At 45.1% G+C, this 72,089-nt stretch overlaps 1 protein-coding gene across 1 annotated transcript; it reads right to left on the bottom strand.

Moving 5' to 3' along the window:
* Nucleotides 1–36,780: 36,780 nt before the first annotated feature.
* Nucleotides 36,781–70,911, bottom strand: MTURN (maturin, neural progenitor differentiation regulator homolog). Its single transcript, XM_056520695.1, has 3 exons — nt 70,330–70,911; nt 47,816–47,938; nt 36,781–42,511 (listed from the first exon to the last, which is right to left on the bottom strand). Exons 1-3 carry the CDS (start codon nt 70,894–70,896, stop codon nt 42,401–42,403), a joined length of 801 nt encoding a protein of 266 aa, XP_056376670.1. The 5' UTR covers nt 70,897–70,911; the 3' UTR covers nt 36,781–42,400.
* Nucleotides 70,912–72,089: the final 1,178 nt, after the last annotated feature.

Below are 72,089 nucleotides of genomic sequence, written 5' to 3'. Positions count from 1 at the left end.
ATCTTGATCTTCTCGCCCAACTTGGAAGCTCATCACACTCATGTGCGTCTGGTCCTGAGACGCCTTCGGAGCAACCGTCTCTATGCCAAGCTCGAGAAATGTCTCTTCGTCGTCTCTGCCGTTCCTCAGCTACATTGTCTCTAACCAAGGCCTTCGAATGGATCCTGAGAAGCTGTCTTCGGTCTTAACTTGGCCGCGACCTACTGGTCTGCGGGCTATTCAACGCTTCCTAGGTTTTGCCAACTATTAATGCCAGTTCATTCTGCATTTCTCCACCTTGGTAGCTCCAATTGTGGCTCTTACTAAGAAAGGCACCAAGTCCTGCCCGCCTACAGCAGAAGAAGCTTTTTCTCGTTTGAAGTCTGCTTTTGCCTCCGCACCTCTTCTGACGAGACCAGACTTGGATAAGCTATTCTGCCTCAAAGTGGATGCCTCTTCTGTAGGAGCCAGAGCAGTCTTGACTCAGAAATCCTCCAAAGGCAAAACAGTGACTTGCGGTTTCTTCTCTAAAACATTTTCTCCTGCTGATAGGAAGTACACCATCGGTGATCGGGAACTCTTGGCCATTAAGCTTGCTCTGGAAGAATGGCATCACTTGTTAGAGGGAGTATCTCATCCTATCAATATCTATACGGACCATTAAAATCTTCTTTACCTACAGTCCGCTCAAAGTCTGAACCCCCGGCAGGCAAGGTGGTCACTTTTCTTCTCCCGGTTAAATTTTCAACCTGCACACAAGAACGTCATAGCCGATGCCCTCTCTCGAGCTTTACCTCGTCATATTGTGCCTCCAGATCATTTGGTTTCAGCAGCACTGGTTAATCTTCAGCAAGTTCCCCCTAGGAAGACTTTTGCACAAACTCGCCTTAGGAATAAGATGCTTTACTCGGGACATTCTTCCTTATTGGCCGGTCACCCAAGAATTCGGAAGTCTACTTTGCTCCTTACCCGTCATTTCTGGTGGACAAACCTGGAGTGCGATGTTGCTGTTTTTGTCCGTTCCTGTGCAATTTGTGCTCGAGTCAAGACACCTTGTAGCAAACCGACGGGTGTGTTACAGCCTTTACCCATTCCTGAGTTTCTGTGGACCCACATTGCCATGGATTTCATCACTGATTTGACGTCTTCTTCCAGTTGCACAGTCATTTGGGTGGTCGATGATCGTTTCTCTAAGATGGCTCATTTTGTACCTCTACCTGGACTTTATTCTGCTCCTCAGTTGGCAGATCAATTTTTCCGACATATTTTCCACCTTCACGGACTTCCGCTTTACATTGTTTATGACAGAGGGGTTCAGTTCGTTTCCAAGATTTTGCAGGCCCTCTGCTCTCACCTCAAAGTCAAATTGGACTTTTCATCAGCGCACAATCCGCAAACCAACGGCCAGGTGGAGCGGGTGAACCAAGTACTTGGAGAGTATCTTCGCCATTTTGTTTCTGTTCGGCAAGATGACTGGTTCGATCTGTTACCATGGGCTGAGTTCTTGTACATTCATCGTGACTCCGAGTCTAAATGTACCTCTCAATTCTTCAATGTTTACGGTCACCATCTTCGTCCTCCTCTACCTCTATATGCTTCTTCTGGAGTACCAGCAGTTGATTTTTTAGGTTTGGGACCTTCAATCTATTTGACAGAAAACTTTAGGTGTTGCCTCCTCCCACATGAAGTCCCAGGCTGACAAGAAGAGGAGATATCCACCAATTTTTCCCCCGGAGACAAGGTTTGGCTCTCTGCGAAGTATGTCTGTTTGAAGCAACCTAGTTACAAATTGGGTCTGTGGTTCTTGGGTCCTTTTAAAGTCTTACGCCGCATCAGTGCGGTTGTATACCAGTTCCATCTCCCTCCTCTGTGCAACCCGAACTCCTTCCTCGTCTCCCTCCTGAAGCTGTTGGACCTTAACCGCTTCTCTCAGGAGAATATCACTCTTACCCCTATTACCGGGGCCTGATGTGTTTGAAGTTCGGGAGATACTTGCCACCAAGACCATCAGGGGGAAACAGTACTTCCTGGTTGATTGAAAGGGTTTTGTCCTGAGGAGAGGTCCTGGGAACCTGAGGAGAACATTTTAGACCGGGATCTGGTGGTCAGGTTTCTCCAGCCTAAAAAAGAGGGGGAGACCTAAGGGGGGGTACGGTTAGGAGTTGCGCCGCGGTCAGACATGCTGGCCGCGGACGCACTCCTCCTCCACTGCCCGTACTGTCCCTGCTGCGATGCGCATCACGCGATGCGATTGCATTCAGCCCTCCACTTCTCACCTTCCTCTTCGTCCCCGTGTGCTTCCTGCTTGCCGCGCGCCGGCTCTGAGAAATTTAAATGGACAATACGTAATTAATTGGTTCTTGCTGTCCCATGACCCTATAAGTACAAGCACTTCCTTTTGACCCTTGCCGGATCTTTGTGCCTTATCAGCACAAAGAGAAAGCATTCAGTTTGTGTCTTGCCTTGCCGTGTATCTGACCCTATTGCGTATCCTGACCTTGCTCCTGTTCCACCAGCCCTCTGACCTCTTGCTATGTGACCTGACCTTGCTACTGTGCCATCTGCCCTGACATCCTGCTTGTCCTGACTACGTGTTGCCTTATCCTTCCAGTACCACGTTTCACCTCGGCCACCTGTGTGGACGAGTCATATCAGGGGTAGCGACCTGGGGGCTGCCTGCCGCAGCAAGTCCATCCCACATTGCGGCGTGCTCTGGTGAAAACCAGCGGCACCTTAGACTCCGCTCCCTGGTACGGCCCACGATATCATCCCCACAGGTACAGCGGATCCACTTCACCTATCCGTAATATTTCCCCCGTAAGCCTTTACTGAGTAATATGTCCCTCATTTGTGCTACCACACAGTAAACCGCCCCTTTTGCGCCATTACTTAGTAATATGGCCCCTCTTTGTGCCTTCACTGAAAATAGGCCCCCTATTTGTGCCCTACTCAGTAATATGTCCACCTTTTGTTTACTCACTCAGTAATATGACAGTAATATGACAGATTCTTCCTCCCGCAGGTGGTGCACTGACACTGCATTGCCCGATCTGTGCCAGAGGGGAAGTTCCTGGCTTTCAAGATTATTTTCACTCACAGGCCTACGGCAGCCTGTGGTCTAAAAATGCTAGTGACAGATCAGAGAACTAAGCTGTGTTCTGGAGACAAATATCCAATTTTACATAGGAGAAGAAGAGAGGAATTAGACATTTTATTTTTTCATATGTTAGTGCAGTTGTTCCATATAGTGCACAAATAATACTGACATAAACTACTAATATCCGAAGGATAGGGGATAAGTTATAGATCATGGGAATATATATGTATATACTAGGGAAGAAGAAGGAGCTGACATTGGACAGGTCAGTGCTGGTAAGACATCATGTAATTTACTGAACTGGCTTAATGTAGAGATGGTACAAGGTAAGTTAAGTAATATAAATGTAAGCAAATCTCCAGGGCCAGATGGATTGCACCCAAGAGTTCTTAGAGAGGTAAGTTCAGTAATATCTGTACCCCTGTTCATGATATTTAGAGATTCACTGGTGTCTAGTATTGTGCCAAGGGACTGGCGCAAGGCGAATGTGGTTCCAATCTTCAAAAAGGGCTCTAGGTCTTCCCCAGGAAACTATAGACCGGTAAGTTTAACGTGCATTGTGGGTAAATTGTTTGAAGGACTTATAAGGGATTACATACAGGGATACATAGGGGATAATTGTATTATAAGTGATAACCAGCATGGGTTTACTAAGGATAGAAGTTGTCAAACCAATCTAATTTGCTTTTATGAAGAGGTGAGTAGAAGTCTTGACAGAGGAATGGCTGTGGATATAGTGTTTCTGGATTTTGCTTAAGCATTTGATACTGTCCCTCATAGATGTCTGACAGGTAAGTTAAGGTCTTTGGGTTTGGTAATTTTAGTTTGTAACTGGATTGAGCACTGGCTCATGGATCGTACCCAGAGAGTGGTGGTCAATGATTAGTACTCTGATTGGTCCCCAGTAATTAGTGGTGTACCCCAAGGTTCAGTACTGGGACCGCTGTTGTTTAATTTATTTATCAATGATATAGAGGATGGTATTAACAGCTCTGTTTCTATCTTTGCAGATGACACCAAGCTTTGTAGCACGGTACAGTCTATAGAGGATGTGTATAGGATACAAGATGACTTGGACAGACTAAGTGTCTGGGCATCCACTTGGCAAATGAGGTTCAATTTGGATAAATCTAAAGTTATGCATCTGGGTACTAATAACATGCATGCGTCGTATGTTTTAGGGGGGATTAAACTGGCAGAGTCACCGGTAGAGAAGGATCTGGGTGTACTTGTAGATCACAGACTACAGAATAGCATGCAATGTCAGGCTGCTGCTTTCAAGGCCGGCAGGATATTGTCATGTACAAAAAGAGGTATGGACTCAAGGGACAGGGACAAAATACTCCCCCTTTATAAAGCATTGGTACGGCCTCACCTGGAATATGCTGTTCAGTTTTGGTCACCTGTCCATAAAACGGACACTGTGGAGCTGGAAAGGGTGCAGAGACGCGCGACTAAACTAATATGGGGCATGGAACATCTTAGCTATGAGGAGCGATTAAAGGAGTTACAATTGTTTAGTCTTGAGAAGAGACGTTTAAGGGGGGATATGATAAACGTATATAAGTATATTGATGGCCCATACAAAAAATATGGAGAAAAACTGTTCCAGGTTAAACCCCCCCAAAGGACAAGGGGGCACTCCCTCCGTCTGGAGAAGAAAAAGTTTAGTCTCAAGGGGCGACACGCCTTCTTTATTGTGAGGACTGTGAATTTATGGAACGGTCTACCTCAGGAACTGGTCACAGCAGGAAAAATTAACAGCTTTAAAACAGGATTAGATACATTCCTAGAACAAAATAACATTAATGCTTATGAAGAAATATAAAATCCCATCCCTTCCCCAATATCGCGCCACACCCCTACCCTTCAATTCCCTGGTTGACCTTGATGGACATATGTCTTTTTTCGACCGTACTAACTATGTAACTATGTAACTATGGGGGGTCAGACCGCTGGGGCCCCCCGCCATCTCCTGTACAGGGCTGTTGCAGTCTTCTGCAAGCGCCGTGTCGTCCCCAGCAGGAAGCCGTGGCAGACACGCCCCCTCCATGTATTTCTATGGGATACATGGAGGGGGCATGTTGGCCGCCGCGCCTTGCAGAACCGGAACACCCCATTCGAGCACCCCATTCCCCTATCCGAAATCCCCTATCCTTCGGATAGGGGATAAGTTATATTGCACCACAGTTATCCTTTAATCATTGTATAATGAAACTTTAACTGTCAGCAGTCTGGGCTCCAAGCTGATAGATTTTACCTAAACTGTTACATTACATCAAATTATCAGAACAGATGAGAGATGTGTGCTATGGCTGTATTTAGCTAGCAGAGGAATGCTTAGATTAGATACAATTGTATCTAGTGCTAGCAGAAGGTTGTTTAACTTTTCATTATTCTAGGATTCAAACTGTCAACATGGGAAAAGCATATTTAAATACAGAGCCATACAAATAATATATACATTGAATGCCCAAATAGCACTACAATACAGTTTCTTAATTATCCTACTATACAGTACCTACTGTATATAACAATGCTATGTAATGGCTATATGATATTGTCATACTGTGCTCAAACAAATGTCTGACTAGCCGACAGCTGACATCATTACAACCAATGCTGGTGGTATGACTAACCATTCTGTCACCACTGCCCCCTCATGCCACCAGTTGTTTAACCCTTTATACAAGTGCCTCTCTATGTAACCCTTTATACAAGTGCCTCTCTATGTAGTCAAATTGAGTAATTGATTCAGCATTCTGTGCCTGGTGAATCGCACATTGTCAAAATAATACATACCAGATAACAGTGCTGTACAATGTCTGAATAAAAGCTTAATAATAGCAATGTTGCATGCTTCTGTATTTGTCTACAGTGGAAACAATGGGATATGTCTGATAGAACCAACTGGTCTTTGTTTCCCTGACAGTAGAAATTATGTACTGTTTAGCAGTTTATATAGATATAAAGTTCTGTCCAAATTTAATTATTATATTACACCTGCCGTGTATTCTGGGAAAGCTCTCAGTACATCTATAGGGCATTAAGACAATATGAGTCAACATACCATTTATTTATTGTATAGGAAAGCATAGACTACTGACCCTTTGGGTAACATGGGCCATTGTATGCCTATACAGTGGCATATATTCTGAGATTTCTGTCAGAGGTATTTGACTGGATATACTCCCAAAATATACCTCTGATGCTAGATATGATGGTTAGGGAATAGCCAGCCAAGAATGTATAGGAATTGCTCAAAATGGAAATAGACAGTCAAAGAACAACTCTTAAAAGTTCCTTTGTACTTATTAACAAGAGTGCTCAGCATTTTTGCAGGATGCTTAGTAAGGCTTAGTTCCAAAATTACTAAAGCCAAATTACTGAGTAACCTATTTCCATAAAAATCTGGGCAGTAGGTTTATAGTTAAATAGTCTATTATAGTCTAATATATAAAAGCACAACTAAATTCATGCTTTTATATATTAGTGACCTCTAGAGGAAAACCACTGGAAGTGACATAGCTTCAACGGTTCTAATGCCTATTTTACCATGCTGCTTTGTTATTATTGATCCTACTATAGAAATATCACTTTTATGTTATTTAGACAAAGCCAATTTCTCTTATGTCCGCACATATTGTAGCTGTATAACATAAAATGGGGTTAAAGGCGTATTCTGTCACTGCAGAAACGAGTAATACAGTTCTGTGTCCCTGATAAAATAGAAAAAAAATAACTATATTTACCTACAGCTGGTCACCCACTGTTCCAGCCGCAGCTCCGAACCTTCCTGTTCAACCAATCACTGGCCGAGACATGACACCAGTTGGTAAGACAAATATAAGGGGACTGGAAGAAGAAGAACGAAAGCTGCGCCAGGACCAGAATAGGACTGATGGTATGTACGGGTATGTATATATTTTTATTTTATCAGGATTCCTGTACTATAATATCTTTTTATACAGTGCTGAATACTTCTTTAAGAATTGTCGCCCTATGGACCTGAAATTACATTTATTTCAACTATTGCTGCAGCTCAAAAAGTGTTGTCCAATAGTAAACATGTGAAAACAGCACCACACATGTTGACAGATGGCAGTGCCATTACCTTGAATACGCATGGGCAAGAGTTGAAATTGATCCTTTTTTTCTAGCATCTTTTAACTTTATTTTTGAGCAAAAAGAATATGTACTGAAACCTCTTTGAGCTGGCCTCCCAAATTTCCACAAAAAAGTGGTCTTTTATGGAAGTGGTACTTTCAAACATAAAAGTATAAAGAGTGCTGGTTAAAGTGTCTAATGAATTTGCCAAGTATGTACAACAAGAACACAAAAAATTATGAGAGACAAAAGAAAATAACTGTTACGCTGGCCGTGAGTGCATGGTCCCGTAACCTGCTGCTGCCAGCAGGGCTGGGACTCGCATCGCGGAACATGCCCGCATGCAAGCCCCAGTCCGTCACTCACCTGGTGCTTCTCCTGCCCCTGGCTCCCTGCTCCGGCACGAGTGTCCCCGTCCCCTAGGGTGCGCGCGTGCCAGAGCTTTAAGATTTAAAGGGCCTGTGCGCTCATTAGTGTAATTCACCTGTGGCTCATTGATAAATTCCTCCACCCTCCTCACTTCGCTGCCGGATCTTTGTTGCCTTGAGCCTGACAGAAAGCATTCCTGTTATTGCCTTGCTGTGTATCTGATTCTTTGCTCCGTGACCTGACCTTGCCACCTGCCTACTGACCATTTGCTACGTTCCTGACTACGCTACTGTGCACCCTGCCCTGACCTTCTGCTATCCTGACTACGAGCTGTCTTATCCCTCCTGTGCCTCGCATCTCCTCAGCCGCCTGTGTGGTCGAGCTGAGCCAGGGGTAGCAACCTGGGTGCCACCTGCCCCAGGTGCGGTGGGTACTGGTGAAAACCAGCGGCACCTTAGACTCTGCTCCCTGGTACGGTCCGAGTCATCTGCCACACAGGTCCAGCGGATCCGCATCCACTGGGGTCCCTGTCTTCTGAAACGTGAGTGTTACAATAACATTGTTTGTCATGTGTTGCCAAAATCGTTCCCTATCTAATTCTGCGGCCAGCAAGGCTCTCTCTCTCATTCCTGGTTCCCAGCCTAGCTCATCATCTCATTCCTCATTCATAGCATAGATATCCATACCAATCCTGGTCCTAGCAAGGCTTCCTCTTATCTCTGTTTCCCGGAATGGCTCGTCATCTTATTTCTAGTACACAGCATAGCTTTCCATCTTATTTCTGGTCCCCAGTATGGCACCTCATCTCATTTCTAGGCCCCAGCATGACTCTCTATCTTTTTCCTGTCCAGAGCATAGCTCTCCACCTCATTCCTGGTCCCCAGAATAGCTTCCTACCATACCCCAGATCAGCAGTACTGCTTCCAATCTCATTCCTGGTTCCTAGCATTGCTTCCTATCTTATTTTGAGTCTTCTACTCCTTCTTACTCCAGTTTTGTTATGTGGAACAGGGCAGATCTAGTTGCAAAGGCTTGGAAAGTAAAGGTATGAAATGGATGCAATGCCTGCTGTAGTCTGCAAGAGAAATGTAACATGTGGGAGATTATTTTCAGGCAAGACAAAAGTCTTACATAAAGACAGCAGTAGGGTGTACACATAGCTCAAAGTCCTCAAGCAGCCAAGAGCTATCTCTTCTAATCCCCAGGCCAGCAAAGAGTTCATGTGTCTAATGGGAACTAGGTGGAATAAGTTTCTGCCAAACACCTCTTTTCTCTCTAAAAATGAAAAAAGGTTGGGCAATTGAAACCCAACATGCCCAATCCCCTCTCGCTCCTAATTTCATATACATTAAAACAGCAAGATATTGTATTGTGCAAAAGTTAAATGGCAGGTGTGTAAAAAATGCTGCAATGTAAGAATGCTTTCAAAAATACAAGTGTTTATTATTATTTTTATCAATTAAAGCGAACGAGCAGAAGATAAATCTAAATGAAATCAATATTTGGTGTGACCACCCTTTACCTACGTAACAGCGTAAATTATCCTCGGTATACTTGCACAAGGTCAAGAATTTTGTAGGATTATAGTCAGGTGTATGATTAACCAATTATACCAAATTGCTGATAATGATCATCATTTTTCTCTTTAGGTTAAACACAGTTATTAAATGAGTACTATCATCCAGGACCCCACACGATCTCCTGTACTCCACTGAGGCTCTTCTGAGGAATGGAGGGTGTCGACCCCAAACTCCTTCAGAGATGAAGTTGTGGAAGTCGGTGTCATGTCACAGGTCATACACCATGGCAAGGCTGAGCACAGCAATAAGGTAGTTATACTGCATTAGCAATGTCTCAGGTTTCAAGATAAGCTGTTCAAGCTCTTTTAAAGAATCACAAATGAGGGGCAATGTTGAGGACCATCAAAGCAGTGGTCCACCAAGAAAATTTAAGACGCATCATGCTTACTTAACTTAGGAAAATGGAATATGTCCAACAGTGCCATTAGCTCAGAACTAGCAGAAACCAGTGGAACGAAGGAGTTTGCCTGATGGAGGCTGGAGAAGTGGAGATCAGACAGTCAGGAGGAATGATGTGTTGCGGGGAGACCTCTACTTCAGAGGCATCAGAAGAACGAGAGAGGGCATCGGCCCTAATGTTCTTGTCAGCAGGGCGAAAATGGATTTCAAAGTTAAAACGGGCAAAGAACAACGACCACCTAGCCTGGCGAGGGTTCAGTCGTTGGGCAGACTGGAGATAGGAGAGATTCTTGTGATCAGTGTATATGATAACTGGAAATTTTGATCCCTCCAGCAGGTGCCTCCATTCCTCAAGCGCCAATTTAATGGCCAGTAGTTCTCGATCACCGATGGAGTAGTTTCTCTCCACAAGTAACAGCATGCCCGGAAGAATTTTTTTGTAGAAGGACAGCTCCAGCTCCCACTGAGGAGGTATCTACCTCCAATAGGAAGGGTTTAGATGGGTCAGGTCTGGAGAGCACGGGAGCAGAAGAAAAGGCAGACTTGAGATGTTTAAATGCGTCTTCCGCTTGGGGAGACCAGGACTTGGGATTGGCATTTTTCTTGGTTAAAGCCACGATAGGAGCCACAATAGTGGAAAAGTGTGGAATAAATTGTCTGTAATAATTGGCGAACCCCAAAAAACGTTGGATAGCACGGAGTCCGGAGGGGCGTGGCCAATCTAAGATGGCAGAAAGTTTATCTGGGTCCATTTGTAGTCCCTGGCCAGAGACCAAGTATCCTAGGAAAGGAAGAGATTGACATTCGAAGAGACATTTCTCCATTTTGGCATAAAGTTGATTGTCCCGAAGTCTCTGAAGAACCATGCGGACATGCTGGCGGTGTTCTTCTAAGTTGGCAGAAAAAATCAGAATATCGTCCAGATAAACCACAACACAGGAATATAGGAGATCACGAAAAATGTCATTAACAAAGTCTTGAAAGACGGCAGGGGCGTTGCACAGGCCAAAGGGCATGACCAGATACTCAAAGTGTCCATCTCTGGTGTTAAATGCAGTCTTCCATTCGTCCCCCTCCCTGATGCGGATGAGATTATAAGCACCTCTTAAGTCCAGTTTGGTAAAGATGTGGGCACCTTGTAAGCGATCAAAGAGTTCTGAGATAAGAGGTAAGGGGTAGCGTTTTTTTACCGTGATTTTATTAAGTCCGCGGTAATCAATGCAAGGGCGTAGGGAGCCATCTTTTTTGGACACAAAAAAAAATCCAGCTCCGGCAGGAGAGGAGGACTTGCGGATAAACCCCTTTTTTAAATTCTCCTGGATGTACTCCGACATGGCAAGAGTCTCTGGAGCAGACAGAGGATAGATTCTGCCCCGGGGTGGAGTAGTACCCGGGAGGAGGTCAATAGGACAGTCATAAGGCCTGTGAGGAGGTAAAGTCTCAGCTTGCTTTTTGCAAAAAACGTCAGCATAGTCCATATAAGCCTTAAGAAGACCGGATACAGGGGGAACCACAGGGTCCCGACAGGGAGTACTGGGAACCGGTTTAAGACAGTCCTTGTGACAAGAAGTACCCCAGTTCTTGATTTCTCCTGTGGACCAATCAAGGGTTGGGGAATGGCGTTGAAGCCACGGTAATCCAAGAAGAATTTCAGAAGTGCAGTTGGAGAGGACCAAAAATTCAATTTTTTCGTTATGAGGTCCGATGCACATTAGGAGAGGTTCCGTGCGGTAACGCACGGTACAGTCCAATCTTTCATTGTTAACAGAATTTATGTAGAGGGGTCTGGCGAGACTGGTCACCGGGATGTTGAACCTGTTGATGAGAGAGGCCAAAATAAAATTTCCTGCAGATCCGGAATCCAAGAAGGCCATAGCAGAGAAGGTAGAAGAAGATATCCGCACAGGCACAGTAAGGCGTGGAGAAGCAGAGTTCACATCAAGAACTGTCTCACCTGTGTGCGGAGTCAGCGTACGTCTTTCCAGGCGGGGAGGACGGATAGGACAATCTTTCAAGAAGTGTTCGGTACCGGCACAGTACAGGCACAGATTCTCCATGCGGCGTCGTGTCCTCTCTTGAGGTGTCAAGCGAGACCGGTCAACTTGCATAGCCTCCACGGCGGGAGGCACAGGAACGGATTGCAGAGGACCAGAGGAGAGAGGAGCCGGGGAGAGAAACCGCCTCGTGCGAACAAAGTCCATATCCTGGCGGAGCTCCTGACGCCTTTCGGAAAAACGCATGTCAATGCGGGTGGCAAGATGAATAAGTTCATGCAGGTTAGCAGGAATTTCTGGTGCGGCCAGCACATCTTTAATGTTACTGGATAGGCCTTTTTTAAAGGTCGCGCAGAGGGCCTCATTATTCCAGGATAAATCGGAGGCAAGAGTACGGAATTGGATGGCGTACTCGCCAACAGAAGAATTACCCTGGACTAGGTTCAGCAGGGCAGTCTCAGCAGAAGAGGCTCGGGCAGGTTCCTCAAAGACATTTCGAATCTCCGTGAGAAGGAGTGTACAGAGGCAGTGACAGGGTCATTGCGGTCCCAGAGCGGTGTGGCCCATGACAGAGCTTTCCCAGACAGAAGGCTGACTACGAAAGCCACCTTAGACCTTTCAGTAGGAAACTGGTCCGACATCATCTCCAAGTGCAGGGAACATTGCGAAAGAAAGCCACGGCAAAACTTAGAGTCCCCATCAAATTTATCCGGCAAGGATAATCGTAGGCCGGAAGCGGCCACTCGCTGCGGAGGAGGTGCAGGAGCTGGCGGAGGAGATTGTTGCTGGAGCTGTGGTAATAGTTGCTGTAGCATCACGGTCAGTTGAGACAGCTGGTGGCCTTGTTGCGCTATCTGTTGCGACTGCTGGGCGACCACCGTGGTGAGGTCGGCGACAACTGGCAGTGGGACTTCAGCGGGATCCATGGCCGGATCTACTGTCACGATTCGGCTGGCTGGAGGTGGATCCTCTGTGCCAGAGAGGGATTGGCGTGGACCGTGTTGGTGGACCGGTTCTAAGTTGCTACTGGTATTCACCAGAGCCCGCCGCAAAGCGGGATGGTCTTGCAGCGGCGGTAGCAACCAGGTCGTATCCACCAGCAACGGCTCAACCTCTCTGACTGCTGAAGATAGGTGCGGTACAAGGGAGTAGACAAGAGCAAGGTCGGACGTAGCAGAAGGTCAGGGCAGGCAGCAAGGATCGTAGTCAGGGGCAACGGCAGGAGGTCTGGAACACAGGCTAGGAACACACAAGGAAACGCTTTCACTGGCACAAGGGCAACAAGATCCGGCGAGGGAGTGCAGGGGAAGTGAGGTATAAGTAGGGAGTGCACAGGTGAACACACTGATTAAGCCTGCTGCGCCAATCAGTGGCGCAGTGGCCCTTTGAATTGCAGAGACCCGGCGCGCGCGCCCTAAGGAGCGGGGCCGCGCGTGCCGGGACAAGACAGACGGGGAACGAGTCAGGTACGGGAGCCGGGATGCGCATCGCGAGCGGGCGCCTCCCGCATCGCGAATCGCATCCCGGCTGAGAGTGATATTGCAGCGCACCGAATGAGAGGATGCTGCGAGCGCTCCAGGGAGGAGCGGGGACCCGGAGCGCTCGGCGTAACAGAAGGTATACCCATTCACTGTTTGGAGAAGTGTGAACAAAACTGAAATAATTGAGGCAAGAAGCCATGCCTTCAATATGGACACAAGGCCAAGTAACTCTATGCTTGTAAACATAGGAACTAGGGTGAAGAAAAATGGCAACAGCTGCTCTGGCATGAGTAGTCAAAATGTGAAATATTAGGCTAAAACTGTTTGTCTTATGATGAAAGGCCTGAGAATGGTACAATAGTAAGTGTCTGCAGGCAACAGTGAAACATGGTGGAGGTTCTTTGCAAGCTTGGGGCTGCATTTCAGCGAATGTAGTTGGGAAAATGGTCAGGATTAATGGTGTCCTGAATGCTGTGAAATACAGGCAGATGCGTATCCATCATACAGTACCATCAGGGAGGTGTTTGATTGTCTCCAAAGTTTTATTCTGTGGCAAAACAATAACCCCAATCATAAAGCCAATGTCATTTAGAACTATATTCAGCGTGAAGAACAATGAGTGAAAGTGATGTTATGGCCCCACAAAGCCTTGATCTCAGCATCATTGAGTCTGTCTGGGATTACATGAAGAAGCAATTTACGTAGAAGAAGACCACTATAATCCAGGCGCTGCTTTATCCAAAGATGCAAGGATGCAGGTAGGTATTGTTAAACCAGATACTTTTATTTATATTACAGCATACAAGTTAGCAGAATCATGACGCGTTTCGGGGTCTATTGCCACTTTCTCAGATGATCTGAAGGACTACTGACACCAGCAGGCCTCATAATGGAGACATAATGGAGGTGATACAGGTCAAGGGGGTGGGCTGAATGTGATGTCACATCCAGTTCATTTGCAAATAACATAGTGGAAACTACAAAAAGAAATACACTTTTACATACCAAGATAGCATCGCTATATACATACAGAATGGAGCCTTATATTAACAAGAAAAAATACAGAAAAGTATAAACACGGCTAGGAAATGTGTCCCGGTAGTGTTACATCAGAGCGAGGCTCCATTGAGTGAGCCGTCATGATTGTAAACAATGTAACATGTGGGGCCAGTTGTAAACATAACGGTCCCGATGTACACAGAGCACTGGCAGGTTCTTCTAGCACAGTGCGCGCCAGCGTCTCACCGAAAAGCATCTCTATGGACGCGTTGCTAGGCTGACAGCGAGGCAGTCAATCGGATTGCCGGAAGCGCGACATGCGCCGGAGAGCTATCAGGAATGCGAGAGGTACGGACACATATTGTGTCTCTGATCTTGCAACTTTGGGGTGTCATAGAAGAAGAAGGGGAAGAAAATCAGAATGATGATGAGAAACTAGATGCCGTGACACACTATGTAGTGTAAACCCAAGGTTAGTGTTACTCCAGTGTTTGTTGATCCTGTCTCGCAGGCATTGTGTGGTACGGCCCACGTTTTGCAGGCCGCAAGGGCACTCTAACAGGTATATAACAAACCTTGTGGAACAATTGATAAAGGTCTTAATATTAAAAGTCTCATGAGAAATATTAGAGCAAAAGGTTTTAATACGATTTGCAATTGTGTCACAGCACTTGCATCTCGCATGGCCACATTTAAAGGACCCAACCGTGGTTAGAAAGTTTGGGAATTTTTCTTAGGTACCTTCAATCTACTGGGTGCCAGGATATTCTTGAGTGTCCGGCCCCTTCTGAAGGTGATGCCGACCTTAGGGGGAAGCAGGAGTTTCAAAAAAGGGTCTTTACATAAGATGTGCCAATGTTTGTCAAATATTTTGCGAATGGCCTGATTATCTTGATTAAAAGTAGTTATAAAATTACTAGACCATTCTGATGTAGATTTGGGCTCCATGTCGCCTTTTTGCGTTCTCGGCGCTAGGCACTCCTGCTGGGTTAGAGGTTTGGCTCTATCTAGGGAGGATTTTACCAATTTTCTTGGGTATTTTTTAGCAGCAAACCGTGCTTCTAGTATCTTACTCTGTTTCTCTAAATCACCCTGTAGTGTGCAGTTCCTACGGATTCTTTTGAACTGTCCAAAAGAGATATTAGTGAGCCATTTTTTTTAAATGTGCACTACTAAAATCTAGGTAGCTATTGCTATCCACCATTTTAAAGTGCGTCTTAGTGCGTAATTTTTTTTAGCATCGTCATGAAAGATAACCACATCTAAAAACTCTGCATTGTTGGTAAAAACAGACTGGGTAAAACTTAAACCCCATTGGTTTTGGTTCAGGTAATTTAAAAACTCACCAAGCTCCGTAATACCACCATCCCAGATGAAAAAAATATCATCTATATATCGTCTATATAATTTGCAATGGAAAAACAAGGGGTGAGTGTAAATTAATGTCTCTTTAAACACTCCTACAAATAAATTTGCAAAACTGGGCCCCATTTTGGAGCCCATAGCGGTTCCCGTGTCTTGAGAGTATATCTGTTTCTGAAACTCAAAATAACAAGAAAAAGGCAAAAGTTGGGCCGTTGGTGGCGCTGGTCCTGATGAAAAGAAAGCTCTGTAGACCCTTCTCAGTGTCTAAATGTGGTTTTATTAGCACAGAAAGCAACGCGTTTCTGGTCCGAACTGGACCCTTCGTCTGGCAGTGTGCACACTGCCAGACGAAGGGTCCAGTTCGGACCAGAAACGCGTTGCTTTCTGTGCTAATAAAACCACATTTAGACACTGAGAAGGGTCTACAGAGCTTTCTTTTCATCAGGACCAGCGCCACCAACGGCCCAACTTTTGCCTTTTTCTTGTTATTTACACTGCTGGGACATCACCTTTGCTCCAGAGGACCGTGGCTGCAGACCTGAGACATCACCTAAGGCTATCACAGATGTTGTGCTCTCAGCACAACAAAAATAGGTGAGTGTTACAACTTAACTTGTTTTCATCTCACCTATAAACATCCTTCACTAGGGGCGCATATCCCTGTTTTTTTCTTCTACTTTCTATATGAAACTCAAAATAGTTATGCTTCAAACTTTCTAAGATAAATTCTCTCTGTGCATCTTGCATGGTGGTATCCTGTTGTAGAAAATGTTTGACAGCATTTACCCCCAGCTCGTGATCAATGACCGTATATAAAGAAGAGATGTCCATGGTGACCAGATGGTAGTGGTCCTCCCATGGTGTGTCTACTACACTGCTAATGAATTGCGCTGTGTCCTTCAGGAAAGATTTAAGGCCAAGAACGTGCTTTTGGAGCAATAAATCCACATAATGGGACAAATTAGAAGTCAGGGAATTGATTCCCGAGATTATGGGAGGGCCCGGGGGGTTCTTAGTATCTTAGTACACTTATGTACTTTAGGTAAAAAATAAAAAATGGGCAATGCTGGTTCAGTGACCATTAGATAGTCTTTCTCTGATTTGTTGAGAACACCATCATTATACCCTTTCATTACCAGTGTATGGAGTGCTTTTTTTAGTCTGCAGTAAGATTAGAAGGGAGGGGTCTGTAGAATTTAATATCGGATAGGAGTCTAAAAGCTTCCTTTAGATAGTCCTCCCGATTCATAATAACGATCCCTCCCCCTTTATCTGCAGACTTAATCACTATGCTGTCATTATCTGCAAATTTTTTGATTGCTAATGCCTCCTTTTTGTTGATGTTACTATGATGATTTCTACTTGTTTTAGAGAGACTCTCTAGTTCTGTATTAACTAGTGAAAAGAACGTTTCAATGAAGCAACCTCTGGATTGCAGAGGAAAAAAATTTGATTTGGGGCGAACCCCTGTGTGTATGGCAGGTGGATTAAGGGTCTCAGTTTGAGTACTGACAGGATTTCACTCTGGGGCATTATCTCCCTCTGTGTCTTTGATGGCAAAAAAACTTTCAAGGTTATTTTTCTAATGAAGTTATTCAAATCCATAAAAAGAGTAAAATTGTCTGACCTATCTGTAGGGCAGAAAGAGAGTCCCCTTTTGAGTATATCCATTTCAATTTCATCCATCACATATTTGGATAAATTGAATATCTTAACGGTGGTTACCGTTTCTATTGTAACTTGTGGTGGTTTGTTCTCTTTTTCTTTTCGTCCCTTACTACCTCCTCTACACCCTCTTTTCCTCTGTCTTTTCTTTTTAGGCCCAGTGGAGGTGCCAATTGTATCAACTCCACTGGTTGGGATTCTAGTGGTAGTATTATGGGTGGAGGGATGTACATAGTTGGGGGAAGTCCTAAAAAAGCTGTGGTATTGGCTGGTGTGGAATTGTCAAGATCTGGGTCATCATGTACAGTTAGAGCTGAAAGTGAGATATTTGGTCCTGTTGGGGTGAAAAACTGATGATCTGCAATATGTGTAGATATATTGGGTGAGACTTGATGTATAGTAATAAGGGAGTCCTCCAGCAGTGAATTGTCACTGTTGTCGAATCTCCCTGTGGGGAGGTTAGTGTTTGTTCCACCAGGTAGATAATCTAGGAGATCCAGCAAATCTTGTGGAATGGTGGTGGGTGTGTCTTGGCTGGCCTGTTTAACATTAGTGGGAATGGATCGTATAGAATTCTTGACAGAAACTGCGGGGTTGGTATTAGTAGGTATAGATTTTGAAATGACAATAACCTCCGGAGTCAGGGGTACAGAGTGTATAGATGGTGGGTGAACCTTAAATGGTTCTGAATAAACGGATGGTGGGTGGACCTTGGAAGAGCCTGAAACATGTGTGGACTTAGAAGTGGATGGCAAAATGTTTTGATGTGTTTGAGAAGTAGAAGGTGCAATCATACCCTGTGTTTGTGTCGGGTGATTATTAGCTATTTGAGTGGTAGTAGGCCCAATGTTGCTATGGTTTGCAGGTAGTGGTTTTGGTCTACTGGTCTTATGTGGTTTTGTACGATTATCATGTTGATTGGATGCCTTGAACGTCCGTGCATGTTGATATGTGTTTGGACTATTTTTTGAGTGGTTATACGGTAGTCTCCTACCCTGTTTATAGTTATTGAATTTTTGGTTGGAAGGTACTGGAGCGTGGGGGGGGGCGAGCATCAGAGTGTTGCATAGAAGCTGCTTCTATGGCTACAGGTTCAGATTGGACATGTTGTTTAAGCCAATATCGAAAGTTATCTGACCTATAGTCCTCCCTATCCCTTCAGTTTTCCTATTTTTTTATGCATAATGTCATGTTCAAATGTATGTATCTTTCTCTTGAAATTTGAAAGCCATTGCATATATTCAGGTAGGTGTTCATAAAACTGACAATGACAGGATGCATGCATCTATCCTATCAGAAACACTTCGCACTATAGCATTACGTTTATCTCGCAATAGTTTCAAGATGGTATTAGAACAAAAATTGAGTGCATGATCCCAGGACCCACAAAAATCAGAGTCATCCTCAAATGTGGATAACGGGCGCAATCTCAGCCCTCGTTGTATAATCTGTTCAGTAAGGTACACCTCTAGAAAAGAGCTATCCAAGTGATGCTGTGTCTCTTCTTTTTTGAGAGACTTCATATTAGCAAGTTCATCAGGTGTACCTGTCGTAGTATCAGATGAGGTGAAGTCCACACTTTCTGTAGATCCTGTGGAGATCATGGAGTTGAAAAATGAAAATCTTTTGTTCAGACGAGAGTCCTTTAGATCCATAGTGTTGTATAGTCCAGAATCCAAAAGAAGCAGAATGGGGGTATCTCACAAGTCGCTCCGGTAGCGGGCACAGAGGCACCTGTTGGCATGTCCTCCTGGGCGACCAATGCCTGTATATTAGTAGAGACAAAAAAAGACAACCGGGAGGCAGCGCCTCGTGTATTACCCTTGGCTGGTGAGGAATCCACTACACTTACTGGGTGAATAAACCCAGCATTTTAGTGAAGATGGCCGCTCACCTTATAAATGAAGAAAATGCGCATATCTCCCCTCATCCGGGGTATCAAGTGGTTAGGATCAGCTGCCAAGCCCGATGGTCACAAGAAGACTGGTATCTTCCAGTAGAAACTGAAGCAATTTACGTAGAAGAAGACCACTATAATCCAGGCGCTGCTTTATCCAAAGATGCAAGGATGCAGGTAGGTATTGTAAAACCAGATGCTTTTATTTATATTACAGCATACAAGTTAGCAGAATCATGACGCGTTTCGGGGTCTATTGCCCCTTCCTCAGATGATCGGAAGGACTACTGACACCAGCAGGCCTTATATAGAGACATAATGGAGGTGATACAGGTCAAGGGGGTGGGCTGAATGTGATGTAACATCCAGTTCATTTGCAAATAACATAGTGGAAACTACAAAAAGAAATACACTTTACATACCAAGATAGTATTGCTATATACATACAGAGTGGAGCCTTATATTAACAAGAAAAAATACAGAAAAGTATAAACACGGCTAGGAAATGTGTCCCGGTAGTGTTACATCAGAGTGAGGCTCCATTGAGGGAGCCGTCATGATTGTAAACAATGTAACATGTGGGGCCAGTTGTAAACATAATGGTCCCGATGTACACAGAGCGCTGGCAGGTTCCTCTAGCGCAGCGCGCGCCAGCGTCTCACCGACAAGCGTCTCTATGGACGCGTTGCTAGGCTGACAGCTCTGTAAACACAGAGGCAGCCAATCGGATTGCCGGAGGCGCGGCCTGCGCCGGAGAGCTGTCAGGAATGTGAGAGATACGGACACATATTGTGTCTCTGATCTTGCAACTTTGGGGTGTCATAGAAGAAGAAGGGGAAGAAAATCAGCTATATGAGCAAACAAAAAGGAAAAGAAAAAAGAAAACAATTGCTATTACTAAAAGGTAAGATGATAGGAGTCCATTTGGCTGCTATCTATAGTGGATATTAGTGCTCCAGAGGTGTTGCCAAGGACAACAGCACAGTGATCCCAATAAAATATGGATACACTATGCAGGCTGGGTATTATGGCCTCAAGTTTGGCATATAAAAATATGCTTTATGAACCATAGGTCATAGTATGTGGGGACATCTTACTCAGAGTAAATATATCACATAATAAACAATTATAAATAACATGTCATAAATATAAACAGATTGCAAATATATAAAAACAAATGTAATATAAATAGATAGATGCATAAAAGGCCAATTTAATATAAGTAGATATAAAATTAATAATTAATAAATAGTATATAAATATAGAAAATGAATAATGTCAATATGCTCTAAAAGAACATAAGAACACATGCAAATAAAATAAATATACTGGCTTTTCATCTGAGGGTAGGTCACTAAAAGGACCGGGAGTGGTCAGTACCACAACACAATACTATAAAAATGCATCATGCACTTTTACATGAAAGGTTTTTTTCTTTATAAATTGCTTCCTATTTCTACAGATTTTTACAGTGCATTTTCCACCATTGCATTAAGACCTGACTGTACCAGGGTCTGGAGTTTGAAGATCCAAAAATTCTCCCTCCTCCTCAATAGATTAAACCATTGGGGATTATCCAATGCAATACTTTCAGTGGCTACAAGTTTAATGCAGCCAAAGTCCGAATGATGATGAGAAACTAGATGCCGTGACACACTATGTAGTGTAAACCCAAGGTTAGTGTTACTCCGGTGTTTGTTGATCCTGTCTCGCAGGCAATGTGTGGTACGGTATTGCAGGCCGCAAGGGCACTCTAACAGGTATATAACAAACCTTGTGGAACAATTGATAAAGGTCTTAATATTAAAAGTCTCATGAGAAATATTAGAGCTGTCAGCCTAGCAACGTGTCCATAGAGACGCTTGTCGGTGAGACGCTGGCGCGCGCTGCGCTAGAAGAACCTGCCAGCGCTCTGTGTACATCGGGACCGTTATGTTTGCAACTGGCCCCACATGTTACATTGTTTACAATCATGACGGCTCCCTCAATGGAGCCTCACTCTGATGTAACACTACCGGGACACATTTCCTAGCCGTGTTTATACTTTTCTGTATTTTTTCTTGTTAATATAAGGCTCCATTCTGTATGTATATAGCGATACTATCTTGGTATATAAAGTGTATTTCTTTTTGTAGCTTCCACTGTTATTTGCAAATGAACTGGATGTGACATCACATTCAGCCCACCCCCTTGACCTGTATCACCTCCATTATGTCTCTATATAATGCCTGCTGGTAGTCCTTCAGATCATCTGAGGAAGGGGCAATAGACCCCGAAACGCGTCATGATTCTGCTAACTTGTATGATGTAATATAAATAAAAGTATCTGGTTTTACAATACCTACCTGCATCCTTGCATCTTTGGATAAAGCAGCGCCTGGATTATAGTGGTCTTCTTCTATGTAAATTGCTTCAGTTTGTACAGGAAGATACCAGTCTTCCTGTGACCATTGGGCTTGGCAGCTGATCCTAACCACTTGATACCCCGGATGAGGGGAGATATGCGCATTTTCTTCATTTATAAGGTGAGCGGCCATCTTCACTAAAATCCTGGGTTTATTCACCCAGTAAGTGTAGTGGATTCCTCACCAGCCAAGGGTAATACACGAGGCACTGCCTCCCGGTTGTCTTTTTTTGTCTCTACTTATATATGGGATTACATGAAGAGACAGAAGTATTTCACCACTGAAGCACCTGGCTAATAAGGCCTGTATGTCACTTACAGACCCAGCCTGTTTTTTTTTTTTTTTTTATCTGGAATGTGTGACTTTATAAGCCAATAACTCTCGTAATATTTTGCCAATTGAAACAATTTTTACATTGTTTTTTTGTTTTCAAAAGTTGTACTACATGTACATAGTAAGTATGCTGTATTTTTGTTTTATTTAAAATACAAAAAATCATGACATTCATGGCATAAAATTTTATTACCATCTATATAACACACAAAGTTGATCTGCAATGTTCAGCAAACAAATGCACTGTCCCACATGGGAGCTCCAGGCCTCCCTTAGAAACACTTGTGATACACACCGTGGGCTAGACAATAGATAAAACAATGTCCATATTTAAAGACCCAGCAGGGTAGTAACTCACGATTAGGCTGATCGTTTTCCAAATCTTTCGAGATTTATTTTCATTTTCAGAGAAGTAGAAATCTTCTTAACAAAGTGGAGCATAGCTTGTAACAGAGACAGAGCTCAGATTTTCCGTCTACTCAACACCTCGGACGCGACGGCGTTTCGGGGGCGTGCCCCCTTAGTCATGCGTACCAGGTGTGGAGGGAGGATTATATAGAGGCAAAGTAAGCTACCATTCAGATAGACAAGATATCATTTACAAAAAACGCATGTAAAACTTTTGTAGCAAAAATACATATTATAGCTCACATATCACAGAAATGCTTTAAAACTACATATCTCATTGAGAACGACAGAATTTAATTCCGTAATCCAAAAACATTCTCTTTGTAAAAGACGTCTTTTTTCAGATTCTCATTGACTTGTACCGGTACCTCTTCTAAAATTAACCATTTAAGAGTAGTGATAGAGTGTTTATATTCACAGAAATGTCTTGCAACAGTACTTTCTCCAAAACTCGTAGTTTCATCTTTTCTCTCAGTACTCAAAATTTTCTGATAACAGACGTATGTTCGGTTAATCTTGTTTTAATCATTCTAGCTGTCTGACCAACATAAGTGAGTCCGCATGGACATTTGAGCAAATATATAAAATTTTTTGTAATACAGGTTAAAAACCCTTTATGTGCGATGGAAAAGCCTTTGGATGGATGATTGAATTTTTCACCTTTTATTATACCATTACAGTGATTACAGTTTAAACATGGAAAAGTATCTTTACGCCTACAGCCAAGAAAGTCTGGCGGCTACTTTTTTTTATAGAGATATCGCTCCTTATCAGTTTTTCACCTATTGATTGACCTTTTTTATATGTAAACATGGGAGGATTTTTAAATAACATTCCATATTTTTTATCTGTTTGTAAAATATGCCAATTTTTTTAAATAGTTTTTTTAATCATATTTGCTCGTTTGTCATACGTGCCCAGATACATTATGCGGTCCTGTTTCTCTTTTGTTTTTAACACATTAGGTTTTAATAAATCTGCACTGTTAAATTTTGAAACTTTTTCTCCTTCTTGTACAATCTGTTTATAGTCATAACCCTTTTCGACAAATTTCTGTGTTAGTTTTTCTTGACTAATTTTATATTCATCTTCAGACCCGGTAATTCGCCGGGCTCTGATAAATTGACTACATGGCAGACCCTTGAACGTCGTCGGTGCGTGGAAACTTTTCTTGTGGAGGGTGTTATTCACGTCCGTGGGCTTAACATACACGGCTGTATGAAAGCCCTCGCGCGTGCATCTAACTTCAACATCCAAAAAATTAATATTTTCACGACTGTAATTTAGTGTAAATTTTATTTGTGTCTATCTCTGACGTCCCCGAACAGCCATAGCCAGCAGGGGTGAGGTGGCACTGGTGCCACCTCACGATTGCCCTGATTCGTCGGCCGGTTTCCCGGCCGACCAATCAGGGCTCCTGCTGCGGGTGTCACTCCCGCAACCCGCTCCGCCCCTCTTCCGGAGGACGTGAGCGGGTGCGGGAAGAAGACCCCGGGAGCTGGGGACCCCGATCCCCGGCGTCCCTGTTGGGATCGGGGCCCCAGGAGCGACGGCGGCGGCGAGGGACTGACCTGTGCGGTGGCGTGGATCAGCAGTAGGAGGTGAGTAACAGCCTCCTGCTGTTGCTTAGCAACAGCTCCCAGCATGCAAAAAGGAAATGCTGGGAGCTGTAGTTATGCAACAGCAGGAGGCAGACCACCACAACTCCCAGCATTCCCTTATGGGCATGCTGGGACTTATAGTTTTGTAACAGCTGGAGGCACATTTTTTCTATGGAAAAGTGTACCTTCAGCTGTTGTATAACTACAACTCCCAGCTTGCACAATCAGCTAAAGTGCATGCTGGGAGTTGTAGTGGTGCATCTGCTAGTTTCATAACTACAACTCCCAGCATGCCCGTTGGCTGTCGGTGATTGCTGAGAGTTGTAGTTTTGCAACAGCTGGAGGCACACTGGTTGTGAAACATTGAGTTAAGTAACAAACCAGTGTGTCTCCAGCTGTTGCATAAATACAATCCCCAGCCAAAGTAGTATGCCTCCAGCTGTTGCATAACTACAAGTCCCAGCATGCCCTTCCGCTGTCCGTACATGCTGGGGGTTGTAGCTTTTGCAACAGCTGAAGGCACACTGGTTGCAAAACACTGAGTTTGTTACCAAACTCAGTTTTTCACAACCAGTGTGCCTCCAGCTGTTGCAAAACTACAACTCCCAGCATGCACTGATAGACTGTACATGCTGGGAGTTGTAGTTTTGCAACAGCTGGAGGTATTTCCCCCCCCCCCCCCAATGTGAACGTACAGGGTACACTCACATGGGCGGAGGTTTACAGTAAGTATCTGGCTGCAAGTTCGAGCTGCGGCAAATTTTCTGCCGCAGTTCAAACTGCCAGCGAGAAACTACTGTGAACCCCCGCCCGTGTGACTGTACCCAAAAAACGCTACACTACACTAACACAAAATAAAATAAAAAGTAAAAAACACTACACATACACATACCCCTACACAGCCCCCCTCCCCAATAAAAATGAAAAACGTCTGGTACGCCACTGTTTCCAAAACGGAGCCTCCAGCTATTGCAAAACAACTACTCCCAGTATTGCCAGATAGCCACTGACTGTCCAGGCATGCTGGGAGTTTTACAACAGCTGGAGGCCCCCTGTTTGGGAATCACTGGCGTAGAATACCCCTATGTCCACCCCTATGCAAATCCCTAATTTAGGCCTCAAATGCGCATGGCGCTCTCACTTTGGAGCCCTGTCGTATTTCAAGGCAACAGTTTAGGGTCACATATGGGGTATCGCCGTACTCGGGAGAAATTGTGTTACAAATTTTGGGGGGTATTTTCTGCCATTACCCTTTATAAAAATGTAAAATTTTTGGGAAACATTTTAGGTAAAACATATTTTTTTTTGTTTACATATGCAAAAGTCGTGAATCACCTGTGGGGTATTAAGGTTCACATTACCCCTTGTTACATTCCCTGAGGGGTCTAGTTTCCAAAATGGTATGCCATGTGTTTTTTTTTTGTTGTTCTGGCACCATAGGGGCTTCCTAAATGCGGCATGCCCCCAGAGCAAAATTTGCTTTCAAAAAGCCAAATGTGACTCCTTCTCTTCTGAGACCTGTAGTGCGCCAGCAGAGCACTTTTCACCCCCATATGGGGTGTTTTCTGAATCGAAAGATATTGGGCTTCAAATTTTGGGGGGTATTTTCTGCTATTACCCTTTTTAAAAATGTAAAATTTTTGGGAAACCAAGCATTTTCATTTTAGGTTAAAAAATTTTTTTTTTTTACATATGCAAAAGTCGTGAATCACCTGTGGGGTATTAAGGTTCACTTTACCCCTTGTTACGTTCCCTGAGGGGTCTAGTTTCCAAAATGGTAGGCCATGGTTTTTTTTTTTGCTGTTCTGACACCATAGGGGCTTCCTAAATGCGGCATGCCCCCAGAGCAAAATTTGCTTTCAAAAAGCCAAATGTGACTCCTTCTCTTCTGAGACCTGTAGTGCGCCAGCAGAGCACTTTTCACCCCCATATGGGGTGTTTTCTGAATCGGGAGAAATTGGGCTTAAAATTTTGGGGGGTATTTTCTGCTATTACCCTTTTTAAAAATGTAACATTTTTGGGAAACCAAGCATTTTAGGTAATACATTTTTTTTTTTTTTACATATACAAAAGTCGTGAATCACCTGTGGGGTATTAAGGTTCACTTTACCCCTTGTTATGTTCCCCGAGGGGTCTAGTTTCCAAAATGGTATGCCATGTCTTTTTTTTTTTTTGCTGTTCTGGCACCATAGGGGCTTCCTAAAGGTGACATGCCCCCCAAAAACCATTTGCCTCTCCTTCCCTTCTGAGCCCTCTACTGCGCCCGCCGAACACTTTACATAGACATATGAGGTATGTCCTTACTCGAGAGAAATTGGGTTTCAAATACAAGTAAAAATTTTCTCCTTTTTACCCCTTGCAAAAATTCTAAAATTGGGTCTACAAGAACATGCGAGTGTAACAAATGAAGATTTTGAATCTTCTCCTTCACTTTGCTGCTATTCCTGTGAAACACCTAAAGGGTTAAAACACTTACTGAATGTCATTTTAAATACTTTGGGGGGTGCAGTTTTTATAATGGGGTCTTTTATGGGGTATTTCTAATATGAAGACCCTTCAAATCCACTTCAAAACTGAACTGGTCCCTGAAAAATAGTGAGTTTGAAAATTTTGTGAAAAATGTCAAATTTGCTGCTGAACTTCGAAGCCCTCTGGTTTCTTCCAAAAGTAAAAACTCGTCAATTTTATGATGCAATCATAAAGTAGACATATTGTATATGTGAACCAAAAACATTTTTATTTTGAATATCCATTTTCCTTACAAGCAGAGAGCTTCAACGTTAGAAAAATGCTACATTTTCATTTTTTTATCAAATTTGGGGATTTTTCACCAAGAAAGGATGCAAGTTACCACAAAAATTTACCACTATGTTAAAGTAGAATATGTCATGAAAAAACAATCTCGGAATCAGAATGATAAGTAAAAGCATTCCAGAGTTATTAATGTTTAAAGTGACAGTGGTCAGATGTTCAAAAAATGCTCTGGTCCTTAAGGTTAAAAAGGGCTCAGTCCTTAAGGGGTTAAATATGACACTTACTCTGAATTATTTCCGTTTTGACAGCACTTTTTACTTACAAACTTATGGAGTTTCTATGGGTTCGTCCGTGGCACCTAGTGTCGCAAATATTTTTATGGCAGACTTTGAGCAGCGTCACGTCCAGAATCCTGGCTCAAAGAGATTTTGCCTGCGGATACCTTCTCTCCTTTCTTCTCAGTGGAGCGGTCCCATAGGGTCCCAGCCAGACCTCCTGTTCCTACGGGGCCTCTCTGGCCCTTACTGGTTTAGCTTTTGCACTTCAAGGACAGAGAGGCTATCCTGCGGGTTGTGAGGATTAAAGGTAAGGTTCTCTTCGGTGACAGCAGAGTTTCCTTCTACCCAGACTTCTCTGTGGAATTAAGAAAGCAACGCACCCAATTTACGGAAGTTATAGCAAAGCTTCGCTCCAAAGGATATCGCTATGCTATTTTGTATCCGGCTCGCCTACAGGTGGTGGATGGAACCTCAACAAAATTTTTCACTTCACCTTCTGAAGCGATGCAGTGGGCGGAGGCTGCACCTCGAGCTGTTCAGTCGCCAAACTGATTTCCATCTTGGACTGCCTGTTCCCTTCCTAGTTAGGAATGGAGTAGTAGATGTGCGAGGAATGATTTTTCGTAAGACATTTCCATGGCAGGGGGTTAGAGGGTTAATTGGCCTTTAGTTATTCTGTCAGGGTAGCGGGAGGAGGTAGTTTAGTGGATACTAAGTAGCTCTTGCCCGATTTTGTTCTTGTTTAGGGTATACTTAAGTCTGCACTGGTTCAGTTAGATAGGGAATAGTTCTGGGAATGTTTTACAGTTTTTACCTGTTCTTACTGTTGTTATGTCCAGTTTGTCTGTGTTTGTTGTCTGGATGAAAGAGGTGTGCCTGGGAGCTCTCCTTATACGGCAGTATATGCATGGCGCATTTTCCCCTGCTTTTTCTTCCCATTTGTTCCATGATGGGGCTCTTAAAGTACTTAGTTTGAATGTCCGTGGCTTTAATTCAAAATTCAGGAGGGCGCTGTGCCTAGATTTTGTTAAGCGATACTCCCCACATGTGATCTGTTTGCAGGAAACCCACCTCAGGGTGTCAGCCCTCAAGAGAGCGTGGGTAGCGAGGGGGGTATCATTCTTCTTATTCCTCTTTAGCCAGGGGGTTTCTGTTATGGTATTTAAGTCTCTCCCATTAGTGATCTTGCAAGTTTCAGACCATTTTGGCAGGTATGTTATAGTGCACTGTTCATTGTCTTCTTTCTTTTTCACGTCTCATTGTATGTGCCTTAACCTTTCCATATTGCTCTGTTGGACTCAATTACAGACAAGCTGACTTCTTTTCCTACTGACCCTGTTCTTTTTATAGGCGACTTCAACATTGTTCCAGATCCTCGGCTGAATCGCATCAGTGCTGTGGACCCTGGCTGTTCTGCATTAGCTTCTTGGCGTCTGGCGTTGGGCCTCACTGAACTCTGGAGATGGAAGTACCCTGATGATTCTTTTTTTTATTACTATTCTTCAGTGCACAAGTCTGTCTGTTGTACTGATCTTGCATTTGCCACGGCTAACCTACTGCCAGAGGTGAGTGATGTGTTACACTAGTAGAGGGATCTCAGATCATTCTGCATTGATAGTTACTTTGTCCCTGATCCCCCATCTGTCCTCTAGGTTATGGAGAATGCATCCGGGGTGGCTTCAGGTGGAGGAGGTTTCTTCAGCTTTAGAGGTCACGCATAGGGATTATTGGGCACATAATGCCTCTCATCCTGATGTTTTAGTCCAATGGGATGTCTATAAAGCGACTACTCAGGGTGCGTTTGTGGCTAGTGTAGCGGATAGGAGGGCGGAGCTGGGAGCTAGGGAACAGGTGCCGCAAACTGAAATTGGGGGGCTTGAGGCAGAAGTGGTTAGGGACCCTACTCCTGACGCAGAGAGGGCATGGGCTAAAGCACAGAGGTCTCTATTGACTTTAGAGGATTGTGTTCACCTGAAACTTGGTAGATAGAGAGGCGGCCTTATTTAAATTTGTTGGCAAGAACAGTAAATTGTTGTCTTATTTGTCAAGGGAGAGCTATCCTGTGGCATCCATCCCCTGTATTCGTACAATGGATGGGACCCTTAGCTCTGACCCTGTGACTATTAATGGGGTATTTCATTCCATTTATAGGTCCTTATACTCTTTCTCTTCTCAGGTTGCCCCTCTGCTTATACTGTCTTTTCTGAGAGATTTGCCCCTTACTCCCTTGACTTCACTTCAGTCTTCAGCCCTTGAGGCCCTCTTGATGGCTGAGGAGGTGTCAAAGTGTTTTGAAAGACTTGCCTTCTGGGAAAATGCCAGGTTTGGATGGGCAGGTAGGTGACTGGTACAGGGTGAATGAGGAGAAATTGATTCCTATCTTGATTAACGTCTATATGGCAGCCTTAGATTCTAGGGCCTTGCCTTACTCTATGAGGAAAGCCCTAATAGTGGCACTTCTCAAGCCTGGGAAGGATCTGACCTTGCCAGACTCTTATCGTCCTATTTCCCTGCTTAATGTCAAAGGTACTGGCGAACAGGCTTAGGGGGGTAATTTCTTCAGTAGTTCACCCTGACCAGACTGGGCTTATCCCGGGTAGGGCCACGGATATTAATGTAAAAAAGTTACAGCTTAACCTCTTAAGGACCAAGGATGTATGAGTATGTCCTTGGTCCCACTCCCGTGATATAACGCGGGGTCCCACGGTGACCCCGCATCATATCACGGCGGGCCCGGCGTCATATTGAAGCGCGGTGCCACACGCTATTAACCCTTTAGCCTGATCGCGGCTAAAAGTGAAACTAAAAAGTGTCGGTTAGCTCAGTGGGCTGTTTGGGATAGCAGCGGCGAAATCGCGGCATCCCGAACAGCTTACAGGACAGCCGGAGGGTCCCTACCTGCTTCCTCGCTGTCCGATCGCCAAATGACTGCTCAGTGCCTGAGATCCAGGCATGAGCATTCAAGCGGAAGAATCATCGATCACTGGTTTCCTATGAGAAACCAGTGATCAATGTAAAATATCAGTGTGTGCAGTGTTATAGCTCCCTATGGGAGCTATAACACTGCAAAAAAAATGTGAAAAAAGAGGTGAATAAAGATCATTTAACCCCTCCCCTATTAAAAGTTTGAATCACCCCTTTTCCCATAAAAAAAAACACAGTGTAAATAAAAATAAACATATATGGTATCGCCGCGTGAAGAAATGTCCGAATTATAAAAATATATTGTTAATTAAACCGCACGGTCAATGGAGTACGCGCAAAAAAGTCCTATCAATGCAAAAATGGTACCGTTAAAAACTTCAGATCACGGCGCAAAAAATGAAAAAAATGTGAAAAAATAAAAAAGTTATAGGGGTCAGAAGATGACAATTTTAAACGTATTAATTTTAATGCATGAAGTTATGATTTTTTTCCAGAAGTATGACAAAATCAAACCTATATAAGTAGAGTATCATTTTAATCGTATGAACCTACAGAATAAAGAGAAGGTGTCATTTTTACCGAAAAATGTACTACGTAGAAACGGAAGCCCCCAAAAGTTACAAAACTGCGTTTTTTTTTTTCAATTTTGTCTCACAATGATTTTTTTTTTCGTTTCACCGTAGATTTTTGGGCAAAATGACTGACGTCATTACAAAGTAGAATTGGTGGCGCAAAAAATAAGCAATCATATGGATTGTAAGTGCAAAATTGAAAGAGTTATGATGTTTTAAAGGCAAGGAGCAAAAAACGAAAGTGCAAAAACGGAAAAAACCCCGGTCCTTAAGGGGTTAATATCTTCACAGCAGAGGAAGATGCTTCTCCTGGTTATGCTGTTAGCCTTGATGTATATAAGGCCTTTGACTCTGTTGAATGGCATTATAGTTGGTGCCTGATGTGAGTCCTCCGCTTTGGACCTATTTTTCGGGCGTGGGTTCGATTGCTCTATGACACTCCTAGGGCCCATATACATACCAATTTGGAGGTTTCTCATTCCTTCCCGTTGGGCAGGGGCACGAAGCAGGGTTGCCTGCTGTCTCCTTTCCTGTTTGTGCTGGCTGTGGAGCCTCTTGCGGTGGCAGTCCATGCATCGGAATCCATCAGGGGAATACCTAAAGGGTCCTTGACTGAAAACATCTCTATGTATGCTGATGATACCCTGATATATCTAGCGGATGTGGAGGGCTCCCTGGTTGCGCTGTTTGACCTTCTGGATAGATTTGGGGAGGTCTCGGGCCTTAGAGTTAATTGCGAAAAAAAAATCTACGCTGCCCTTATCCAAGGGAGGGGTTCTACCATCTACGTTGCCCAATGGTCTTCAAGTAGTGTCTAAATTTTGATATTTTAGAGTGGAAGTGTCTCCTTACCCTTCTGAGTTTATGGCCCTTAATTTGAATCCGCTTCTGGAGTGTACAATAGCACGACTCCAGGCATCGGACTCTTTACCGTTATCCCTGGCAGGTAGGGTTAATATTTTCAAGATGATATTCCTCCCGAAATTTCTGTATCTCTTTCATTTGTCGTCTATTTTCCCCCCAGATTTTTTTTTTGTTAAACTGAACAGGGCTCTGAGATCCTTCTATTGGCAGACTAAACCTCCAAGATTGGGACAGGCACTGCTCCATGCGCAAAAACAGCGAGGGGGCTTCCAGCTCATAATATGCATAACTATTTTTTGGCTTAACAGCTGGTGTACGCAGCCTGGTGGATTGACCTGGATCTCTCCAATGTGTTCACGGCTTTGGCAGGGGCTCTGCTTGATTCATATGAGACATTGACTAATTTATTATATAGGTATACTTCCTCTTCATCCTTGTTGACTCCTATTAAGACAGTGGCTGCGGTCTGCTCAGTGGTTTCTGGGTTCTTCCCTCAATCGGCTATTTCTCCCAGAGCACCCCTATGGGGTAATCCTCATTTGTAACACCTAGAGGAGTTGGAGGCGGACGGGTTCTGAAGCCATGGAGTTAAACCTTGCTATGCACCTGTTTGGGGATGACTGTATCTTTCCCTCATTTCCTGACACGATGAGCCATTTTAATGTCCCTCAGGATGCCCATTTTCAGTATCTTCAATTGAGACATACGGTCTCCGTCCAGTTTGGCTCCCTGGAAGTTACTCCTGTGTTTAATGAATTGGAGCTGCTCCTGGGAACCACTGACCTGTCTAAGCCTTTTACCCAGGCATATGCTTCTGTTTGCTCTAGCATATTTGAAATGGGTAGAAAATATTCCTGATCTTTCAGAGATGTGGAAGGGGGTAGTTAAGACATATTATCCTACAGTGGTTAGTGCTTATGACATGCTTATTCAGTCCCAGTTTATTCTCAATTTGTATTATACTCCTGTTAAGTTGCATCGTATTGGGATCTCGGGGTCTGATTTATGTTTTAAATGTGGGAGGGAGAGGGGCACCCTTTTGCATGCAGTATGGAATTGCTCCTATGTTGTGCCTTTCTGGAGAGACGTAATGCAATTCTTGTCGGATCATCTGGAATTTCCCTTTGTTGTGTCGCCAGAGGTCTGTTTGTTAGGAGTGATCAATGGTTTGGTATCGGGCTGTTATAGGCGCATTTTAATTCAATTTCTTTTGTTTTGAGCTCGTAAGGTTATTGTTATGGCCTGGAAGGATGTGTCCTCTCCCAGTTTCCTAGTGGATTGCTTTATCATGCCCTTTATGTGAGTTGTAAGTGCCCCAAGAAGTTTGACAAGGTGTGGGTGCCATGGATGTTGTTAGATGTATATGTTGCTAGATGAATCCTCTGACACGTGGGGTCTACCAGTCTTAGAGAAGGTGTAGTGATGGGAGTGAGAGTGTGTGTGTGTGTGTGTGTGTGTCTGTGTTGTTGTGTTGGATTGTTTTCCCCGGGGGGTGAACCATGTGCCCTCTTCATTTTTCTGTTTTGTGGTCTATGTGTGATGGGTATTTTCCTGTTGATTTTCTTTGCTCCCTCTATTGTTGAACATCCTTCTATTTTGGAGATGTAGGGGTTGTGGAGTGCTCACCTGGGGGGATGTTTGATTTTGTATGTTGTTATTCTCTTTTCTTGAAAATTTATAAATAAATGTTTAAAAAATATATATAAAAACGTTTGCTATTGCACTCCTTATGGTAAATAAAAAAAATCTTTCTAATTTACTTTGTTTAAAAAAAAAGTTTTCTAAGTTTTGTGTTTAAAAAAGCTGCCACTGGGTGTCTCCATACTTATCCAGAGTACATTCCCCCCACCCCCCATCTCTTGCAAAGACTTTGGACTCCTGCTGGCCTGGCAGAAGTCCAAAATCAGGAAATGCAGTACTGAGGGAGGGGAGGGGTCCTTAGCCAATCATAGCTCATCTCAAACTGAACTGCTCTGGGCTGTGTGTAGCAGAGTGAGGGAGGAAGTTCTCCCCTGTATGGCTTCAGATTATGTCACATTCTGCTGGGTAACGCCCCTTCCCAGTCTGTGAATCTGACAGACAGAGCAGAAAATACAGAGTAGAAAACTAACCAATAATAAAAATAAAGGCAGTGGTGGGGCAGGTTCTCTTTAATGTTACATCCCTGGTTGCTTAGAGCAGTGAACTGAAGTCTAGGGCAGTTACGGGATTGATTATGACATCCCAGTTTTTTTTTTTTAGGGTGGTTTAATGAAAGAGTTACCTACCTGTAGTGATACTTCCAGGACGTGTTGATAATGTTGTACCCTTTTACAGTATGCCTACAGCAGGCCTATGTTTTCTTCATGATACAATCAGAAGATAAGTCAGGGTTGAACATATTACTGTAGTCGTTAAAGGGAATGTGTAACCTATACTTACCCATTTTTATTTGTTTGTGCATAACTATGAGAAGCCATACTGCCTGAGCTTTCTGCACAAGATTTAAAGATATGTTCTACAGCAAGCCCCATGGTCATAGAAATGATAAAGTCAATAGGGTCGGCTTTAATTTAATAGAAGAGTTGACTATTGTGACAGAGTCTAAGTTGTTATCTATACACTGTTATCACCTTTCACTGTAGTCCTGTGTGATAAGGAAAACGCTAAAAAGTTTTTATCATTAGGCTTAGTGGCCAGAATAAAAAAAATAACAAAAATGCAAAATTTCAGGATTATATTAAAATATTTATAATGTGAATAATTTGTATATTGCCAAATAAATATAATTTAGGGTCCATTCACACATACAGTATCCTGCACAAATTTCAATGTAACTAATTGACTGAACACAGCATAAAATCTGCAACATCAAATATACGCAGGATACTGTACGTGTGGATACACCCCTATTTTCTATTTTCAGCATAGATTCTAGAGCTTCAAATCTTGCACATCAAATATGTGCAGGATACTGTACCAGTGAATATTAACCAGTTTACATAGATTTAATTTTATTTTACTACTTTAATAAAATAACGTTCCGCACGAAAATGAGTATGCTTAAAATTATCCTCATCTGATCCCTACAACGCTTTTACGTTTCCATATACGGAGATCTACGAGGACTCATTTTTTGCGCCGTCATCTGTAGTTTTTAATCGGTATAATTTTTGTTTTGATGGGATTTTTTTTATAGCTTTTTATCATTTTTTTAATTGTATACAATTTCTGGACACAATTCTTGACTTTGTTTATATAATTTTTATTTTTTTTTAAAGGAAAATGGTCACCCTGATCACACACACTAAACCCAATACACAGGGTTATAGTATGAGGGAACACAAATTCCATCAAGTGGCTCCTGTGATATTGCCCAACGAAAGTCCCGTTCTCAATTTGGTTACCTGCTTCTATTAGTATATTCAAATTCTGCACTGCGCTCTGAGGCAGGAGTGCAAGCAGTTAGTTTACAAGCAGCTCTCACATCCTAGTGATATGAGTTGCATGTCACGTGAGTGCTGCGCTCAGAGGCCAGAGCGCATGCGCTCTGGCAGAAAGAGCTTTCACCTCACTAGGACATGAGAGCCGTTTGTAAACTAACTGCGCTTGCACTCCTGCCTCAGAGTGCAGCGCAGAATTTGAATATACTAATAGAGGCAGATTGTTTCAGGAGGCAGAAAAAAAGCAGGGGGCTGACGGCCATCGGGGCCCTGCCTCCTGCACGCAGGTAACCGAATTGAGAACAGGACTTTCATCGGGCAATATCACAGGAGCCACTAGATGGAATTTGGTAAGTGACCCCTCTTTGCACTCCTGGTCACCCACACAATAACCTTGTATTTTGTGTTTAGTGTGGGTGATCAGGGAGACAGTTATCCTTTAAGTGAAGGGGTCAATTCACATTTATTAACTTTTTTTTTCACTATTCACAATCTTTAGATTGCATAAACCAAACATTGCTGTGCCATAGCACAACACTGATCAGTGTTATCGGCACTCCAGGCTCCCAGGAGCACTGGAGCGGATGGCAAGGAGGTAGATAACGGGCCCTACTGCTGTCCCCTCAGCTGATCGGGACACAGCGATTTCACCACGGGTGTCACAATCAGCTCTGCTGAGCAGCCGCAATGTCATTTAAAAAAAAATTTGGGGCACCACAATCAACTTTGATAGCAGAGTCTAACAAGCTAATGCCGGACATCACTGATCCTGGCCACTTGTCCCAGCTGCTGATAGCAGCTGAGAGCATCCTTCTATGGAGGCGCGCTCAGCTCCTGAGCACACATCATAGAAAGATAGCAAACGCAGAGCGTATATTTATGCCCTGCATTCCTAAGGGGTTAAAAGCCAGTCAAGATCAACTATTGAGTTTTTTTTTCCTAGCACCATGGATTAAGAAACTACACTGCTCAAAAAAATAAAAGGGAACACTAAGATAACACATCCTAGATCTGAATGAATGAACTATCGTATGAAATACTTTCGTCTTTACATAATTTTTTTTGTGATTTTGTTGTCAGCACATTCAACTATCAATGGAAATCAAATTTATCAACCCATGGAGGTCTGGATATGTAGTCACACTCAAAATCAAAAGTGGAAAACCACACTACAGGCTGATCCAACTTTGATGTAATGTCCTTAAAACACACAATGAGGCTCAGTAGTGCGTGTGGCCTCTACATGCCTGTATGATCTCCCTACAATGCGTGGGCATGCTCCTGATGAGGTGGTGGATGGTCTCCTGAGGGATGTCCTCCCAGACCTGGACTAAAGCCACCGCCAACTCCTAACAGTCTGTGGTGCTAGTGGATTGAGAAAGACATGAGGTCCCAGATTTGCTCAATCGGATTTAGGTCTGGGGAACGGGAGGGCCAGTCCATAACATCAATGCCTTCCTCTTGCAGGAACTGCTGACACACTGCAGCCATGAGGTCTAGCATTGTCTTGCATTAGGAGGAACCCAGGGCCAACCGCACCAGCATATGGTCTCCCAAGGGGTCTGAGGATCTCATCTCAGTACCTAATGGCAGTCAGGCTACCTCTGGCAAGCACATGGAGGGCTGTGCAGCCCCCCCCCCCCCCAAGAAATGCCACCCTTTACTATTACTGACCCACCGCCAAATCGGTCATGCTGGAGGATGTTACAGGCAGCAGAACATTCTCCACAGCGTCTCCAGACTGTGTCACATGCGCTCAGTGTGAACCTGCTTTAATCTGTGAAGAGCACAGGGCGCCAGTGGCGCATTTGCCATCTTGTTGTTCTCTAGCAAATGACAAACGTCCTACACGGTGTTGGGCTGTAAGCACAACCCCCCACCTGTGTACGTGGGGCCCTCCTGCCACCCTCACGGAGTCTGTTTACCGTTTCAGTGGACACATGCACATTAGTGGCCTGCTGGAGGTCATTTTGCAGTGCTCTGGCAGTGCTCCTCCTTGCACTAAAAGGTGGAGGTAGCGGTCCTGCTGCTGGCTTGTTGCCCTCCTACGGCCTCCGCCACATCTCCTGATGTACTGGCCTGTCTCCTGGTAGCACCTTCATGCTCTGGACAGTACGTTGACAGAAACAATCAGTGTTGCTTCCTGAGTGGACAGTGTGATTTCACAGAAGTGTGACTGACTTGGAGTTACATTGTGTTGTTTAAGTGTTCCCTTTATTTTTTTGAGCGGTGTATTTTAAAAATACCATCAGGGATAATGCTCTATGAAATGACAGACATAACACATTTAGTCAGAGTGTAGATGATTTATTAACCAAGACCCCAGTCCACAGATAGAAGCAAACATCTTTTACATGCAATGCCACCACAAACCTTTGTCTACATGAAATACAAAGCATTTTTTTTATTTTTTTATTTTTAACATACAGCTTGGTAACTTACACAAAAGATTAAGTTGTTGGAAGCAACTTTGGAAACAATGCAAATCTGGATATGGAGTTGAGCTATGAATACAGTAAGCTTGTAAAGGAAAAATACACCCAAACAGGGGGGGTTAGGCTCACTCATGTCTGGATAACATGCAATGTTCCGCCTAGTTCAGGCTACTGTGAACATTAAACTAAGTGACCAAAATGGCTGTCTACTGTGCCATCTCTTCAGGAACCATATTATAGAAAGGTATGTTCATCATTTAACATCAATTTGCAAGTTGTACAACAATTTAGATAATAAAAAAAAGCTATGCAATCTTGTAAATATATTTTATTAGCCTTAGTTTGATCATTAAGAGTTACAGCCTGTATTATAGTTCAGAACTGTTCTGCTAGTGCCACTGGAGCTTGTCTAACAGCTTGGCTAAACTCATACAGTTAGCTTGTCATATTTGCCTGGTATAAAGATGATACTTTCCAAGATATAAATTATTAGGGCGCTGTACTTTTAACTAGCCACACAGCTCTTTTACAAGGGCCAACGATCAGGCAGCCAAGTGTCACTGACTGGCGTAAACATCCCTGCAATCAGATGACAGGCAGACAGATGGGTCCAAAAATACAAATTTAAACAAGCCCATTTTTCTACCATAAATTGCACCAGATTTTTGGTGAAGGGAGTTTAGATTGTCTCCCCAGTATTCTTACATACCACTCCCAAAATTAAATCCTACTAAATAAAAATAAAGTACAGATGTGGACAATTTGACTATTTTAAAAATGACCCACGTTTTTACAAAATGTCCAAAAAAGTGACTGTACTAAAACTACCTTTTGTTCTCCACGCCTGGATAATCTCTGTTTAAATAAAATACTGGATTGATATTGTATACACTCCTTAGTGCCCTATTCAAAGCCAAGAATACTGGGACATTACACTTTGAAGCCTAAATAATCTTGGGTGCAGCACTGGACTATTATATAGGTTGTAAAACATAAGTAACAATGTATTTTTTGCTACATTTCTTAACTTCTTTTGTAGATTAATTTAATGTGATTTTGTGTTCGGAGGTTGACATACCCTTTCATACACAACACTTAGAACTGTACAATACAAAAAGTTATTTTTCTCAAAGCAACTCAAATAAAGCCCAACATATTTTGGGTGTAGTATCCCTAGAATAGGAAAATGGATATGAACTTGTTCAACTTTAGAGAGGCACTACAAATCTTAGTCATTTCAATGACAATGTACACATTTATAGAAAATAAAAGAATATTTAAAAATAAATTAAAAAGGTCCATGTAGGCCTCAGATTCACCCTTTCTGGTTTTTATAGCACACAAAAAAAAAAAAAAAAAAAAAGTACCTAATCCCACCCAACTTTGTATTTCAAAGACTTAAAATAAACATTTGATTGGAAATGAGTGTTTACTATGTCGACCAATTGTAAACTGAGGAATGAGTCAGCTGCACAGAACAATGACACTAAAAACAAGATGGAAGCATTTTACTGTTACCAAGTGTCAGTCAGTATGTTGATATGGGTAGTCAGATGTGTTCTGGCAATCTGTCAGACTGATGTGGTTGTTCGACTATGGCTTCTTTAGTCAGTGGATGAGCCAGATATCAATATCAGAACATTAATGACTTGCGATTAGGCTGACTGAAGGATAATGGAATATCCTTAGCAAGAAAACATTTCCAAATCAGCTATATTCTCCTTAGTTTTTCCTCCGTCTTTTCTATATTCAAATTATAATATTGATCTTACATGTGAATAGCAGACATTGGAATAGGCTATACAATGGTGTTCTTTGCTATTTTTTTATGAATGACTTCCACAGTTACATTTACAGTAAAGTGCATCTAGATAAAATGCAAGTCACGCAGATCTTACTTACAGCAGTATATTTGTAATATACTTCATCTTCTGCGACCCATGCGTTAGATATTACCTTCAGATCCTCCTTTTGCACTCTATGTAATTCTTCAGCAAAAAGAAAAATAGCCAGCAAAACTACCTAATACATGGGTGCACGCTGCTGTGGCAAACAAAGTATACCAAAAAAGAAGGTTGCTGCAGCACTCTTGGTCAAAAAATGGAGGCTCTTAGAGCACTTATTTTATCAAAACATGTCCCCCATCCACCACGTGAAGGTGGCCTCATTTCGGATGGGAGCCTTTGGGTCCCATCCGAAATGAGACCACCTCCGCGTGGTTGGATGGGGGGACACGTTTTGATCAAAAAGTATGCTAGGAGCCTCCATTTTTTGACCAAGAGTGCTGCTGCAACCTTCTTTTTTGTATACTGTATGTAATTCTTCACAATACCATCTCTCTGCCTCTTTAGTTACTTTCCTCACTATGACCTCTACTGATGACAGCCAACAGTCAATAGGTGGCATACATCATGGACACCTTTCTACGGAGGCTGAGGGGAAACTGGAGATAAACACAGCATGCAGCAGAGAGACCCAGAGGATCAACTGTTGTAACTAGACAGGGTGCGGGACATTAATCAAGTACTTAGTGAGTTCTGCCTGCTTGGAGCTACACTTTAATCTGCACATTTTCTTGTAACAATTCTTAGAAATATTAACTGTGACAGCAGCTGTTCCTCTGTACCAGCTCACATTGCCATAATGAGGTTCCTCACTTTGACCCATTTTTACCAAAATATAGTTGAAGGGGAACTCTGGTACATAAGGATAGGGGATAAGTGTCTGATGTTCTGCCCGCCACTCCAGTGTTCTAAACATCTGTGTTCAGAACACTGCCGAAGATACAGCACTCGTGTATCTTGTTGTCCCATAGAGGTGCATGGAGGGGATGTGTTGACCACAGCTTCGTGCAATAGTCGACAGTCTCCTTGCACTGATCGGAGATCGCTCCATGCACAAGGACAGCTGGAGCGCCGGGCAGGAGATTGCTGTCAGACCCCCACCGATCAGACACTTGTGGATAGATCATAAGATGTTATGTACTGGAGTTCACCTTTATGCCAGAGTCTGGCCAAGGACTGTTCGGCAATTATGCCTCAAATTGACTTTAGTCATGTGAAAAGAGCAAGTGAATAAGAAATTCTTGACAATTCTTTTAGGCAATTTATTCTAGCAACAAGACAGTCAGACATACCTCAGCACAGTGGCAGGCCAACGGAAGGCTGAAGAACTGACATAAGCAAATGAGGAAGCAGCCATCCCACTCAGCATCTTATGTTATTGGTTATTAATTAGATCCTTCTAAAATTAACTATGGATGGAAAACTCTTGTATAAACGGTCATTAACATTTATTAGTTGCAAATTTATGAGTTGCACATTAGAATCCACTTTTCCACAAACAGCGCCACTCTTGCCTATTGGCTGAGTCTGGTATTGCAGTTGGCCTACTGAAGTGACTGAAGCTAAAGCTTAGTTTAAGCCTTCCATTAGATGTATGTCAGGATTTTCTGTTTACCTTGAATAGAAGGCTTTGGCAGACGTATAGGCATACAGTGGCATACTGAGTTTATCCATAGAACCTACTGCAATAGTCTATACAAAGTGGTCTTATGGAGACAATTTGTCTAATCTGTTCACAAATGAAGTACAAACAAAGCCATATATAATACCAGGCACAGCCCATGAACATAGGTGGCGCTCTTCCTGGAAATTCCATTTAATAATCATGACAAACATATTAGATTCTCCTTTTATCTTACTTGTCATAATATTGGTCTACAGATTTTGCTAAATTGGCATCTATGTGGCCTATACATTAAAGACTGCTTACTTCATATAGGCAAATTTTGACAATACCTGTAGTGTTGAGATTGCAGGGCACATTTTACCCAATAAACAAAAAAAAATAATAATAAAAAATAAAGATATACATCATGTTAAAGTGATTGTTAAACATTGGGAGTAGGCATCTGAACAACATGCAATATTGTTATAATCCCCCACATTATTGTAGAAGTATGTTAGCAGGTGTCAGCCCTGCTAGAAAAAAGTAACAAGAGTCTGGAATGCAAGATATCTATGCATGCTATACTAATATGGCAAACTTGGACACTGTTATTAACAGGTCGTTGTCGCAGAAAGTGTTCTAGTGTAATACAATGAAGGATTAATAATGTGTGTAATCTGCTAAATATAATCAAGGTATATATATATTTCCTGCTCTGTGTAATGAATTCCAGTTCAACCATAACAGTGCAAAATATGCAGCCCAACAGGGGGCACCAGCATCTTACGTATGTCTGCAGAAGATCTTAGGACCTCTGAAAATGGAAAGGTACCACTTCATGTCTATTGTTACCAATGTCACTTCAGGTGCAATGCAGTGCCCTTCTAATAACAAGTACATCTTAGAGGGATATCATTACTCACAGGAAGCCATGATGTTTGTGTAACAGCAGTGTAACACGTATATATCTGGACATAAAACTAAAACCAGTATAAAAAAAAAAAATTCTAAATGTATGGAAGTTGTGATCATTGGCCAGTATTTTTCATTTATCTTACTGTAGAATTCAGTATCTGCCGTATGGAAGGGCTTTTGCAAATGCAAAGATTTCTGTCCTTTGTACTAATGCAGGAATAATAAATAAATGTGATTTAATAATTTATGGGATGTTATAGTTATTGGGCACTATGATTGACATTATTTAGGTAAAAAAAAATCACAGAACAGAAAAAAAAACAAACACATTTTTGGTGTACACAATGTGAAAGGTTAGGAAATGTCTTCAGGTCGTAAGAAATAACCCCCTGAGCCCAAGAATACAAAAAACTTTAAAAAGGTTTCTTATTATGGAATCCTTTTATGGGGCATTATGTATAATCAGCAAATTTTCCCCCATAATCTTTATGACTTTAAAGATCACAACATTTGGCTAAACTATCTAGTTTAGCTGTTCTAGTAAAACATTATGTGCCGACCCCCCCCCCCCCCCCCCCCCCCAATTGGTATTGTTAGTATTCCTAGCTCTCCTAGTGCTCTGGAATCTAGAACATAAAACCTGCTTAATCACAAATAATGCCATCTGAAAAAATAAAATTATATAACCTCTGGAGGTGGGAATGTACACCTATGGTTAAATTATGATCAGGGCTTCTATCTGGTTTTCCCCAAAATTAAAATATACAGTGCTCACATCCTAGTTTTGGGCTAATAGTTAACAATCAATTCCTTAAAGTGACATTTATCAGTCCCCATCCATTGTCATTTAATTAGTATTCAGCACTTACAATTTCTGTTGGTCAGATCCATAGATCCATTTCAAACTGAGCCCAACAGCCTCAAAACAATGATAGAAATTCTAGAATCAGAAATGGATGGAAAGCAACAAAACTCCCATGGAAACGCTGCTGTTGGCAAGCCTGATGCTCTGCTCGCTGTGAGTGTTTCTGCATTTTGTCAAATGTGTTTACTATTACATTATGTTGGGTCTGTTTTTCCTTTCTATAGGGAATATCCTAAGTATTCTACTGCTGGCTGACCCCCATCTGCTGGTGATCTGCCTCTGGTTCTTCTTCCTCCACATCTGCATTGTATTCTTCAAACGTGTCATCATCCACATCTGGGAGACCAAGTAGCTGTAGAAGTTAAAAGAAGGAATCCATCAGAGACCACAAACAACAACAACAACAACAACAACAACAACAACAACAACAACAACACCACCACCACCCATGTCTAAAAGGCAAAACTAGCCAGGCTGCATTGACATAACTTACAGTAGCAGGTCTAGGCCAATGGCATAGATCTCCCCTGTCTAAACAAAGGAGAAGCACAGCTGTGAAATGACAGACGTTTAGGGTCTTTAATAATGTGACATGAAGACCACCAACATGGAGCAGACATATGCTGAACATGAAAACTTCAAATACCATAATAGGAAGAATGTACATATAGGTTTTTTTTTTCTCGCTCTCCACCTCAATTTAAATAAATAAACAGAAGCTGCAACTCTAACATATAGTACTAAGTGGAGGTCCAGGCAAAATGCTACATTCTGCTTGGAGACAAAGTTATGTTTGCCATCAAAGTTTCTCTTACCAAATGGGCACCATTCTGGAGAGCCACTGCTGTCTTCTTCTGACCCATACTAATGAAGGTGTGCCATCATGAGTCGCCCGCTAGTTTGTATATGAACACATTTACACAAAGATGTCTAAAGTACAGCTCCATGTGGGTGTCGTACATTTAGGCTATGTTCACACGTCAGAATGTCCGCATGGAAAATCTCTGTACGGACAGTCTGCGGGCGCTAACATACACATGCTGGCGCTAGGACCGCACAGGTATGCGCCATCTTATGGACAGCTATGCATCCTGTGCCAAGTCCGCAGAAATAACGGAAGGCTTCATTCTTTCGGCAGATACGGAAACCGGAATTTCCGTTCCAGAAACATTTGGCGCAGAAATTCTGCCATGTGCACAGCGCAGCAGAATCCCATTGAATGGTGGTGAATGTGGTATTCCGAGGTGTGAACATAGCCTCAGCGCCAAGAATAAAACTGCATCCCATCAGGGCCAAGTATGGAATGGGTTCTCTGCTTTACTTTGGGAATACTGGATCCTCAAAATGTTTACAGCTTTTATATGAACTAATATATGGCATCTAAATGCAGTTTAAATTCAACTGGTAACTCCTTGACATCACTGCTCTGCTGTTATATTGCCAAGGCCTCAGCAGCAGCTTTGAAGGAACAGTTATCCTTGTAATTGTGCCAAGAATATCAGTAAACATTGGTGGAACTTCAGGATTTATAGACCAGGATTTATGCAACAGAATTTTAAAGACAAAAATGGCTGACTTTACCTGAAAGCAGAGAAAGTTTCTGTAATGTATTAGTGCACATACTGTTATATAGCAGTAATCTGCAACCTGAGTCATTGTAGCTGGTACAGAACTAAAACTCCTGGGACTTGTAGTGCTGCACCAGCTACTTTGCTATGAGTTGCAGGTCACTGTTTTACAGTGCAACCTGCAGGCAGTTGTAGTTGTAAGTCTAATATAATATAATTATATAAAATGAAATGAACAAACAAACTAAGGTTGATGGGAAAAAGTGGTTTGGTTTCAGTTCCCGCCAAGCACATCCAGATTTTTCTGTTTTGGCTCAGAATTTATCCTTTCGGTGCACTACTAGAAAATGGGGTACCTGCTTAAAAGAATAGGGGGTAAGAGGTCTCACCACGGGGGTCCCGCCGCTGGGGACCCCCGCAATCTTGTATTCGCCACCCACCTGTTTGAGCTGCACACCGCGGTGCCAGCTCACAAACAGCCGGGTGGCGACCACGGGGCCGGAGTATCGTGACGTCACGACTCCGCCCCCGTGTGACGTCACCTCCCGCCCCCGCTATGCAATTCTATGGGAGGGGGATAAGATGTCTCAGGGCCGGAATACCCCTTTAACAAAACAAAAAAACTAAATTAGCAGCCAGTGCTTCACTGGGTCACCTATGATGATTTCACAAAAGATTGGCAAAGCTTTGCTTGGTCCAAGGAATTAAAGTGACATATTACTTTAAGAAGATAAACTATTAAAAGCACAGCACTTAAATGAATAAGGCATGGCACTGCAGAATACCTGTAACATAATAACTGGGTATTACTCTCTGTATTGTGGGCAAAGCTCCAGGGAGACTTTCATTGTCATACTCATGGATAATGTAATCTAATCATTAAGGTGCTGGCACGATCCAGCTCCACTCATCTCATGTATTGAGCTTCCATCAAAGCTCTAGAATACTGCAGCCAAGCCACAGATGTCACCACCAAAAGGCCAGACATTGATAAACAGGTTTTGGAAGAAGTAGTCTATGTGGGTTTAGCTCTAGCCAAGAATTAGAGGCGAGAAAAATAGAATAATATGCACTACTGGGCCTAGGGATAAACACAGTGATAAACAGGAAACCTTTCTAACAATATGTGGGACTTTTGACCAACCTCAAAAAATAGAGATTGCATTACTAAAAAATAGCTTAGGGTGCCCTGAACAAATACCCTTTTTACAGTTTCTTGATACCCCTTTCCATTCCAGAGATATGAGGGTTTATAGTTTGACAAGTCAGGAAATCTATAAAACAAAGATAGGGGGGGGCTCAACCTGTAGTATTATATACCGAGTGCTACTCACAGAAAAAATACAAACCATATTAACACCAACGAAAAGCAGTTGCTGTATAAAGTGCACACCTATAGATAGTACTATAGGTGTGCACTAAAGTTGTGCCCTTTACCGTATTTTTTGCCGTACAAGATGCACTTTTTCTTACCCAAAACTGGGGGGAAAAAGTTGGTGCGTCTTATAAGGCGAATACACACCTATCGCAGCAGTCCCTGCGGCCATCAACGGCCGGGACCCGCGGCTAATACAGTACATCATGGTGATGCCCTGTATTAACCCTTCAGACGCGGCGATCAAAGCTGACCACCGTGTCTGAAGGGAAAGTGACACTAACCCGGCTGCTCAGTCGGGCTGTTCGGGACCGCCGTGGTTAAATTGGCGACATCCCGAACAGCTTACAGGACACCGGGAGGGACCTTACCTGCCTCCTCGGTGTCTGCTCCGTGCCGGGATCCCCTGCATGGCTGGCGCTCTCCTTCGACGTAATCACGCACGCCGTCACGTCATCCAATAGGAGCGGCGTGCGTAGCAACGTGATGACGGCGACAGAGAGCGTGGATCCCAGGGAAGACGACGTCCGGAGCGTCGGGGACACGGCGGCAGCGATGGAGCGACATCCAGGGCAGCGGTGACGGGTCCAGAGCGGTGGGGAAACGTGACTATTACCTCCTATACCAGTGGTCTTCAACCTGCGTATGTCCAGATGTTGCAAAACTACAACTCCCAGCATGCCTGGACAGCCGTTGGCTGACCGGGCATGCTGGGAGTTGTGGTTTTGCAACATCTGGAGGTCCGCAGGTTGAAGATCACTGTTGGGTTCAGAATCTTTTTTTTCTAGATTTTGCACCTTTAAAATTGGGTGCGTCTTATATGCCGGTGCGCCCTATAGGGCGAAAAATACGGCATACAGCAACTGCTTTTCTTTGGTGTAAGTCAGGAAATCTGTCAGATGGGCATGAATATGTCAGATGATAGGCAGGGGGTGTATATTAGACAAACACTCACATCCCCTGAGGGTCACTCCCAGTATTATAATTAGGATAACACCCATCTGACAGATTCCCTGAATTGTCAGACAAAATATACACCCTCTCATCTTTCAGGAACAGAAAAGGTGTATTAAAAAAAAAAAAACACTGTAAAAAGCTGTGTGATTGGGGTACCCTAAGCCATTTAATAAGAAATTCTATTTTATTAAGGGTTTGGTCACATGTCCTCTAAGTCTAAATGAGGTTTTTAATAAGAATATATCTGTACTTTGTTTAGGATTGAGGGGAAGCTGAATGAAGCAGGTTCCAGCTGCCCCCACCATACTTCACTGCAGGGATAGAATTGGACAGCTGACGATCAGTGCCAGGTTCCCTCCAGACATGACATTAGAATTAGAGATGAGCAAACTTCCAGTAACTCGATTCGTCACGAACATCTCGGCAGTTGCTGACTTTAGCCTGCATAAATGAGTTCAGCTTTTAGGTGCTCCGGTGGCTGGAGACTCTCTCCTAGGACTGTATCCACCTTTTCCAGCCCACCAGAGCACCTGAAAGCTGAACTCATTTATGCCGGAAAAATCATCAACTGCCGAGAAGTTCGTGACGATTGTGGGCTTTAATGTGGGCTTTAATGTGGGCTTTAATGTGGGCTTTAATGAATCATTTACTGGAGGAGAGGCTTCTTTCTTGCCATTCTGCCATAAAGTTCAGATTGTAATGTGCTACAGTGATGATTTATTTTCTGGGAGTTTCTCCTATCTGCACACAGGATCTTTTGAGCTCAGTGACCACTGGGTTCTTTGTCACCTCTCTTACTAAAATCCCTTGCCATACAGCTCAAAAAGGAGAGTCCTGGTTGTTGCAAACCTCAAACAGTTAACTCTTTCCACCTCATGCCTTGGTATTTCTCTGATATGTATTGTTAGCGCGCGCGCGCGCACACGCACACACACACACACACACACACACACACACACATTTATTGTTTCCCCCACATAAAATGTACAGTAGTTCTTACATAAGCATCAAGTAGAAAGAAAAGCCACACTCACCATTCCCGGGGAACATCGTAGCTTTATTATGGAACTTCATGACGTGCAAACATTAGCACATGGAAATCCAAACAGCAGCAGGTCAGGGAGGCGGCGAAGTGGATGGTGCAGGGGTGTGAACAGTGGCAACGAATCGTTTCGCGTCAATCAATGAGACTTCATCCAGCTGGAGGATTGACGCAAAACGATTCATTGCCACTGTTCACACCCCTGCACCATCCACTTCGCCGCCTATGCTGTATGGCAAGGGCTTTTAGTAAGAGAGGTGACAAAGAACCCAGTGGTCACTGAGCTCAAAAGATCCTGTGTGCAGATGGTGGATGGTGCAGGGGTGTGAACAGTGGCAACCAATCGTTTCGCGTCAATCCTCCAGCTGGATGAAGTGTCATTGATTGACGCGAAACGATTCGTTGCCACTGTTCACACCCCTGCACCATCCACTTCGCCGCCTCCCCGACCTGCTGCTGTTTGGATTTCCATGTGCTAATGTTTGTACGCCATGAAGTTCCATAATAAAGCTACGATGTTCCCCGGGACCGGTGAGTGTGGCTTTTCTTTCTACTTGATGCTTATTTGAACATTGTGTTTCTGCTGCACCCCATACACTGAGGACCAGGTCAAGTTAGCAGAGTCCCGAGACGCTGTGATTCATTGTCCGCTGTGGTGCCGTTGTGATACTGTTTCTCTGTTGTGTTTACTTCTCACATAAGCACGGCACTTACTGGTCTAAAAGACTTGAAGACTTTCTCCAGTATTTCATGAAGAGTTTTCTTCCCACAGGATGAAATGTAATCCTGAGCTAGCTGCAGGAAAGGCAAGCAGTCTTCACTTTCACTCCACACGTGCTGCAAGACAATAAAGGAAATAATACTAGTGAGCTATTTTACCCCAGCAACAATAAAACATTATGTAACTCCTTCAGAACAGATAACACAAAAGGGGTAAAAGGTCATTCCCCTCCTCTATCCAGTTCTTGCTTCTCACAAAAGGATCTTTATTTTTACCATTGGGCTGTCAGGACTTCTGCCTACATATGCGCCAAGTACAGAGAATGCCCAACTGTGGTCCGGGAATATGACGGGATAATTACGAGGAAGCAAGACGCCAACAATAACATTTGTGTGCCGGATCTGATTATAGGGTTTTGCTCTTCACATCATCTTTCTGCGTCTACAGGCTTTTATTAGTCCAACTAATAATGGAGAGTTCATCATCTGACATTGTTCAGAATGACATGAAGAAGCACTGGCACAGCCGGTTTCCTCCAATGGACTTCACTTCTTATTTTGAATCACTTTGTACCAATTACATTCTTGTAGCTACAGGAAAATCCTGTACTTTCAGATTATACAGCCAACATGCTAATTTTATACTACAATATTTTTTAAATGCCTTTCTCCTCAGCAACAACCTAGCTTTACAATGCTGTATGTGTTTTTAAACTCTATGAATCCGACCGCTGAGACCCCCACCAATGACAAGAACAGAGGTAGAGGGTATTAAAGGGGTATTCCAGCACAATAAAATTGTATAAAAATGGACTTCGGGTACATGAAACGTAAAGAATGGCTGAGTGGGCAGTAGCTGTGGAGAAATAATATTGTTTGCAGAATAAGAACCACCTGATCTCCTAAGTCTGCCCTTACATTATTTCTGTTTTATTTTTCTCTTAGGATAGCTATAGGTTGACATTCACTTACTGTGGATTTACCAACCCAATCTGCTGGAGAGGGAGTCCGGCTTCTCTCATTCTACCCTATGGACATATATAACCACTAGACACAGGGAGACCCTGGAGCATTAAGGGGGAGATTTATCAAAACCTGTCCAGAGGAAAAGTTGCCCAGTTCAGAGGCCTTGTTAAAAATGAATGAAGCGATCTGATTGGTTGCTCTGGGCAACTTTTCCTCTGGACAGGTTTTGATAAATCTCCCCCTAAGTGTCTATGAAGCTTTATAGGCAGTGAGTGACAGCTACTATGACAGATGAAGACCACAGTGCTTAAAAGAAGAAAAAATAAATATAGTTGCCAGTGGGTTGGTGGTGTTCATCGGACCCTCGCAGCAGGATTGCGGTAGTCTGATGAGTTAAAATAGCAGCAAAGGTACCTTTACCCTCTTCCTGATGCTGGATCTTTGCTCTTCTGATATAGCCTGGCAGAACCAGACTGTGTCAATAGAGTACAATCTCATAGTACAGTGATATATGCAATCTATATTGAATGCAATCTAATGATTGCTTAAAATATTCCCCATGGGGACTTTAAACATTTTATGCAAATGACAGTCCATTTATATAATGTAGCCGTGCCCTACTATAGGTTGTTGGGAGGGGTGTGCTGCAGCTCAGCGCAGTATTTGCAGCCAAAAATCACTGTTTTTTACTGTACCGATAAGAGCCAAGGGAGGGAGAGCGGCATTAGACCGCGCTCTTTCTTGCCTCTGATCTCTCACAGTGGGGACACGGTTTTCTTCGGGACAGAGAAGCCTGTCTCAGACTCCCAGTCCAGGGATGTGGAAATCCTATCGCCCGACGCCCGGGACAAGTCGTTTTGGGTGCCGGGCAGGCGATTTTTTTTTATTTTTATTTTTTATAGATTTAGCCCTGTATCGGGCAAGCAGGGCCGGACCGACTTCCCCCTTATTTTTAATGCCGGTGTGAGGCGCAGGAGCCGATGCAAGTCTGCACCTCACACCGGCGCTCAGAGTGTATGGAGGCGGCGGTGTGAGGTGAGATTTCCGAACCCATCTCACCTCACAGCGGCCCCCAGCTGATTTCAGTAGCCGGGGGCCGCTGCTCAGAGCCCCCCCCCCAGCCGGTGTGAGGGGGATTTCACCTCACGGCTCCTCCCCTCCGCTCTCCGAAGTTTGCCGAAGCTAGAGCGGGGAGGAGCGAGGGCAGAGCCCGAGGACGGTCTGCAGGAGATGATTAAGCCACGCCCCCTCATCCCCCTCCCGGAGGATGGAGAGCGCAGCTCTGAATACAGGAAGACAGGGGGAGAATGAGGACGCCCACAGCTCCTCCCTCCCCCACACACAGCCCCTCCCCCACACACAGCCCCTCCCTTCCCCCTGCTCTGTCTACACAGGACCTGGCTTATCACGGGGAGGTTTCAAGTTTTCACAGGGGAAAACACAGAGCGGGGGTAGGGGAGAGGACGTGTGTGAGGAGACATACTGCACTGCACTGGCTGGGGATTTCACCTCACACCGGCATGTATGTATGTATATGTATGTATTGTATGATGGGGGGGGGGGGGGGGGGGGTGTAGCAGCGGCAGGTGTATGTATGATGTGTGCATATGTATGGTGTATGTGTCATGTGTATATATGATGTGTGTATGTTGTCTGTATGATTTGTCTGTGTGATGTGTGTATGTAATGTATGATATAGGGGCAGCAGCCCAGTGTATGTAATGTATACGTGTAATGTGTGTATGTATGATGTGTCTATGTGTAATGTGTGTGTGTATATAATGTATGATATAGGGGGCAGCAGCCCAGTGTATGTAATGTGTGTGTGTGTATGTATGATGTGTCTATGTGTGATGTGTGTGTATGTAATGTATGATATAAAGGGCAGCAGCCCAGTGTATGTAATGTATATGCGTATGTATGATGTGTCTATGTGTGATGTGTGTGTATGTAATGTATGATATAAAGGGCAGCAGCCCAGTGTATGTAATGTATGTGTGTATGTATGATGTGTCTATGTGTGATGTGTGTGTGTGTGTGTATGTCAGGGGTGTGGAAATTTTATAAAAAACTACTTGTCCACGGGACTAAAATGGAGCAAAATCTACTTGTCCCTCATGACGATCCACTTGTCCCGGACAATTTTCGCTTTTACGCTCTGATTTTTTCCTCCTCGCCCTATAATAGCCATAATTACCTACTATAATGATACCTTTTAATTTTTCAAAAACACATTCTCTGAACCAAAAAAAAAATATATATATATATATTTATTAAGGCGCCATTTACCTTGTGGTTGAGGTAACATGTTAGTTTTATACTTTAGGCGCCTGATTACAGCAATACCAGATTTGTATCGTTTACGTCATGTTTTACTAATTCTGGACTTTTTCTAATTTTTTTAATTGCCATTTTTTAACCCCTGTAGCTTTATTTTTTTTTCCGCATACCAGGCTGTATGAGGGCTCATTTTTTGCACCATAATCTGTTTTTTGTAGCGGTACCATTTTGGCATTGATCTGACTTTTTAATCGCTTTTTAACTTTTTTTTCTGGGATATTATAAAAATTGCAAATCTGTGGTTTGGTATTTTTATTACATTTACCATACGGGATACATAATGTTATATTTTAATAGGTTGTACAATTACGCACGAAGCGATACCAAATATGTTTATTTTTAGGTTTGCATGTTTTTATATAGGAAAAGGGGGTGATTTGAACTTTTAACATGGAAGGGGTTAATGCAGCGGTCTTCAAACTGTGGCCCTCCAGATGTTGCAAAACTACAACTCCCAGCATGCCCGGACAGCCAACGGCTGTCCTGGCATGCTGGGAATTGTAGTTTTGTAACATCTGGAGGGGCACCGTTTGAAGACCACTGGGTTAATGTGTGTCTTTCAAACTTTTATTAAAACTTTTTTCTTTCTTTTACACTTTATTAGACTTATGAGGAATCATTAGATTCCTCAGACAGATGAATAGATTCTATTGAACTCTATTAATCTGTGAGCTCTGTGATCCATTGATAGAGCCTGGTCCAGCCAGGATCTATCAATGACAGAGCTGGGACAGGAGGAAGCAGAGGTAAGCCCTCCGGCTACCTCCATAGTGGATCGCCCCCCTGCGATCGCGCTGTGGGGGGGGTGATCCACCCCCCTAGCCCACCAGGGAGCATTCACATCTCCCTTTAGACCAGTGGTTCTCAACCTTTTCGGCGACCGTACCCCCAAGGCCTGAAAGTATGTCCACGGGTACCCCCTCACGCGGAACTTGCGAGGGGTACCCGCAGACAAAAGGCGTGTTCTTACCTTTATACTAATGCATCCCATCTCCATCTTAATCCCCTTGTGCTATTATTCCCCCTCCGTCTTACTCCCCCTGTCCCACAATTCCCACCTCCCTCTGATTCCCTTTTACCATTATTCCCCCTCCATCTTTATCCCCTTGTGCCATTATTATCCAATATGGTACAAGGGGATTAAGATGGAGGAGGGGGAATAATGATACAGGGGGATTAATATGGAGGGGGGGGGGGGTTGATAATTCCCCCCTCTCTCTGATCCCCTTTTGCCATATCGGATAATAATAGCACAAGGGGATTAAGATGGAGGGGGGGGGGGGGGGATAATCAACCCCCCCCTCCTCCATATTAATCTTCTTGTGTCATTATTCCCCCCTCCCTCTGATCCCCTTTTGTCATTTTCCCCCCTCCATATTAATCCCCTTGTGCCATTATTATCGGATATGGCAAAAGGGGGATCAGAGGAAGGGGGGAATGGTGCAAGAGGATTAAGATGGAAGGGGAGAGGGGAGTAATAAAGCACAAGACATAAAATTTCAATGGCTTGTGCTTTATTACCCCCCCCCCCCTCCGCCATTATCCCTCTCCCCCTCCATCTTAATGCCTTGTGCTCCGTCCCATACAGTCCCCCCCCCCCCCACCCCTCTGTGCCATACATTTGTTTACCTGGCGTCCTGTGGTCCAGTTGCCTGCTGCTTCACGGGATGTTCCACAGGGCCGCACTGACGTGTGACGCCCCCCTGCGCTGTGCGGCAACTCCGCGCAACGTCAGGGGAGGCCACACGTCTCCCTGGCAACCACGCAGTTCACTTACAGTAGCCCCGGCCGCATCTCTGGCCGCGCTACTGTACAGTGAGCTGCCGCGGCTATGCGCTGAAAAATACTGGCCAATGCATGGGCGGTATTTGTCAGCGTTTTCGCGTACCCCAGGTTGAGAACCCAGGCTTTAGACGCCGCTGTCAGCTTTGACAGCGGCGATCTAAAGGGTTAATAGCCAGCCGCGGCGATCGCCGCATGCTGGCTATTAGCGGCGGCCCCCGGCTACTGAGAACAGCCGAGGGCTGCAGAGTATGGAGCGGGCACGAATCCGGAGTCCGGAGCCCGCTCCATACATACTGCAGAGCGCCGCATACAGTCTCCCCGTGCAGACGCGCCTCCTCCCCTCAGCTCTCCGAAGCTACAGCTGGGGGAGTGAAGCCAGAGGACGCAGGTCTGCACGGGGAGAAGTAAGCCACGCCCCCTCATCTCCCCCCGCACGTCTGCAGAGCAGGGGAGAGAAGACATACACAGCTTCTCATCTCCCCTGCTCTGCTTCCGAGGACACAGGCTGCAGAGTATGGAGCGGGCAGGAGTCGGCAGCCCGCTCCATACAGACTGCAGATCGCCGCCCCACTTGTCAGGTCCGGCCCTGCTTGCCCGAAGCCGGGCTAAGGGCCGGACAAATTCACCTGCCCGGCGCCCAAAACTGCTAGTCCGGGGCGTCGGGCGATAGAAATTCCACATCCCTGTATGTAATGTATGATATAGGGGGCAGCAGCCCGGTGTATGTGTGATGTGTGTATGTAATGTATGATGTGGGGGGGCAGCAGCAGGTGTATGTATGATGTGTGCATATGTATGGTGTGAGTGTATGTGATGTGTATATATGATGTGTGTATGTAATATATGATGGGGGGGGGGGGGGCAGCGGCGGGTGTATGTGTGATGTGTCTATGTATGATGTATGTATGTAATGTATGATATAGGGGGCAGCAGCCCGGTGTATGTGTGATGTGTGTATGTAATGTATGATGTGGGGGGGCAGCAGCAGGTGTATGTATGATGTGTGCATATGTATGGTGTGAGTGTATGTGATGTGTATATATGATGTGTGTATGTAATGTATGATGGGGGGGGGGGGCAGCGGCGGGTGTATGTGTGATGTGTCTATGTATGATGTATGTATGTAATGTATGATATAGGGGGCAGTGGCCCGGTGTATGTATGATATGTGTATGCATGTATGTTTTGTACAGGGGCGGACTGACAAGTGCCGCCGCCAGTTGTGCTATCTAATTTTTAGTGACTTCTGGCCACCCGCACTAAATTGCACCACCAGAATCCCGCCCCCTTCATAATTGCCCGCCAACCAAGAGCTCCACGGATGCATGCAAACACGCCCCAACCAAAACTACAACTCCCAGCATGTTACACCATAACCTAAACTGTAGAACTATAAAGTGCAATATGCTGGGAGTTGTAGTTTTGGTTGGGGTCAGCTGCAGAGCCATAGGCTGCATCAGGGCATGCTGGGTGTTGTAGTTACTAACTGCAATTCCCAGTCTTCCTTGACACACTATGGCTCTGCAGCTGACCCGAACCAAAACTACAACTCCCAGCATGTTACACAATAACCTTAACTGTACTACTATACAGTGCAACATGCTGCAACACCCACACAACCATAGGCTGTATCGGCATGCTGGGTGTTGTAGTTATCTACTAACTAAATGCAACATAATGACACGTAAATTAGAGTAAATAAAATGCACCACATAAACTGGAGAAGCAGAACCCCCCCCACCCAGTAACACAGCGTTGTTAAGTGTTTTCCAATCAAAAGACTCCATATATAAGTCCCTAAGAAGACTGAAAAATAGTGATTCAAATATTTTAAAAAGTGCGTATACATGTGAATAAGCCCCTTTCCTAATAAAAGTTCTTATAATAAATGGTTCCAATAAAAACTACAGATCACGGCGCATAAGATTACCCTCATACATCCCTGTATATGGAAACATTGGAGTTATAGGGGTCAGATGGGGGGGGGCTTGCCTCAGGTGTAAAAGGAGCTAGCTACAGCTCTCTTGCCGCTAATAGCCTGGCATGCTGCGATCACCGTGGGCGCTATTAAATCTAGGGATCGACCGATATCGTTTTTTTAGGGCCGATACCGATAATCGGTGGAGGTTAGGGCCGATAGCCGATAACTTATACCGATATTCCGGTATAAGTTATCGGCTTTTTATCCCCCCTCGACACCGCTGCAGGTCATTGATTTAAAGCGGGCGCTTTAAATCAATGCACTGAAGTGGCTTTTGCGGTGCCATAGACCACCACCACCACTGCCCCCCCCCCTGCTTCTCTCCCCCTACCTGTCAGGGTAGTCCGGGCCATCCATCCTTCCTGTAGTGTCCAGCGGCATTCCGGGTGGAGGGTGAACCGGTCGGGGCTGTCCTTCTTCGGCGGTCATCTTCTCCACTCCGGGCAGGCTCCGGCCTAGTACGCTGCATAGACGCCGCTGCGCAGTGACGCCCGTGCGTAGCCACGCACCTGTCGTCATGGCGTAGCGGCATCTATGCAGCTACTAGGCCGGAGCCTGCCCGGAGTGGAGAAGATGACCGGTTCACCCTTCACCCGGAACGCCCCCGGACACTACAGGAATGATGGATGGCCCGGACCACCCCCATTACGGGTAAGTTTAACTTTTTTTTAATTGACTCGGAGGGTGGGGGAGGGGCCCGACCGGTATAGCGGTATGGGCAAAAATCCATACCGGTATACCGCCCAGCATCACGGTGGGGGGTGCGACACGGTGCGGTGGGTCGGGGGGGGCGGTCGTGGTGCGGCAGGGCGGGGTAGGGGGGGCGGGGCGGTCGCGGTGCAGTAATTGCCGATACTGATAATGCCCAAAATTGTGATTATCGGCCGATAATATCGGCCATACCGATAATCGGTTGATCCCTAATTAAATCATTAGATAACCACTGTCTAAGTTGACAGCAGTGTCTAAAGGAATCTTATATCCATCCCTGGTGGTCTAGTGGGGTGGATCGTACTATTTTGGTTGAAATAATTTCATCTACCAGGACAAGTGGATTTTCTTGAGGGACAAGTAGATTGTGTTCCGCTTTAGTCCCTTGGACAAGTAGTTTTTATTTTATTTTTTATTTCCACACCCCTGCAGTCAGCCCCAATCTCTGCTTTTTTCATAAATTTTTTTACCTCTGTTATCTCAGTCACTGTCATATTGTGCTTAACTGAAGGCAGATTGACGCTGGTTCACCGGAGGAAGAACCCCGGCTGCAGATGCCTCTCAGTCACAGACACATTTTTCCTCAACCCCGCTGTAATGAGCTTCCTTAGCCCCGATATCGCCACCAAATATTCAAAAGCGTTGATATTAGGGCTGAGGCTGCTCATTACAGCGGGGCTGAGATAAAATGTGTCGGTGGACGAGAGGCATCTGCAGCAGGGTTCTGCCTCCAGTGAACCAGTGGTCTGTAATTGCGGGGGGGGGGGGGAAAAAGCAGCAGGGGAGTGGGGATGGGGATCTGGCCGCGGTGAAACAGTGGTTTGTAATCGCGGCTAGAAGCAGCGGGGAGTGGGGATGAAGAAGCCGTGTAAAACAATCAGAGCTAGACCATTATCTTGTGTGTATGGCCAACTTAAAGGGGGTTGTCCGCTGAAATGTATTATTGTACAATTGTCCCCAGCTTGCCTAAAAAAATTAAAATTTCTACTCCTCCGCTCCCTCATAGCTTAGGTATCAGGACGCTCTGTCGACGGCCGGTGACTTTGCTTTTGTAGGGTCTATAGCTAAGGGAACTGACAGTGCCGCTCACCAATCACTGTGGCCTGAGATTGGCTATGGAGCGCTGTGACATCACGTCTACAGCTTTGGCGGGCTCCAGTAAAGCAGACTGTAAACGGAGACTAGCCAAAGATGAGGCACCCTTATACCGGAGCTTTGAGGGAGTGAAGGAAGGTGGGTTTATTATTTTATTAGGCAGGCTGGGAACAATTGTAAAATAAATTCCACTGGAGGACCACATTGAAGGAGTTATCGGTATGGCCGATAATCACGATTTTGGGCATTATCGGTATCGGCAATTATCTTGCCGATAAGCCGATAATGCCACGCCCCCCGCACCGCGACCGCCACCCCCTCGACCCGCCGCACCGCGTCGCACCCCCCACCGTGATGCTAGGCGGTATACCGGTATGGATTTTTTCCCATACCGCTATATCGGTCGGGCCCCTCCCCCACCCTCCGAGTCAATAAAAAAATGAAACTTACCCGTAATGGGGGTGGTCCAGGCCATCCTTCCTTCATGTAGTGTCCGGGGGCGTTCCGGGTGGAGGGTGGTCCAGTCCGGGCTGTCCTTCTCCCACGGTCTTCTTCTCCACTCCGGGCAGGCTCCGGCCTAGTACGCTGCATAGACGCCGCTACGCCGTGACTTCAGGTGCGTCGCTGCGCACGGGCGTCACTGCGCAGCGACGTCTATGCAGCGTACAAGGCCGGAGCCTGCCCGGAGTGGAGAAGAGGCCCGCCGGAGAAGAAGGAAAGCCCGGACTGGTTCACTTTCCACCCGGAACGCCCCCGGACACTACAGGAACGATGGATGGATGGCCCGGAGCACCCTGGCAGGTAGGGGAGAGAAGCGGGTGGTGGCGGCGGCGGCCTATGGCCCCGCAAAAGCCACTGAAGATCATTGATTTAAAGCGCCCGCTTTAAATCAATGATCTGCAGCGGTGTCGCAGGGGGTTAAATAGCCGATAACTTATACCGGAATATCGGTATAAGTTATCGGCTATCGGCCCTAACCTGCACCGATTATCGGTATCGGCCATAAAAAAACGATATCGGTCGATCCCTAATAAAAAGTCCTATCTTTTCTGCTCCTGGCACTCACTTTTGTTCTCTACGCGTATTGGAACTATACCTTGTGAAATGAAAGGGGGCGGGTGGCAGTCTCAGTCATTGCGTGCGGACGAAACCACGCCTGCACACGATGACCAGCGGCTGCACAATGTAGCAGATGAAGCGGAGGAATCGTATACAAATCTGGTATTGTTAGAATCATACTGTCCATAGAATAACTAGAGCAGCACGATTGGGGGAAAATATCATATTGCAATTATGGATTTAACCCCTTAAGGACCAAGCCTATTTTCACCTTAAGGACCAGGCCAATTTTAGTTTAGCGTTTTCGTTTTTTCCTCCTCGCCTTCTAAAATCCATAACTTTTATATTTCCATCTACAGACCCATATAAGGGCTTGTTTTTTGTGTGAACAATTGTACTTTGTAATGAAACCTCATTTTACCACAAAATATATGGCAAACCCCCCAAAAATATATTTTTTTAGGGAGGAAATTTAAATGAAAACCACAATTATGCACATTTTGGAGGGTTTCGTTTTCACACTCTACAAATTACGGTAAAAATGACGTGTTCTTTATTCTGTGGGTCAATACGATTAAAATTATACCCATGGCTAGATACTTTTTATTTTTTTATGTGGTACAAAAATATAAATCTAAAACTTTTTGTACATAATCAGTAATCTAAAATCGCCCTATTTTGACCACCTATAACTTTTTAATTTTTCCATATATAGGGCGGTATGAGGGCTCTTTTTTTTTTTTTGCGCCGCCATCTGTACTTTTTTATCGATACCACATTTGCATATTTATACCGTATATACTCGAGTATAGGCCGAGTTTTTCAGCACGATTTTTCGTGCTGAAAACACCCCCCTCGGCTTATACTCGAGTGAACTCCCCCACCCGCAGTGGTCTTCAACCTGCGGACCTCCAGAGGTTTCAAAACTACAACTCCCAGCAAGCCCGGGCAGCCATCGGCTGTCCGGGCTTGCTGGGAGTTGTAGTTTTGAAACCTCCGGAGGTCCGCAGGTTGAAGACCACTGCGGCCTTCAACATCATCCAGCCCCCTCTCACCCCCTTTAGTTCTGAGTACTCACCTCCGCTCGGCGCTGGTCCGGTCCTGCAGGGCTGTCCGGTGAGGAGGTGGTCCGGTGAGGAGGTGGTCCGGGCTGCTATCTTCACCGGGGAGGCCTCTTCTAAGCGCTTCCGGCCCGGCCTCAGAATAGTCACGTTGCCTTGACAACGACGCAGATACGTCGCTGTCAAGGCAACGGCTCTATTCCGGGCCGGAAGCGCGGAGAAGAGGCGCCCCCGGTGAAGATAGCAGCCCGGACCACCTCCTCACCGGACCACCTCCTTACCGGACAGCCCTGCAGGACCGGACCAGCGCCGAGCGGAGGTGAGTACTCAGAACTAAAGGGGGTGAGAGGGGGCTGGATGATGTTGAAGGCCGCAGTGGTCTTCAACCTGCGGACCTCCGGAGGTTTCAAAACTACAACTCCCAGCAAGCCCGGACAGCCGATGGCTGCCCGGGCTTGCTGGGAGTTGTAGTTTTGAAACCTCTGGAGGTCCGCATGTTGAAGGCCGCAGTGGTCTTCAACCTGCGGACCTCCGGAGGTTTCAAAACTACAACTCCCAGCAAGCCCGGACAGCCGATGGCTGCCCGGGCTTGCTGGGAGTTGTAGTTTTGAAACCTCTGGAGGTCCGCATGTTGAAGGCCGCAGTGGTCTTCAACCTGCGGACCTCCGGAGGTTTCAAAACTACAACTCCCAGCAAGCCCGGACAGCCGATGGCTGCCCGGGCTTGCTGGGAGTTGTAGTTTTGAAACCTCTGGAGGTCCGCAGGTTGAAGACCACTGAGGGCGAATGATGAGAAGAGGATGATGAAGGGGGGGGGGGGGGGTGTGGGGATGATGAAGGGGGGGGGTGTGGGATGATTACAAGGGGATGATGAAGGGGGGATGTGTGGGATGATAAGGGGATGTGTGGGATGATGACAAGGGGATGATGAAGGGGGGATGATGACAAGGGGATGATGAAGGGGGGATGTGTGGGATAAGGGGATGTGTGGGATGATGACAAGGGGATGATGAAGGGGGGATGTGTGGGATAAGGGGATGTGTGGGATGATGACAAGGGGATGATGAAGGGGGGATGTGTGGGATGATGACAAGGGGATGATGAGGATGTTAATGACGGGTCTGGATGATGACAGGGGGGGGGATGATGTATTTCCCACCCTAGGCTTATACTCGAGTCAATAACTTTTCCTGGGATTTTGGGTTAAAATTAGGGGTCTCGGCTTATACTCGGGTCGGCTTATACTCGAGTATATACGGTAATATTTTTTGGGAATAAAATGTGACAAAAAAAAGGAAGCATTTTTGGACTTTTTTTTCTTATTATTTTTTTTATTTCTTACGTTTACACCATTCCCTGTACGGGATCATTAGCATTATATTTTGATAGTTCGGACATTTACACACACGGCGATACCAAATGTTTATAAAAAAAAAAAAAAATTACAGTTTTTGGGGGTAAAATGGACAATTTTTATTTTTATTGGGGGAGGGGGATTTAAATTTTTTATTTCTCCATAGGGGACTATCTATAGCAACCATTTGATTGCTAATACTGTTCAGTGCTATGTATAGGACATCGCACTAATCAGTATTATCGGTGATCTTCTGCTCTGGTCTGCTCGATCTCAGACCAGAGCAGGAGACAGATGGAGGCAGGTGAGGGGACCTCCGTCAGCCATTACAGATGATCGGATCCCTGCAGCAGCACTGTGGGCGATCCGATCATCTATTTTAACATGCGCATTGCCGCAGATGCCGTGATCTGTACTGGTCATGGCATCTGAGCGGTTGATCGCGGATGTCAGCCATTACCAGCGGGTCCCCGGCTGCTGATAGCAGCCGGAACCTGCCGTGTATGACGTGAGCACCGCTCTGATGCTCGTGGTCATACAGAGGACGTAAATGTACGTCCTGGTGCGCGAAATACCGCCAAACCAGGACGTACATTTACGTCCATGGTTGTTAAGGGGTTAAATATTGTGGTTCCAATATAATAAGCAAATGGTGAAATGGTTTTCCCTGCAACATATCATACATGGGAGACAGAAGGGAGCGGAAAACCGGACACACACACACACACACGTCAGGTCTGGTGCCGGGCTGCCGACAAAATTTAAAGCACAACTGTCATGAATTTGAGGCATAAAACTTAACTACAGCCTGTGTATTGTGTGTAGAATAGTGATGCAGCCTTACTTTTACCTTTGTTATTCCAGCTTTATTGACCACAAAAAGAAAATAAATAAGATAAAACATTTCTTTGCTGCCACTAACAGTCGGCTTGTCTTTCTTCACAGTGTGCCGGAGACACGTTGCTGCCTGCGTCTGCATTCAGTAGGGGCACACAGTGAAGAAAGGAGAATGGGCACTGTAATGGTGATAAGGGGCGCATGCGCTGGGACCTGTGTGTCAATCCCACCGTGGTCCCAGCGCTGACTTACAGGGGATAGATGTGCAGTACTACTCTACACTCAATATACAGGCTGTGGTTAAGTTATATGCCCCAAATTTCATGACAGTTGTGCTTAAAGGGTACCTCTCATCAAATAAATTTTTGATATATTTTAGATTAATGAATGTTGAATAACTTTCCAATAGCATGTTAATGAAAAATATGCTTCTTTCTATTGTATTTTTCCCAATCAGTCCTGTCAGCAAGCATTTCTGACTCATTCTGGAGTCCTAAACACTCACAGCTGCCATTCTGCTTTGTTCACAGCCAAACAGGCTGTGAACAAAGCAGGCTGGTAGCTCTGAGTGTTCTCCTTTGTGAACAAAGCAGACTGGCAGCTCGTAGTGTTTAGGACTCCAGCATGAGTCTGAAATGCTTGCTGCCAGGACTGGTAGGGAGACCCCTAGTGGTCATTTCTTCAAAGTGGAAAATTAAATAGAAAGAAGCATATTTTTTAATAACATGCAATTGTAAAGTTATTCTGCATACATTAATCTATAATATATCAAAAGTTTTTTTGATGAGAGGTACCCTTTAAAAATACAAGGTTATAATTGCAGGATTTTGGGGGCACGTAATCACATTAATCATGAATAGCTAATAACATGATTCAATTGTTTTTAAACTAAATCATGCAGCCCCACAAAAAAAAAAAAGCCCACAAAACTGCACAATTGCAAATTTATTTTTTTTAGATGCAAGGATAGCAGCGCTATAGGTAAAATACCTGAGGTTCAAGGGCGCGTTTCAGGACGGCACATCCCTTTCTCAATGAACAATGGCTTGTTCATTGAGAAAAAGATGTGCTGTCCTGAAACGCGCCTGATGTCGGCTTAATAAAAGAACCTGCTGCACAATACTACAACTGTGTTGTCATTCATCACTGCAGACTGCGCCTTGAACCCCCGGTATTTTACCTATAGCGCTGCTATCCCTGCATCTACCACTATCAGCTGGAACCTCCAGGACCTGATCCCCGGGTGGCTGCACCGCAATATACACATAAGGCTCTGCAAAGTAGTTGTGTCTTCTAACATAACCGGGATAGGTGAGTGAAAAACCTCACCATCCTGCTCGTGCACAACTATACAACACCACTCCAGACGTAAATTCCCATGGGAAGCTCTGCCTCTTTTTCTCCAGTGCCAAATCTTTTTTTTGTTTTCAGTTTTAATACATTATAGGATAAAATGAAGGGCACAACTTTGCCTGCAAAAAATAAGCCCTCATAAAGCATTGTTGAAGGTGAAGAGAAAGAACATGTAACGCCCCCTCCATATATGTCTATCGGGCTATGCCCCTCCATATATGTCTATGGGAGAGCCGTTTGGCAATCTTCGGCTCTCCCATAGAGATATATGGAGGGGGCGTGGCGGCCCCCTATTTCGGACGGGGGTCGTGACGTGCTACTCTGTCGGAGAGCCGGGGCTCCATAAAAATAATCGTGAGGGGCCACAGCATTTGGACCCTCCACTATCTGAAACTTAGCCCCTATCCTGCCGATAGGGGAGAAGTTTTTCTGTAATGTCGGGCATGAGACTTGTCCTTTAAAGGAAACATGCAGCGAAAACAACTTATCCCCTATCCACAGGATAGGGGACAAGTGTCTGATCGTGGGGGGTCCGAACGCTGGGACTCCCGCGATTTCCTGCACGGGGCCCAGCTCTGCATGATGTTTCGTCCGAAATGCCCCTCCCTGGGAGAGACGGGGAAGCAGCGTTCATGCCTCCCCGCCTCTCCCATAGAGCTGTATGGGGAGGGGGCGTACAGTCAGGAGTCAGGATGAAGATTGTCACATAATGTTATTACACAAAGTGTTGTTATGTGGCATCATATGACCAGTCATTACTGTCTATTCATCTCTCCGTGTTACAGCAATTAGAGTCCCCTCATCTTACCCTGCGTCAGTCATTATTGTACCCTAATCTGTTCCTGTGTCAGTCATGACTGTCCCAACATCTTCTCCCCCCCCCATCCCCTCATGTGCTCATCTTTAAAAAAAAAAAAAAAAAAACCTGCTTTACTTACCTCAGCCTCCATTCCCACACTTATCCCCCATTCTGCCTCCTGTATTAGGCATCAGATGTCTTCGGTTGGCATTCTCACTTTGTTTTTACATTACGGGTGCCGTATCCGGCTGGGGGAGGGGCAAACCGGGCTCTCCTGTACACGCGCTAAACTCCATTCACTTTAATGAGCCGACCGGAGTAAAATGGTGACTTTGGTCGGCTCATTTTTTACCCATATGCAGTTTCATGACCAGACCTAAAACCGTAGTATACTGCGGTTTCAGGTGCGGTCGCAAAACTTGATACGGGTCAAAAATGAGCCGACCAGAGTCACCGTTTGACCCCGGTCGGCTCATTAAAGTGAATGGAGTTCAGCGCGTGTACAGGAGAGCCCGGTTTGCCCCTCCCCCAGCCGGATCCGGAACCCGTAATGTAAAAACGAAGTGTGAATGCAGCTTTAGAGGAATCCCATTCAAGTGAATGGGATCCTCTTTGCCCGTTATAACCCCCATTATAATAACGGACATTAATGGCTCGCAAAGTTTAAAAGAAAAAGACAAAAAACATTAACGTCCGTTTGTAACGGAGCAATTACACAGTGTGAAAGTAGCCTAAGCCGGCATGGAGATTTGTGATACCCTGGCTTATGCTGACCCCTGTTCATTGCACAGGATCAGAGCTGGACTGTGAAGCGATGGAAGAAGGTGATCTGATAAATCAGATTTTCAAAATGGGGGCAGCAGGTACATATGAATGCTTTATCTGGACGAGAAATGGCAGCACTATGGGACGAGCCAGTCAGCAGATGCAGTACAATGATCTAGGCCAGGCATAGGCAACCTTCGGCACTGCAGATGTTTTGGACTACATTTCCTATGATGCTTTTGCAGCATTTTGGCGCTAAGAGCATCATGGGAGATGCAGTCCAAAATACCTGCAGTGCCGAAGGTTGCCTGTGCCTGATCTAGGCTATGTTCTGCTGGGAAACCTTAGGCCGACATGAAATGTACAAGTCCTTCCCTGGCCAGGAAGGGGTTTAATATTAAAATAAACTTTTGTGCTATAAATTTGTAGTCTATGCTTCTAGTAATAGACCTTTTCCTATATAAGATGCTCTGCCTGCGCAAGAACCTTAGCACAAGTGTGAAGAAACTGACCGACATCTTACACAGAGGCGGAACGAGGACACAAGTCTTGGTTCCGACCCAAGAGTCTATGATGCTTTCAGTGAAAGAGTCTAGAGATGTGGTTGGGCCAGGACCTGCTTCCACATAGGGTTGCCACCTGGCCGGTATTTTGGCCACCCTGCCAGTCTCCAGACACACGAAATATTAACAGCACACAGGAGAGCCCCTAATGCCCGTGTCCTTTACTATTAGTTACATATGGCAGACTAGACGCTGTGAGGAAGGCTGGGCACAGGAGAGCCCCTAATGCCAGTGTCCTTTACTATTAGTTACATATGGCAGGCTAGACGCTGTGAGGAAGGCTGGGCACAGGAGAACCCCTAATGCACGTGTCCTTTACTATTAGTTACATATGGCAGGCTAGACGCTGTGAGGAAGGCTGGGCACAGGAGAGCCCCTAATGCCAGTGTCCTTTACTATTAGTTACATATGGCAGGCTAGACGCTGTGAGGAAGGCTGGGCACAGGAGAGCCCCTAATGCCAGTGTCCTTTACTATTAGTTACATATGGCAGGCTAGACGCTGTGAGGAAGGCTGGGCACAGGAGAGCCCCTAATGCCAGTGTCCTTTACTATTAGTTACTTATGGCAGACTAGACGCTGTGAGGAAGGCTGGGCACAGGAGAACCCCTAATGCCAGTGTCCTTTACTATTAGTTACATATGGCAGGCTAGACGCTGTGAGGAAGGCTGGGCACAGGAGAGCCCCTAATGCCAGTGTCCTTTAGTATTAGTTACATATGGCAGGCTAGACGCTGTGAGGAAGGCTGGGCACAGGAGAGCCCCTAATGCCAGTGTCCTTTACTATTAGTTACATATGGCAGACTAGATGCTGTGAGGAAGGCTGGGCACAGGAGAGCCCCTAATGCCAGTGTCCTTTACTATTAGTTACATATGGCAGGCTAGATGCTGTGAGGAAGGCTGGGCACAGGAGAGCCCCTAATGCCAGTGTCCTTTACTATTAGTTACTTATGGCAGACTAGACGCTGTGAGGAAGGCTGGGCACAGAAGAGCCCCTAATGCCAGTGTCCTTTACTATTAGTTACTTATGGCAGGCTAGACGCTGTGAGGAAGGCTGGGCACAGGAGAACCCCTAATGCCAGTGTCCTTTACTATTAGTTACATATGGCAGGCTAGACGCTGTGAGGAAGGCTGGGCACAGGAGAGCCCCTAATGCCAGTGTCCTTTACTATTAGTTACATATGGCAGACTAGATGCTGTGAGGAAGGCTGGGCACAGGAGAGCCCCTAATGCCAGTGTCCTTTACTATTAGTTACTTATGGCAGACTAGACGCTGTGAGGAAGGCTGGGCACAGAAGAGCCCCTAATGCCAGTGTCCTTTACTATTAGTTACATATGGCAGGCTAGACGCTGTGAGGAAGGCTGGGCACAGAAGAGGCCCTAATGCCAGTGTCCTTTACTATTAGTTACTTATGGCAGGCTAGACGCTGTGAGGAAGGCTGGGCACAGGAGAACCCCTAATGCCAGTGTCCTTTACTATTAGTTACATATGGCAGGCTAGAAGCTGTGAGGAAGGCTGGGCACAGGAGAGCCCCTAATGCCAGTGTCCTTTACTATTAGTTACATATGGCAGGCTAGATGCTGTGAGGAAGGCTGGGCACAGGAGAGCCCCTAATGCCAGTGTCCTTTACTATTAGTTACTTATGGCAGACTAGACGCTGTGAGGAAGGCTGGGCACAGAAGAGGCCCTAATGCCAGTGTCCTTTACTATTAGTTACATATGGCAGGCTAGACGCTGTGAGGAAGGCTGGGCACAGAAGAGGCCCTAATGCCAGTGTCCTTTACTATTAGTTACTTATGGCAGGCTAGACGCTGTGAGGAAGGCTGGGCACAGGAGAACCCCTAATGCCAGTGTCCTTTACTATTAGTTACATATGGCAGGCTAGAAGCTGTGAGGAAGGCTGGGCACAGAAGAGCCCCTAATGCCAGTGTCCTTTACTATTAGTTACATATGGCAGGCTAGACGCTGTGAGGAAGGCTGGGCACAGAAGAGGCCCTAATGCCAGTGTCCTTTACTATTAGTTACTTATGGCAGGCTAGACGCTGTGAGGAAGGCTGGGCACAGGAGAACCCCTAATGCCAGTGTCCTTTACTATTAGTTACATATGGCAGGCTAGAAGCTGTGAGGAAGGCTGGGCACAGGAGAGCCCCTAATGCCAGTGTCCTTTACTATTAGTTACATATGGCAGGCTAGATGCTGTGAGGAAGGCTGGGCACAGGAGAGCCCCTAATGCCAGTGTCCTTTACTATTAGTTACTTATGGCAGACTAGACGCTGTGAGGAAGGCTGGGCACAGAAGAGGCCCTAATGCCAGTGTCCTTTACTATTAGTTACATATGGCAGGCTAGACGCTGTGAGGAAGGCTGGGCACAGAAGAGGCCCTAATGCCAGTGTCCTTTACTATTAGTTACTTATGGCAGGCTAGACGCTGTGAGGAAGGCTGGGCACAGGAGAACCCCTAATGCCAGTGTCCTTTACTATTAGTTACATATGGCAGGCTAGAAGCTGTGAGGAAGGCTGGGCACAGGAGAGCCCCTAATGCCAGTGTCCTTTACTATTAGTTACATATGGCAGGCTAGATGCTGTGAGGAAGGCTGGGCACAGGAGAGCCCCTAATGCCAGTGTCCTTTACTATTAGTTACTTATGGCAGACTAGACGCTGTGAGGAAGGCTGGGCACAGAAGAGGCCCTAATGCCAGTGTCCTTTACTATTAGTTACATATGGCAGGCTAGACGCTGTGAGGAAGGCTGGGCACAGAAGAGGCCCTAATGCCAGTGTCCTTTACTATTAGTTACTTATGGCAGGCTAGACGCTGTGAGGAAGGCTGGGCACAGGAGAACCCCTAATGCCAGTGTCCTTTACTATTAGTTACATATGGCAGGCTAGAAGCTGTGAGGAAGGCTGGGCACAGGAGAGACCCTAATGCCAGTGTCCTTTACTATTAGTTACATATGGCAGGCTAGATGCTGTGAGGAAGGCTGGGCACAGGAGAGCCCCTAATGCCAGTGTCCTTTACTATTAGTTACTTATGGCAGACTAGACGCTGTGAGGAAGGCTGGGCACAGAAGAGCCCCTAATGCCAGTGTCCTTTACTATTAGTTACTTATGGCAGGCTAGACGCTGTGAGGAAGGCTGGGCACAGGAGAGCCCCTAATGCCAGTGTCCTTTACTATTAGTTACATATGGCAGGCTAGACGCTGTGAGGAAGGCTGGGCACAGGAGAGCCCCTAATGCCAGTGTCCTTTACTATTAGTTACTTATGGCAGGCTAGACGCTGTGAGGAAGGCTGGGCACAGGAGAGCCCCTAATGCCAGTGTCCTTTACTATTAGTTACATATGGCAGGCTAGAAGCTGTGAGGAAGGCTGGGCACAGGAGAGCCCCTAATGCCAGTGTCCTTTACTATTAGTTACATATGGCAGACTAGATGCTGTGAGGAAGGCTGGGCACAGGAGAGCCCCTAATGCCAGTGTCCATTACTATTAGTTACATATGGCAGGCTAGACGCTGTGAGGAAGGCTGGGCACAGGAGAACCCCTAATGCCAGTGTCCTTTACTATTAGTTACTTATGGCAGGCTAGACGCTGTGAGGAAGGCTGGGCACAGGAGAACCCCTAATGCCAGTGTCCTTTACTATTAGTTACATATGGCAGGCTAGAAGCTGTGAGGAAGGCTGGGCACAGGAGAGCCCCTAATGCCAGTGTCCTTTACTATTAGTTACATATGGCAGACTAGACGCTGTGAGGAAGGCTGGGCACAGGAGAGCCCCTAATGCCAGTGTCCTTTACTATTAGTTACATATGGCAGGCTAGACGCTGTGAGGAAGGCTGGGCACAGGAGAGCCCCTAATGCCAGTGTCCTTTACTATTAGTTACATATGGCAGGCTAGAAGCTGTGAGGAAGGCTGGGCACAGGAGAACCCCTAATGCCAGTGTCCTTTACTATTAGTTACATATGGCAGGCTAGAAGCTGTGAGGAAGGCTGGGCACAGGAGAGCCCCTAATGCCAGTGTCCTTTACTATTAGTTACATATGGCAGACTAGACGCTGTGAGGAAGGCTGGGCACAGGAGAGCCCCTAATGCCAGTGTCCTTTACTATTAGTTACTTATGGCAGGCTAGACGCTGTGAGGAAGGCTGGGCACAGGAGAACCCCTAATGCCAGTGTCCTTTACTATTAGTTACATATGGCAGGCTAGAAGCTGTGAGGAAGGCTGGGCACAGGAGAGCCCCTAATGCCAGTGTCCTTTACTATTAGTTACATATGGCAGACTAGACGCTGTGAGGAAGGCTGGGCACAGGAGAGCCCCTAATGCCAGTGTCCTTTACTATTAGTTACATATGGCAGGCTAGACGCTGTGAGGAAGGCTGGGCACAGGAGAGCCCCTAATGCCAGTGTCCTTTACTATTAGTTACATATGGCAGGCTAGAAGCTGTGAGGAAGGCTGGGCACAGGAGAACCCCTAATGCCAGTGTCCTTTACTATTAGTTACATATGGCAGGCTAGAAGCTGTGAGGAAGGCTGGGCACAGGAGAGCCCCTAATGCCAGTGTCCTTTACTATTAGTTACATATGGCAGACTAGACGCTGTGAGGAAGGCTGGGCACAGGAGAGCCCCTAATGCCAGTGTCCTTTACTATTAGTTACATATGGCAGGCTAGACGCTGTGAGGAAGGCTGGGCACAGGAGAGCCCCTAATGCCAGTGTCCTTTACTATTAGTTACTTATGGCAGGCTAGACGCTGTGAGGAAGGCTGGGCACAGGAGAGCCCCTAATGCCAGTGTCCTTTACTATTAGTTACTTATGGCAGGCTAGACGCTGTGAGGAAGGCTGGGCACAGGAGAGCCCCTAATGCCAGTGTCCTTTACTATTAGTTACTTATGGCAGGCTAGACGCTGTGAGGAAGGCTGGGCACAGGAGAGCCCCTAATGCCAGTGTCCTTTACTATTAGTTACATATGGCAGGCTAGACGCTGTGAGGAAGGCTGGGCACAGGAGAGCCCCTAATGCCAGTGTCCTTTACTATTAGTTACATATGGCAGACTAGACGCTGTGAGGAAGGCTGGGCACCGGTGACCCAAATGTAGGGTGAAGCAACATTACCATACAAAACAGGTAGACAAGATGATAATGGTTCCTCGATGACATCACACATCATTGTAATAATCTACTGCTGGATGACACTACAATACTTCAGCACTAGGACAAGCCAGGAAGGAGTTAACAGCTGTGTAACTATGAGCAGTGCCCGCCACACCTCTGCGCTAGGCTGCTACCCATCCTCATGCCAGCCACTCCTCATCATCAAGCACGTGAAGGAGATGTGAGCATGCCCTGTGTGTACAGCAGTGTTTCCCAACCGGGGTGCCTCCAGCTGTGGCAAAACTACAACTCCCAGCATGCCCGGACAGCCGAAGGCTGTCCGGGCGTGCTGGGAGTTGTAGTTTTGCCACAGCTGGAAGCACCCCGGTTGGGAAACACTGCTGTACAGCATAACACCATGCCACTATGCAGGACATGCAATGTAATCGCTCAGTATGAGGAGAGGGATGTGTACAGGGCAGTGGCCGGGATGGGTTTCCTGCCAAAGAGGGTGGAGGCCAAGCCAAATAATCTAATGATTCCATGTATGGTGAACTAATATATATATATATATATATATATATATATATATATATACATACACATACATATACATATACACACAATGCCTAAACACACCAAGACAGTGCCAGGCCTGCAGTGCAGCACACATGACTGATAAACACCAGGCCTGGCACACACACCCATCCTAGCCCGCTGCTAGGCCCTCAGGCAGGACACCGTGCACACACATACGACACTCACAAAATTGTCGCCGCAGCCGTTGTCGGGGCACAGCACGTAGAAGGAGACCCCGGGGTCGGCGTAGAAATCCATCCTCCGCTCCGTCTCCTCGGTGGCGATCAGGTCGAAGGGGGTGTTGGAGCACCATTTGTCGGCGACGTCTGCCAGCTGCTGGAAATCCATCCTGGCCTGCGCCCTCGCTGTGTCTCCAGGTAAGCGGCTAAGGACGCATTGTTTACATGCTGCTCCAAGAGGGGGAAGGCAGGGAAGGCCGCGGCGGGGCAGCGGATGCTCGGGTATTGTTCGCTTTCCCGGCCGCTCGGAGCACAGCTGCGGGTTGGGCTGTTGCCGTGTGACGGAGATAATGCAGGTCGGTGACGTCACAGCAGGCCCTGCCTTGCGAACAGCTGGGTCGTCAGTCCCTGTGACGTCATTGAGGCGGTGCCCAACCAGCTTCTGCGCTGCTGACAGGATGGGAGATGCAGCATCCTCCGGGTTACAACCGACCAATGACGGGCGGGCGGCGTCCTGCTGACTCCACCCACTACAGGGCATCTGGTGTCCGGAGCTGCAGGCATCGCAATACATGCGGCATTTTAAAGGGGAACGCCACCTGTGAAGCAGGGAATTGTTCACACTGAGGAATTTACTCCAGTAATTCCGCTCGCTTATTCCCCTCCAATTCAGTCAGCAGTGAAAAACCCATTTCCGCAAGGGATTCCATTCCGCATGAAGAATTAACTTATTCTTTCTTCATGCGGAATCCGCACCTGTGTCCCATAGAAATTAATGACATTTTTTTTCAGCCTGACGTTATCTTGTACGGAATTTCCACGCAATTCGGGCTGAAATTTCGTGAAAAAAAAAGCGGTTGTTGTCGTCCTAAACAGTTTCCTCCTATATTTCCACGCGGAATTCCGCATCAATGAGGCTAGGTTCACACTGCGGAATCTCCTGGCAGAAAATTTCCACACGGAGATTCCGAGTGCGGCAAGGAGTCGGCACTAGGACCGCGCGGACACTGCAGTCTCCAATAGACTGCTGTGTGTTCTGCGAGTATTTCCGCCTGAAAAATGAGCAACGCCATTCTTCAGGCAGAAATTTCCAAGCGGATTTTCCGTACATAAATTCCGAAGTGTCAATTTGTGAATGGAAACCCATTCACTACATTTTAGCAAGCGGAATTTCTGCCTGCAATGTCAAAGCGGAATTGCAGGTGGAAATTCCGTAGTGTGAACCTAGCCTTACGCACAAATTCTGCATGGAAAAAAAACACGGAAATTCCGCAGCAGAATTTTTAAGCGAGAATTCCTCGCCATTTCCTCAGTGTGAACATGGAGCATGAATAGCAATTCCCTAACACAATGACAGGAACCTCCGAGCCTTATGGTTTCCAGTCGATGGGATCTGATTTATCTATATAAAGCAAAAGCATGCAAGGAAACAGCAGAGTACAGTGGTCCCTCAAGTTACAATAATAATTGGTTCTGGGGCGGCCATTGTATGTTGAAACCATTGTATGTTGAGACCATAACTCTATGGAAACCTGGTAATTGGTTCTAAAGTCACCAAAATGTCATCCAAAAATAAAAAAAAGTGAGGATTAAAGAAAAATAAATAGATAACTAATACAGATAAAGCAAATCCTTACATATAAAAGTAAGAAATATCTGCTGGGAGCTGTAAATCATTGTCTATTTCAGTGTTTTCCAAGCAGGGAGCCTCCAGCTGTTGCAAAACTACAACTCCCAGCATGCCCGGACAGCCAAAGGCTGTCCGGG

This window comes from Hyla sarda, chromosome 5 (genome assembly GCF_029499605.1).
Source record: "Hyla sarda isolate aHylSar1 chromosome 5, aHylSar1.hap1, whole genome shotgun sequence".
NCBI classification, from domain to species: Eukaryota; Metazoa; Chordata; class Amphibia; order Anura; family Hylidae; genus Hyla; species Hyla sarda.
The sequence above is the reverse complement of the archived record's forward strand: the minus strand, read 5'-3'. Positions and strand labels throughout refer to the sequence as shown.

Excerpts from the sequence above, each read along its gene's own strand:
- MTURN (XM_056520695.1), bottom strand. The coding sequence starts at position 70,896 with ATGTATTGCGATGCCTGCAGCTCCGGACACCAGATGCCCTGTAGTGGG. Across the intron at positions 47,939-70,329 it reads ACGGCTGCGGCGACAATTTT|CACGTGTGGAGTGAAAGTGA; the intron begins GTGAGTGTCGTA and ends ATTGTCTTGCAG. Across the intron at positions 42,512-47,815 it reads TCTTCAAGTCTTTTAGACCA|CTACTTGGTCTCCCAGATGT; the intron begins GTAAGTGCCGTG and ends TAACTTCTACAG.